This window comes from Rhinatrema bivittatum, chromosome 18 (assembly GCF_901001135.1).
Source record: "Rhinatrema bivittatum chromosome 18, aRhiBiv1.1, whole genome shotgun sequence".
NCBI lineage: Eukaryota > Metazoa > Chordata > Amphibia > Gymnophiona > Rhinatrematidae > Rhinatrema > Rhinatrema bivittatum.
The window spans coordinates 60,673,038-60,743,889 of NC_042632.1; the positions used below are offsets into that span (position 1 = coordinate 60,673,038).

General features: G+C 51.3%; 1 protein-coding gene and 1 long non-coding RNA gene across 4 annotated transcripts; both read left to right on the plus strand.

The window, feature by feature from the left end:
• The first annotated feature begins 15,333 nt into the window (after nucleotides 1-15,333).
• On the plus strand, nucleotides 15,334-19,542 carry LOC115079706. The gene is made up of 2 exons (XM_029583453.1): nucleotides 15,334-17,850; nucleotides 17,995-19,542. Exons 1-2 carry the CDS (start codon nucleotides 15,334-15,336, stop codon nucleotides 18,151-18,153), a joined length of 2,676 nt encoding a protein of 891 aa, XP_029439313.1. The 3' UTR covers nucleotides 18,154-19,542.
• An 8,141-nt stretch (nucleotides 19,543-27,683) lies between these two features.
• Nucleotides 27,684-59,037, plus strand: LOC115079625. Of its 3 annotated transcripts, none has more exons than XR_003853345.1 (6): nucleotides 27,684-27,696; nucleotides 44,565-44,585; nucleotides 44,698-44,709; nucleotides 56,927-56,941; nucleotides 57,206-57,226; nucleotides 58,835-59,037. It is a non-coding gene; the product is annotated as an uncharacterized LOC115079625 (long non-coding RNA). The 3 variants fall into 3 exon arrangements; XR_003853344.1 differs by lacking the exon at nucleotides 27,684-27,696 and adding an exon at nucleotides 38,711-38,724; XR_003853346.1 differs by lacking the exon at nucleotides 27,684-27,696 and adding an exon at nucleotides 38,834-38,848.
• Nucleotides 59,038-70,852: the final 11,815 nt, after the last annotated feature.

Below are 70,852 nucleotides of genomic sequence, written 5' to 3' on the forward strand. Positions count from 1 at the left end.
TGAAGAGCCCTGTGACATTCGCTCCGCGTTGGACGCGCGTTGAATAGACGCTAATCTCCTTATTGTATTAGGGGATTGATTGGCGCCTATTCTACCCGCGTCCGAGTGCACGTTAAGAGTGCGCTCGGCTCAGGGCACCACATGGCACTGCCCCTGCTAGTTTTTAGTAAAGTTTAGACAAAAAAAAAAGGAAGCATAGGAGGGCTGAGTGCTAGGGCTCTGGGGTGACTCCCCCCTCCCCTCCTCCCCAACCCCCGTGGATCCTGCTGATTCTTTGTTTTCTGTTTTGACTTTTGACTTTCTTTCTCTGTGCTCTGGGACTATGGTTCGCGGCTCGGGTCGGCCTCTGCTCTGCCTGCGTTTCCGGGGGCGGGGGAAGGGCCCCTCCCTCCTCCCGTCAGTCACAAAATGGTGGCGCTTCCATAAGCGCGCGGCTGCTGCGGTCGGGCCGGTTCTGCATGCTCCTGCTGGCTCCGGGTCTGCCGGCTCCCTCGTGGCGCTGCCGTGTTCGGAGGGGGAGGGGGATCTCCCTCCGTGGCTCTCCCCAGTCCATCCGAGCCCCCTGGAGGAGCAGGGGTTCTCCGGGGGGTTAATCAGCAGCTCCCTTTGCCTCAGGGGTCTGGTTCTGATTTTTCCTCCGGGTTCGCGCCCCTGATTTTATTCTCCTGCTTCTTGAAGCCCATCTGGTGCAGCAGGAAGGTCTATGGTGCCCACAGTTGCCCCTGGCACCTCTGGGTCCGTGCCTTCAGCCTCCGGGTGCCGCGTCAGGGTCTGCGCGTTTGCGTGACTTGGGGGTCCCGCGTTTGCCCAGCCCGGGGGGGGGGGGGAGGGGGCTGGCAGAGGGCTTAGAGGTCCCGGTCCCTCTGGCAGGAGCAGCGACAGCGTCGGCAGCACAGGATCTGGGGTCCCCAGATTTGGATCAGGGAGATGACATGGGGACACCTTCGCTTGCAGAGGGTGATGACCCCAAGATCCCCCGTTTGTTCCGGAGGGAGGAGTTGGAGCCTCTGCTTCCGCCAGCCCTCAGGAGGTTCTGCAGATGGATGGGGCGGACCCTGTCCTGGACAGTATTCGGGCTCCTCCTTCCGCCTTTCCGTGTCATAGGTCGGTGCGGCAGTTGGTAGAATGTGAGTGGGGTTCCCCAGACTCAGGCTTGAGGGTGGGGAGAGCGATGTGCAAACTCTACCCCGCACCAGAACAAACCATGGAGCTTTTTGCGCGTCCGCGGGTGGATGCGGCAGTTTCCGGGTCACTAAGAAGACCACTATTCCGCCTGCGGGAGCCGTGGCCCTTAAGGATGTTCAGGGTCGGAAGTTGGAGCTTCATCTGAAGAGGATCTTTGAGGGGGGGGGCAGCCTTGGGGCTGCGGGACGCCGTTTGCTCCGGCTTTATGCAAAGAGCATCTTTGTGCTGGGGTCAGAGCTGTCAGGACGGGCAAACACAACCTGGATGGGACCCGTCTAATGCAGATCGCGGGGTCAGAAAACCTCCCGTCCCCTCCTATTCAGGGCTTGCAGCTCTGCTCACTTTCCCAGATTACAGGAACCGGTTCCCCTATGAAGAAAGACTGAACAGGTTAGGACTCTTCTGCATCCGGAGGCTTAGGATTGAGTTTATAACATTAGCTGTGGTGTGAAACAAGTTCCTAGTGAACAGCACAAGGACTAGGAGAGGCTCCAGGACAGGGGGCAGGTGCAAAGCAAGTTTAGGAAAGTACTGTTTCAGTCAAAGAGCACCCGAGCTATGGAAGGGGCTGCAAGCCGGGTTTAAAGAAGGCTTGGACAAGTTTCTGCAGGACAAGTTACATAAACAAGTATTAGGCAGGCAGCTTGGGTGTCTGCACCCCTCACTCTGGGAGTCCCCAGCTGGAACGGACTTTCCTATTGGGATCTGCTGGGTAACTGCAGGTGAGAGAGAGGATGCAGGGTGCGATGGACCACTGGTCTCAGCCAGCGCGGCAGCTCTTACACGTATCAGCCTGAAACCCTGCACAGGTGGGCTCTGCACTCTGAGAGCCTTTCTGAAATGCTTTCATCTCTTTCTGTTTTTCAGAAGAACCTTAATTGTTTACCTGCATCGGCGGGAATCAGTGGAACTGACCTCACAGACGTAAGTTCCCTTTTCCTGTCTGTGATATCTGCTGCCCTGCTTACATCACTTGGGCGAGCTCTTTGCTGGGAAAGCTTCACCATGGGCAGGGGTTTGAGAACTGAATGTGGCTGGGTCACAGTGGCACAGGCTGAAGAGAGAAGAGGCAGCAGGGATGGGCTGGGTGAGAGGGCAGTCTGACTGCTAGGGATGGAAACGCTGAGAGAGCGCAACTCTTGGGGAGAGAGAGAGGGCATAAGGCAGGGATTAAGAGTGAATGCTGGGGATAAGGATGTGCTGGGGGGATTTAGAGAGTGATTGCGTGAGAGAGGGACTGATCATGATAAGGGGGGGTAGTGGACGGATTGAGAGAGAGAGGGTGAGGAATTTAATCGCCCCACCTTTTAAGATGCAGCTGGTCTGGACCAGTTCTGTCTGCACAGCTGCTTCCACCTTCCTCTTCCTCCCTCTAGTCTGACACTCGCTGGCACTGCAGATCCTCAGTGTGTCTCCAAGACCCGGCAACGTGAATAATACTGCGGAGTCCCGAGTGACTCTGCCCTGGCCAGGATCCCGTGCCCAGTCCTGGTCGGAGGTAAGGGGTGCAGCTCAGAGGTCACTTACTGACCTGTTGAGTGGGAAGGGAGTCACTCCCTCTGTCCAAGCTCCGTGGTGGCTCAGTGACTCCTCTGCAGAGGCAGAGTCCCAATGTGCGAGGGCTTTTATCCCAGTATGGACAATTTGAGAAAGCCCCAAATCCCATGACTGGGGCTCAGGTTCCTAATTCTACCTTTGCTGCCCTGAAACAGATTTACTAAAGAAGTTACTGAGGGATGTGAGACTCTTGTTCTTCCCCAGCTCCAAACAAGGTTTTATTAATTGTTACTGTGACTTTAGAGAATAAACCACCTCAGTCCCTGCGGGAAGTGGTTTCCTGCTGTGATGCTCACTGCATCCTCATGTGCTAGTCCTGCTGTAACGAACAGAATGACATAGAATGAGGACGTCTAGGGGAGACGCCAGGCTTTTTCCATTTCAACTTTTCTTTTGTTTGTTTAAAAGAAACAACATTTAAAATCAAAAGGAAAAAATGGCTCTGCAGCCAAAGTCTTAACTCCCAGGCCCTCCCCAAATCTGCTCAGCACTTCCCCACTCCCTCTTACCCTCTCGTTGAAATTGTATTCGTGGGGTAAGAACAGACCCTTTCTGTCTCTGGGAGAGGGGGAGGAGGGGCTGGGGACATTTAAGTGAGGGGGGGCTCAGGAGCTTCAGGGGAGGGGGAGGGGCTGAGGAGGATCAGGGGAGGGGCTGAGTAGGATCCTGAGGGTCTGGGGGAGGGGTGAGGGGCTGAGGAGGATCAGGGGAGGGGCTGAGGAGGATCAGGGGAGGGGCTGAGGAGGTTCAGGGGAGGGGCTGAGGAGGATCAGGGGAGGGGCTGAGGAGGTTCAGGGGAGGGGCTGAGGAGGATCAGGGGAGGGGCTGAGGAGGTTCAGGGGAGGGGCTGAGGAGGATCAGGGGAGGGGCTGAGGAGGTTCAGGGGAGGGTCTGGGTGAGGTGTGTGCAGGAGAGAGTTTAGCAGCTTTCTTTTTCTTTATTTGTTTGGGTTTTTAAATGAATGCACATTCCTGCTGATTTTTACAAACTGGTGGTGAGATTACTAATGAGGGAGAAACCCACAAACAAAACCCAGAGGAGCTGCCTCCCCCTGGAAGATTCACCTGCCTCTAAGACAGCGGGAGGAATGAGTGTTTTGGGAGTGAATATTCTGGTGTGGGATTAACTTTTCAGGAAAGCTACTTCCCCGTATTGAAACTTATCACATTATCTCTCTGCAGGGACTTGGTAATACAGTTAATGTTACATGTGCGCAAGTGGTGACAATGGTGGTTACCTCCGTGAAGGTAAGAACTGCTTGTTATGCAGTTTCCTTTATGTCCAGAAGGTGGCAGAATAACCCATGACCACCATCGGAGCACAGAACCTCCCGACCCTGCAGAGCAGTAACCTAACCCACAGTTCCTGTGTAACAGCGTCGGAGCACAGAACCTCCCGACCCTGCAGAGCAGTAATGTAACCCACAGTTCCTGTGTAACAGCGTCGGAGCACAGAACCTCCCGACACTGCAGAGCAGTAACCTAACCCACAGTTCCTGTGTAACAGCGTCGGAGCACAGAACCTCCCGACACTGCAGAGCAGTAACCTAACCCACAGTTCCTGTGTAACAGCGTCGGAGCACAGAACCTCCCGACACTGCAGAGCAGTAACCTAACCCACAGTTCCTGTGTAACAGCATCGGAGCACAGAACCTCCCGACACTGCAGAGCAGTAACCTAACCCACAGTTCCTGTGTAACAGCGTCGGAGCACAGAACCTCCCGACCCTGCAGAGCAGTAACCTAACCCACAGTTCCTGTGTAACAGCGTCGGAGCACAGAACCTCCTGACACTGCAGAGCAGTAACCTAACCCACAGTTCCTGTGTAACAGCGTCGGAGCACAGAACCTCCCGACACTGCAGAGCAGTAACCTAACCCACAGTTCCTGTGTAACAGCATCGGAGCACAGAACCTCCCGACACTGCAGAGCAGTAACCTAACCCACAGTTCCTGTGTAACAGCGTCGGAGCACAGAACCTCCCGACCCTGCAGAGCAGTAACCTAACCCACAGTTCCTGTGTAACAGCGTCGGAGCACAGAACCCTCTGAGACTACAGAGCAACTTTATATATAAAGATAGGCTCACTTCTTAACTTCCAAAATATTTATTTAGAAAAACTGGAAAACATAGAACTCACTGTAATGAAACAGGAATTACTGAGTCTCTGAGCTGTTACAGTTCAACCGAATCTGACAAAATCCAATGCTGGGGCTTCCTAACATCCCCTCTCTCTGCTAACTGTCTTTCTGCTCCTCTCCTCTCCCACCTATCAGCGTCACATCCCCATGGCTTTACCTGTCTTGCCAAGGTAATGCACAGAATGTTATAAAGGGAAACATTACAAATGGGAATAAGTAAAGGTACAGGTTACAGAAACAGAGTATTAGGGACAGGTCTCAGGTTCTGTGCAGCTCCAAGTCTCCTCTGGCCCGGGGGCAGGATCCCACAGATTTTCCTGCTCTCCCAGATTATGTGGAGTTTTTCCTGCTCGTTCTTTTGTGGGAAGCTTCAGATTTTCTCTCTTAGCTCTGGGAACTGTGCATTAGGGATGTGAATCGTTTTTGAATGATTAAAATTTTCGTCATATAATTTTAAAATCGTCCTAAATCATTAGAGTGCACAATACAATACAATACAAATGCCCCTGATTTAGCGTCATAAATCATCCTAAATCGTTAAATAGGGAGGCCCGCACCGCTAAAAAAAACCCCCACCCGACCCTTTAAATCGACCCCCCCTTAGCCTCCCCCACCCTCCCGACCACCCCAAAACCTTTTAAAATTACCTGGTGGTCCAGGGGGGCCTCGGGGAGGGATTTCCCATTCCCAGGCATCAGCTGTGCTAAAAAAAAAATGGCACCAATGCCCCTTTGCCCTTACCATGTGACAGGGTATCCGTGCCATTGGCCGGCCCCTGTCACATGGTAGGAGCACTGGATGGCCGGCGCCATCATCAGCCCCTATTATAGAGTATAGTATAATAGAGGCTGATGAGGAAAGATGGCGCCGGCCATCCAGTGCTCCTACCATGTGACAGGGGCCGGCCAATGGCACGGATACCCTGTCACATGGTAAGGGCAAAGGGGCATTGGTGCCATTTTTTTTTAGCACAGCTGATGCCTGGGAATGGGAAATCCCTCCCCGAGGCCCCCCTGGACCACCAGGTAATTTTAAAAGGTTTTGGGGTGGTCGGGAGGGTGGGGGAGGCTAAGGGGGGGTCGATTTAAAGGGTCGGGTGGGGGTTTTTTTTAGCGGTGCGGGCCTCCCTAAAAAAAAAAATTAGCGATGTCAGTTGGAATCGGAAACTATTCCAATTCACATATCTTATCAATCAGATTCCCCCCCCCCCCCCCCAGCCGAACCTGATCGTTAAGACGATCTGGCACACGATTTACATCTCTACTGTGCATGTCTGATCTTTTTGTATTTTTCACAGCACAGGAGGACATGCATTTCTGTTTCTATTTCTCTGGTGTTGCACTGCATACAGGGTCTGGCTTCTTGGAGTCTCCAGTTGTTTTTGTCTACATCTTTCTCTTTCTAGTCTGGGATCACGTATCCTGTATTTGGTGAGGGTCTTTCTGGCTTGGTTCTTCTGCATTTATGAAGAGGTGAGGGATTCTGCTAGCATGTGCTCTGGATGTTTAGCTGTTTATCTTGCTCTGATTTTCAAATGCTGCTCCTAATAGAAAGTTTATTGGTGTTAGGGCACTTTGCAGTATTTGTATTGCTGTCTTTTTCTATACCGGGTTGTGTTTGAGTTCTGGTTGTTGGTCCTGGATTGGAAGGGTGTGTGTTTTCCAGGTTTTGTGTTACACACAAAGAGTCTGGTAATAGAGGGAATTTGTCGCTGTTTTTAAGATGACACCAGGATTTGAATATTCATTTTTACATGGTGAGTAGAAGGCAGACCTGTCCTGATTCTGTTCTGCATTCATTATTAGGGGTCTTTCTCTGGACATGGAGTGCCTGGTTCTATCCCAGTCAGAATAGTTCAGGGTTAATGAAAGACCCCAGATCTCAAATGCTAATCAGTCCCTTCCCCCATCCCCTAATTTCACCACTTGCCTCCTGTGGTAGCCTTTCAAACCTCTGTCTCCAGTTCCCAGGCAGGGGCAGGACTAGGAGAGCTCGGCGGCTTCGGGTTCGGGCAGACAGACGGGACTGAGCGCGTAGGCGGCTGGGAGCACAAGCAGATTCAGATAACTCTACTGGCAAGACAATCTTACATGCATTACTGATTAAAATAAAAGGAGAAGAAAAGAAAAAATATCAACTATTTAAGGGAAACTGTAGGAATTACAGTTTGGAGGAGAAATCCCATGAACCTTGAGAGAAGTCTCTTCAGACCTAGCAGCCCTCCTGCTCTCTTTACTGGAGGACGTTTAATCCTGGGCGCTTTTGTGGAACTTCCACCCCCTAAATCCTAAGGTTTGATGTGAACAGTAAAAGCCAGAAATGAGTGCATTTAGGGTGGGGAAGCTTCACACACCATTGAGTTCCCCCCTGCTCTCCCTGTATGGAAGCTCCTGCCTGGCATTCATTGCACTCAGTGGCGCTGCTTCTGCCAAATGTGCAAGTGATACCAGAAAAAGAAGAAAGCTTCCCGTCCAGGTCTGAGATTTCTTTACACCTGCTATTTCTGCTTAAGAAAAGCAAATTGCTTTACTTATTGATTGATATTCTGCCTTGCCACAAAGTTGGTCTGGAGGTTATGATAAATGTAAATGGACAGAGGCAATAGATCAGCTTACAGTCAAATCAGAATTTGCAATTAATGAAGTTTTGGGGTCAGTGTAGGAAATCCCATTTGTGAATATTTTCAGGAACCGGTTGTGCCCCTGCTGTGTCTAACACTGTCCCTTGTCGGGAGTTCAGGAAGTTGGGGAGAAGAGGTTGATCTTAGGGGAAGGCCTGGCTGACAAGCCGTGTCTTAGCTCTTTCCCTGAATCTGAGGAGCCCAGCTCCAGGCACAGGGTTAGTGGTATTTGTACCAAAGGTTTGGTGCGGGACAGCTGAAAGCGCGGAGCCTCATGCAGAGCGATCTGGCAGCGGTCAGGGCAGGAGAGGAAGGAGGTGGGGACATGTAAGAGGAGAGAAGCAGAGAGAGAGAGTCAGAGAGCTTTCTCCTGGGAGCCAGTAAAGAGGATGCAGAATAGGCTTGATAGGATCTGGAGCTGCCGAGGTCGATTCCGCTGGTGATTAATGTAAGGGGAGAGAAGGTGAGAGAGAGAGTCAGAGAGCTTTCTCCTGGGAGCCAGTGAAGAGGATGCAGAATAGGCTTGATAGGATCTGGAGCTGCCGTAGTCGATTCCGCTGGTGATTAATGTAAGGGGAGAGAAGCTGAGAGAGAGTCAGAGAGCTTTCTCCTGGGAGCCAGTGAAGAGGATGCAGAATAGGCTTGATAGGACCTGGAGCTGCCGTAGTCGATTCCGCTGGTGATTAATGTAAGGGGAGAGAAGCTGAGAGAGAGATTCAGAGAGCTTTCTCCTGGGAGCCAGTGAAGAGGATGCAGAATTGGCTTGATAGGATCTGGAGCTGCCGTAGTCGATTCCGCTGGTGATTAATGTAAGGGGAGAGAAGCTGAGAGAGAGAGTCAGAGAGCTTTCTCCTGGGAGCCAGTGAAGAGGATGCAGAATAGGCTTGATAGGATCTGGAGCTGCCGTAGTCGATTCCGCTGGTGATTAATGTAAGGGGAGAGAAGCAGAGAGAGAGAGTCAGAGAGCTTTCTCCTGGGAGCCAGTGAAGAGGATGCAGAATAGGCTTGATAGGATCTGGAGCTGCCGTAGTCGATTCCGCTGGTGATTAATGTAAGGGGAGAGAAGCTGAGAGAGAGAGTCAGAGAGCTTTCTCCTGGGAGCCAGTGAAGAGGATGCAGAATAGGCTTGATAGGATCTGGAGCTGCCGTAGTCGATTCCGCTGGTGATTAATGTAAGGGGAGAGAAGCAGAGAGATTCAGAGAGCTTTCTCCTGGGAGCCAGTGAAGAGGATGCAGAATAGGCTTGATAGGATCTGGAGCTGCCGTAGTCGATTCCGCTGGTGATTAATGTAAGGGGAGAGAAGCTGAGAGAGAGTCAGAGAGCTTTCTCCTGGGAGCCAGTGAAGAGGATGCAGAATAGGCTTGATAGGACCTGGAGCTGCCGTAGTCGATTCCGCTGGTGATTAATGTAAGGGGAGAGAAGCTGAGAGAGAGATTCAGAGAGCTTTCTCCTGGGAGCCAGTGAAGAGGATGCAGAATTGGCTTGATAGGATCTGGAGCTGCCGTAGTCGATTCCGCTGGTGATTAATGTAAGGGGAGAGAAGCTGAGAGAGAGAGTCAGAGAGCTTTCTCCTGGGAGCCAGTGAAGAGGATGCAGAATAGGCTTGATAGGATCCGGAGCTGCCGTAGTCGATTCCGCTGGTGATTAATGTAAGGGGAGAGAAGCTGAGAGAGAGAGTCAGAGAGCTTTCTCCTGGGAGCCAGTGAAGAGGATGCAGAATAGGCTTGATAGGATCTGGAGCTGCCGTAGTCGATTCCGCTGGTGATTAAGGCCTGGATTACAGTAGTAGGATTGCATTTATAAGCAGGAGCACAAACGGGCCGATGCAAGCTTCAGCACCCGCTGTCCTAACGAGCGCACAGTCACCTCTCCTGGGCGCGCGATGCAATATTTAAACAAGGGTTGGCGCTAAAAAGAATGCTCTAAGGAGAATTGTGCGTCCCTAGCGCCTCCTCTGCCAGTGCGGGTTGGGAAAACGGACGCTGAATACAAGCACAATATACACGCACCGTGCACACGCCCTGCACCGCTTATCCTTCCCGTGTATGTTGGATCCCCAGACTTTTTTTTATTTTTAACCTGAATCTGCTTTCCTACTTAGTATTGTGAGGATCCTAATGGGAGGAATCACAGAAAGCAGCAGGATGTTTTATTTTTATCAACGAGTCCTTGAGCATGGCAGAACCTCATCCCTGCCCTGGGCGGGAGAAACATTTGCCCCATTGCAATCGGCGCATTGGCCGCGTGGGAAAGTTTTTGCATCGCGTGGATTAGCTGATGGCCTCATCCTCATGGAATTGACAACTGATGAGCGCTATTAGCAAGGCAGTGATTTGGACGCGGTAATCCCCATATTGCATCAGGGGTTATGGACACCTGTACAAAACGCACGTCCAGTTGCGTGTTAAGCCGTGCACTGGCTGCAGCGCATGGTATTACATGGACCTGAAAGTGGTGGAACCAGAAGAGGATGAACGCACATTTTAAGTCGGGAAGGGGGTCCTTTGAAAAATGAATCCCTGGGAGACAGTTCGTACTGGGTAAGTGGAGGTGACTACCCACGACCAGAAAGCCAGATAAGTCCGTATTTAGTGACGCGTGCGGGCAGGAGAGATCTCCCTCTGTAAGTGCATGCCTGTAAAGTTATCTGAGTCTGTTCTCTCGCTCTGCGGTATCTGCTGCCTTTGATTGGGTGCTGGCAATGAGCGCTCACTCTGTGACCCCTGGTTGGGCTACTGGCACAAAGAAAAAGGCTACCACAACAAAGACAGATGCTAGCACAGCCGTCCAGTTACCCAGGCCAAAACTAGCCCAAGTCGCACCCAAAAATTTTTACCACACAACAGGGAAAAAATAGCCCAATCTGTCAGCACAGGCTGCAGCAAATCCCCCAGAACCCCCTGTGGCTTGTGCAGTCAGGGCAGACATGACACTTTCTCTTGCTTAGGAGAAGACATAAAAGGTGGTGCAGTTTTCTTTACAACCAGAAGGTGGCAGCACAACATGTAAATGGAATTTGAGCTCAGCTCTCCCACATCTAAAGCCCGACCGCCCTCCCCCCCCCCCCCCCCCCCCCCCCTAAATATGCCAGCACCCAAATGACTGCTCTCAGAATTGTTTGGCTAATGAGAAAGTCCTAAGGTTGCCCTCTTAACCTAAAGCAATGCTCCTATGATGTCTCAGCGCTTGGATGATATTAATGACGATTTCTTGTTCTTAGGTACTGTCACCATTACATTTTGTACGATTCTGAACACTCAGTATTCTCCTCTCTTTCAGAGTGCTTCTAGTTCTCTTCCTGCTGGTACGGCTCCTTGTGACATTACTAAGGTACGTGCCTCTTGCTGTGTTATTGTTTCGTGTACAGAAGAGATGTGGGTGCTGCTCACTGTTTCTCACCGTTCCCTCTTATAGGTCATGTCAAGGTCATTATTCAAAATCATTTAGCAGGATGAAAATTTGGGCACTAATCTGGCTGGTTAACAAGTTATTCATCTAGAATTTAGCCGGATAAGTTAGGGGCATTCGGGGTATGTCTGGGAGACGTTGAGTTAGCCAAAGAGTCATCTGCCTGCCACCTGCCTGGCTCTCCCTCTCCTCATGAGCTGAGGGAAGGAAGCAGCAGCTGAGGGAGAGGGGGGAGTGAGGGAGGGAAGGAAGCAGCAGCTGAGGGAGAGGGGGGAGGGAGGGAAGGAAGCAGGAGCTGAGGGAGAGGGGAGAGGGAGGGAAGGAAGCAGCAGCTGAGGGAGAGGGGGGAGTGAGGGAGGGAAGGAAGCACCAGCTGAGGGAGAGGGGGGAGTGAGGGAGGGAGGGAAGCACCAGCTGAGGGAGAGGGGGGAGTGAGGGAGGGAGGGAAGCACCAGCTGTGTGACTTTTGCTATTCTGTGCCCTCCCCATGAGATCCTCCTCCCTAACTCTCTGCTCTCATTCTTTCCTTTAGCTTGTTGCGGTTCCGGTAAGTCTGAATCCTTAACTTGGGCACACCGTAGCTTCCAGACTTCCCCCCCCCTCCTTCCCCCCCCCTCCCTTGACCCCTACCCATAAAGATACAATGCAAAGTCCAGTAAATAATTCTCTTTTATTGAGTGGAAGAAACATCAACAACCAGCAATACTTTGAAGAAGCTTAACGTTGGCAGATAAGGCTGTGGCCTGTGCCCCCACGGCAAGACTACAGCCCTCCAGCCTTCCGCTCCGTGAATGCCACTGTGGCCACTGCCGCCTCATCCCACCCCTGGCCTTGCGGGCTACACTTATTTATTTATTTATGCCAGGCCTTCATTGGGCCCCCCCCAGACCGGCCATCATCTCGGTCTGCGCCATGCTTGGCGTATCGCCACCCCCAAGCTTTCCCCCTATGCAAGGTCATAGGTGCTCAGCTCCTCCCCATCCCCCTATGTACTGGTGAGGGCCCTGCCATAGTAGGGAACAGGAACACCTTACTTGTTCCCTACGCCTCACCTAAGCCGCTAGCGCTGCTGTGGCCGTTTGCAGGGAGAGAGATCTCCAAGCCCACGTGTCATAGATGCACCCCATGCCGCCTCCTTCTTTATTTCATGGACGCCTGCAGAATTTCGCCCCTTTCCACACCTGTTTTTCTCATAATGAGTGCCCCGATGTCCATAGCACGTTCGCGACCGTATGAGTGCCCCGATGTCCATAGCACGTTCCTGACCGTATGAGTGCCCCGATGTCCATAGCACGTTCCTGACCGTATGAGTGCCCCGATGTCCATAGCACCTTCGCGACCGTATGAGTGCCCCGATGTCCATAGCACGTTCGCGACCGTATGAGTGCCCCAATGTCCATAGCACGTTCCTGACCGTATGAGTGCCCTGATGTCCATAGCACCTTCGCGACCGTATGAGTGCCCCGATGTCCATAGCACCTTCGCGACCGTATGAGTGCCCCGATGTCCATAGCACGTTCGCGACCGTATGAGTGCCCCGATGTCCATAGCACGTTCATGACGTATGAGTGCCCCGATGTCCATAGCACGTTCGTGACCGTATGAGTGCCCCGATGTCCATAGCACGTTCGCGACCGTATGAGTGCCCCGATGTCCATAGCACGTTCGCGACCGTATGAGTGCCCCGATGTCCATAGCACCTTCGCGACCGTATGAGTGCCCCGATGTCCATAGCACCTTCGCGACCGTATGAGTGCCCCGATGTCCATAGCACCTTCGCGACCGTATGAGTGCCCCGATGTCCATAGCACGTTCATGACGTATGAGTGCCCCGATGTCCATAGCACGTTCGTGACCGTATGAGTGCCCCGATGTCCATAGCACGTTCGCGACCGTATGAGTGCCCCGATGTCCATAGCACGTTCGCGACCGTATGAGTGCCCCGATGTCCATAGCACGTTCGCGACCGTATGAGTGCCCCGATGTCCATAGCACGTTCGCGACCGTATGAGTGCCCCGATGTCCATAGCACGTTCGCGACCGTATGAGTGCCCCGATGTCCATAGCACGTTCACGACCGTATGAGTGCCCCGATGTCCATAGCACGTTCGCGACCGTATGAGTGCCCCGATGTCCATAGCACGTTCGTGACTGTATGAGTGCCCCGATGTCCATAGCACGTTCGCGACCGTATGAGTGCCCCGATGTCCATAGCACCTTCGCGACCGTATGAGTGCCCCGATGTCCATAGCACGTTCGCGACCGTATGAGTGCCCCGATGTCCATAGCACCTTCGCGACCGTATGAGTGCCCCGATGTCCATAGCACCTTCGCGACCGTATGAGTGCCCCGATGTCCATAGCACGTTCATGACGTATGAGTGCCCCGATGTCCATAGCACGTTCGCGACCGTATGAGTGCCCCGATGTCCATAGCACGTTCGCGACCGTATGAGTGCCCCGATGTCCATAGCACGTTCGCGACCGTATGAGTGCCCCGATGTCCAAGGTGCTTTCATGACCACAGGTAAGAGTCTATGACAGATTTTTAGGGTGAGCTGCGTAAGCAAACTTTCCCTATTACATATTCCTGCGAGGCCTAACTGGGCATACGGCCTCTGTAAGAGCAGGACACCATGTGACCCATAGAGCTGTTGCCCATTGGTCTTTTTTTTTTTATCCTCTGATGAAAATCTGGACCGCCTGCAGACAAACCCATATATTCTGTATGGCAATGCCTCCGACAGAGGCTCACTTTTGCCCATGCGATCAGCTCCCTGCTCCTAAAGGCCCCGAAAAACAATAACGAAAAGGCAAGGGTCCACCGTTTGACCTCGAAGGCATCCCAGACCAACCTAGAAAGTTCCTCAATAGGGCTTGCAGCAGTGTAGGTGTAATAGGCCATCTAATGTATGCCCTACCCGGCTCTTGCCTCCGCCAGCCTTCCAATAACTTTCTAATCAGAAAGGAGCTGCCCATGCAGCCAATATCCCGCAATTTAGCCACCGCAAGTGTTGCCTGCTCTCTGGAGATGGATCGCTCTTCTCTCCGCAATTTGCTTCTGATTATTCATGCCCTGTGCTTGACTAAAGATTTGGAATAAACTCCATCCCTGTGAATAGGCTCCCCATGTACTCTCCACCAGTGCCGGTCTCCACATGGAGGCAATCCCGGGCACCCCAATTCCCAAATCCAAGGTGGGATACGCAATGGTTGCAATTCTGCCTCCGGCGCCAGGAATCTGAAGCGAGACCACTGGAAACGCGAAAGTACATCAGCAGTGCTGTTATCCGCCCCCTGTACGTGCTTAGCCTTAAAGACCAGGTTAATGCGCAGGCAGAGCGATACCAAGTCCCGCAATAGCCTCAGGACCCTGGGCGAGTCTATGGCCTGCACCACTGCCATATTCCGGACACGGGGCCCTCCCCATGTGTGTGACCGCCACGGTGGGGAATGACTCGAGGAAGGTGATATCTGTGAGACGAAGGCCACTGTTCCGCACACCATAGGATTTGGGGCCAGGTAGGCCCTTCCAACCTGCCTAAAGAGCATTCTTTCTTAATTTTCTGAGCTCTGATATCCTCCTTCTCCCTTGCTGATGGAAGATTATCAGCCTCTGTAGAGGTTTCAGGACCTTCGTAAGGGATGTGAAAACCCTCCGAGAACCCGGCGTAGAGCCCCCTCGCCTCCTCGGGCTGATAATCATGTAATATGCTCCGTAACCTGCGTAGGTTGATAGGCGTCGGAGCTCTGCCACAACTGGTGCTGCTCTGTCTGTTGGTGCCTAGCGCCCCTCATACACCTGGATTGAGGGTGCCCTGCCCCACACCCCGTGCACGAGTGTCTGAATTTGCACGCGACTGCGTATCTGCAGAAGCCGGCAGATGGGAGCGCCACCCCGAAATCTCGCGGGTTGCGTAAACCGCTGCGCTTGAAGAAAGGGACCTGAGGAAAAGGGGCCTCCCTGGAAAACTCTGGTGTGGAAAGGCCGAGCATGTGCTAGGCTGGTAGGCGTTTCCTGAGAAGCCTGCACCGCTCTAATCTGCCCCGTTTTGTGCTGCAGGCAACGGGAAAGCCGCCCCGATGGCCCCTGTCGCTGCCCGGCTGCTACTTGGATGCGTTGGCTGCCTGCTCCTGCCCTGTGATCCCCGCCTGTGTCTCTGCTGCTCCCGTTGCCATCATCGTGGGCTTGGGGGGGTCTGCACCACCTTCTGCTGCAGGCAACGGGAAAGCCTCCTCAGTGGCCCCCGTGTATGCGGAGAAAGTGCTTGGGTGCAACCTGGGGGAGTGGCGCTACTGGGCCCCCCCTCCTTGCCCGGTAAGGTTCTCGAGAAAGGGGACCCTCATGGCAGAAAATATATCTGTTGTACCCCTTGTGACCCCAGCCACCCCTCGCTGCCGCTGCTGTTTAGAATATTTAGCACATGGGGCGGGCAAATGAGCTGCTCTGGGGGAACCCGCGCGGTGACCTCTGCCCCCTGCTCTGGGGGAACCTGCGCAGTGACCTGTGCCCCCTGCTCTTGGGGAAGGTGGGCAGTGACCTCTGCCCCCTGCTCTGGGGGAACCCGCGCGGTGACCTCTGCCCCCTGCTCTTGGGGAAGGTGCGCAGTGACCTCTGCCCCCTGCTCTGGGGGAACCCGCGCAGTGACCTGTGCCCCCTGCTCTTGGGGAAGGTGCGCAGTGACCTGTGCCCCCTGCTCTGGGGGAACCTGCGCAGTGACCTGTGCCCCCTGCTCTGGGGGAACCTGCGCAGTGACCTCTGCCCCCTGCTCTTGGGGAAGGTACGCAGTGACCTGTGCCCCCTGCTCTGGGGGAACCTGCGCGTTGACCTGTGCCCCCTGCTCTGGGGGAACCTGCGCGTTGACCTCTGCCCCCTGCTCTTGGGGAACCTGCGCGTTGACCTCTGCCCCCTGCTCTTGGGGAACCTGCGCGTTGACCTCTGCCCCCTGCTCTGGGGGAACCTGCGCAGTGACCTCTGCCCCCTGCTCTTGGGGAAGGTGCGCAGTGACCTGTGCCCCCTGCTCTGGGGGAACCTGCGCAGTGACCTGTGCCCCCTGCTCTGGGGGAACCTGCGCAGTGACCTGTGCCCCCTGCTCTGGGGGAAGGTGCGCAGTGACCTGTGCCCCCTGCTCTGGGGGAACCTGCGCAGTGACCTGTGCCCCCTGCTCTGGGGGAACCTGCGCAGTGACCTGTGCCCCCTGCTCTGGGGGAAGGTGGGCAGTGACCTCTGCCCCCTGCTCTTGGGGAAGGTACGCAGTGACCTCTGCCCCCTGCTCTGGGGGAACCCGCGCAGTGACCTGTGCCCCCTGCTCTTGGGGAAGGTGCGCAGTGACCTGTGCCCCCTGCTCTTGGGGAAGGTGGGCAGTGACCTGTGCCCCCTGCTCTGGGGGAAGGTGCGCAGTGACCTGTGCCCCCTGCTCTGGGGGAACCTGCGCAGTGACCTGTGCCCCCTGCTCTGGGGGAAGGTGGGCAGTGACCTGTGCCCCCTGCTCTGGGGGAAGGTGGGCAGTGACCTGTGCCCCCTGCTCTTGGGGAAGGTGCGCAGTGACCTGTGCCCCCTGCTCTTGGGGAAGGTGGGCAGTGACCTGTGCCCCCTGCTCTTGGGGAAGGTGGGCAGTGACCTGTGCCCCCTGCTCTTGGGGAAGGTGCGCAGTGACCTGTGCCCCCTGCTCTTGGGGAAGGTGGGCAGTGACCTGTGCCCCCTGCTCTTGGGGAAGGTGGGCAGTGACCTGTGCGCCCTGCTCTGGGGGAAGGTGCGCAGTGACCTGTGCCCCCTGCTCTGGGGGAAGGTGCGCAGTGACCTGTGCCCCCTGCTCTTGGGGAAGGTGGGCAGTGACCTGTGCGCCCTGCTCTTGGGGAAGGTGGGCAGTGACCTGTGCCCCCTGCTCTTGGGGAAGGTGGGCAGTGACCTGTGCCCCCTGCTCTTGGGGAAGGTGCGCAGTGACCTGTGCCCCCTGCTCTGGGGGAAGGTGCGCAGTGACCTGTGCCCCCTGCTCTTGGGGAAGGTGGGCAGTGACCTGTGCCCCCTGCTCTTGGGGAAGGTGGGCAGTGACCTGTGCGCCCTGCTCTGGGGGAAGGTGGGCAGTGACCTGTGCCCCCTGCTCTTGGGGAAGGTGGGCAGTGACCTGTGCGCCCTGCTCTGGGGGAAGGTGGGCAGTGACCTGTGCCCCCTGCTCTGGGGGAAGGTGGGCAGTGACCTGTGCCCCCTGCTCTTGGGGAAGGTGCGCAGTGACCTGTGCCCCCTGCTCTGGGGGAAGGTGCGCAGTGACCTGTGCCCCCTGCTCTGGGGGAACCTGCGCAGTGACCTGTGCCCCCTGCTCTTGGGGAAGGTGCGCAGTGACCTGTGCCCCCTGCTCTGGGGGAAGGTGGGCAGTGACCTGTGCCCCCTGCTCTTGGGGAAGGTGGGCAGTGACCTGTGCCCCCTGCTCTTGGGGAAGGTGGGCAGTGACCTGTGCCCCCTGCTCTTGGGGAAGGTGCGCAGTGACCTGTGCCCCCTGCTCTGGGGGAAGGTGCGCAGTGACCTGTGCCCCCTGCTCTTGGGGAAGGTGGGCAGTGACCTGTGCGCCCTGCTCTTGGGGAAGGTGGGCAGTGACCTGTGCGCCCTGCTCTTGGGGAAGGTGGGCAGTGACCTGTGCCCCCTGCTCTTGGGGAAGGTGGGCAGTGACCTGTGCCCCCTGCTCTTGGGGAAGGTGGGCAGTGACCTGTGCCCCCTGCTCTGGGGGAAGGTGGGCAGTGACCTGTGCCCCCTGCTCTGGGGGAACCCGTGCAGTGACCTGTGCGCCCTGCTCTGGGGGAAGGTGGGCAGTGACCTGTGCGCCCTGCTCTGGGGGAAGGTGGGCAGTGACCTGTGCCCCCTGCTCTGGGGGAAGGTGGGCAGTGACCTGTGCGCCCTGCTCTGGGGGAAGGTGGGCAGTGACCTGTGCGCCCTGCTCTGGGGGAAGGTGGGCAGTGACCTGTGCCCCCTGCTCTGGGGGAAGGTGCGCAGTGACCTGTGCCCCCTGCTCTGGGGGAAGGTGGGCAGTGACCTGTGCCCCCTGCTCTTGGGGAAGGTGGGCAGTGACCTGTGCCCCCTGCTCTGGGGGAAGGTGGGCGTTAGCCTGGTACTCACAGTTCTGCTTTCCTCGGCTCTGGGGCGTGTGACTGATGCGGAGGAATGGGGTAAAAAGAAAGGATCAGGTGACGCCGTTATTAGTGGAAATCCAATGGTTGCCTGTAGGAATCAGAAAAAGTATCTGAAATGCTAACCTTGGTGTTTACAGCTGTTTATAAAGGGTATCCACAGTGTCAGACAAAATTACTGGTTCCCTCTCTGCTCCAATGAGCTTTGTGTTTGCTGCTGCTGATTAGAGCGGTGCAAACAAAATCTGCTGCATTCAGCTACCCAACGCCTGGTCTTTGGAATTTGCTGCCATTGCATTTACATAAAGAAAATAATTATAATAAATTCAGGGAGCATTTAAAGACTTGGTTATTTACTAAGGCCCATATGTTAATTAGGTTTTATAAGATAATTGATATTCCATTTTGTGTATTATATGCTAATTGCATGTAAAAAATGTGTATTTTTAAATTGAGAAGCGCTTTGATTTTAATTGGAGATTACAGAATAGTAAGAATTTAAATAAAGTCAAATTCACTTAGCAGTCTGAAGCCTATATGGGGTTCCAGTCAGCAGTACTAGCCCCGTACCTTCCCAGTGAGCTCGCCATCTTCCATCCCGTGGGGGGGCTACATGAATCTGACACCCCAGGAAAACGTAAACTCTGCTTGAGATGGTAGAGATGTGCTCTGAAGTGGGGGGCAAGAAACAGGGGGCGGGGGGCGGTGGGGTGACCATGGCACCGCCAGGCTGCAGGAGAGGGCATGCAACCAGGGCCACTCTTGCACGGCAAAGACCAGATTGACCCCCATTTACCAATAAAACTTCAAAACCTTAAATATGAATTGTTTCTAGCAGAACCTGTCCCGAGTGCCGTAGCTGGGAGGGAGCAGGAGGTTAGGAGGGGGGCACACCCGGGGAGAGCGGGGGCTCTCGCCAAATGCGGGTCCATCACCGGAACAGGGGGGGCATTTGCTCCCGTGATTCTCTGCAGGCTTTCCTTCTCTCTCTCTCCTGCGCCCTCCCCGTCCCCAGGGAATAACTCACTTTCATGTCACGAGTTGGGAGCCAGTGATCCTCTCTTGCTGCTTTCAGCACTCTCTGGCAAAGTTCAAAGGGATTCTCCAGCTGTGAGACCTCATTGCTTGAGGACAGCACTGAATGCAGTGCCGCACTGCGGGGGGAAGAGCGGGATTAGAAGGGTTGAGGTAGGGGGACTCATTAGCATATATTAAAGGTGGTGCCAGGTTTAATTAGTCACAAAGCGAGCCCTGCTTCAGTAGAGTGGCAATGGCTGCTGGGAGGGGGCCCAGCGCCTCTGTCACCAGCCCCCCCCCAGCCCTGTTACACTCACTCAGTCCCTTACCCTCCCCAGATGTGCAGCGCCGGGCAACATGAGAAGGAGAAAGGCCAAGGGGGGGGGCGGAAGAAGATTGAAAACGGAGCCTGTAGAAGGGGGAGGGGGAGCTCAGGCCGGGTTTGAAGGAAGCAAATGCAGTTCTGCCATATGGGGGCCAAGGAGACCGGGGGGGGGGGGGGGGGGCAGAGGAACTTAAACAGGAGACAAAACAAAACTGAGGGTGCAGGGCAGATCAGCAGCAGAGCAGGAAACTTTACCTAAGGAGGCTGCATCCTCTGCTCTGCACTGCAGGGGCCTGGGGCTGTATCCTCTGCTCTGCACTGCAGGGGCCTGGGGCTGGATCCTCTGCACTGCAAGGGGCCTGGGGCTGGATCCTCTGCACTGCAGGGGCCTGGGGCTGGATCCTCTGCACTGCAGGGGCCTGGGGCTGCATCCTCTGCTCTGCACTGCAGGCGCCTGGGGCTGCATCCTCTGCTCTGCACTGCAGGCGCCTGGGGCTGCATCCTCTGCACTGCAGGCGCCTGGGGCTGCATCCTCTGCTCTGCACTGCAGGCGCCTGGGGCTGGATTCTCTGCACTGCAGGGGCCTGGGGCTGCATCCTCTGCTCTGCACTGCAGGGGTCTGGGGCTGCATCCTCTGCACTGCAGGGGCCTGGGGCTGCATCCTCTGCACTGCAGGGACCTGGGGCTGCATCCTCTGCTCTGCAGGGGCCTGGGGCTGCATCCTCTGCTCTGCACTGCAGGGACCTGGGGCTGCATCCTCTGCTCTGCACTGCAGGGGCCTGGGGCTGCATCCTCTGCTCTGCTCTGCACTGCAGGGGCCTGGGGCTGCATCCTCTGCACTGCACTGCAGGGGCTGGATCCTCTGCTCTGCACTGCAGGGGCCTGGGACTGCATCCTCTGCACTGCAGGGGCCTGGGGCTGCATCCTCTGCACTGCAGGGGCCTGGGGCTGCATCCTCTGCACTGCACTGCAGGGGCCTGGGGCTGCATCCTCTGCTCTGCACTGCAGGGGCCTGGGGCTGGATCCTCTGCTCTGCACTGCAGGGGCCTGGGACTGCATCCTCTGCTCTGCACTGCAGGCGCCTGGGGCTGGATTCTCTGCACTGCAGGGGCCTGGGGCTGCATCCTCTACACTGCACTGCAGGGGCCTGGGGCTGCATCCTCTGCACTGCACTGCAGGGGCCTGGGGCTGCATCCTCTGCTCTGCACTGCAGGGGCCTGGGGCTGCATCCTCTGCACTGCAGGGGCCTGGGGCTGCATCCTCTGCACTGCAGGGGCCTGGGGCGCAGAATCTCAGATAAGACACCACTGAAGTGCATACGGAAGAAGTAAATGATCGCATATCTAAGTATGATGCAAGGTTTGATGAGCTGGAGCGCAGAATCTCAAATAAGACACCACTGAAGTGCATACGGAAGAAGTAAATGATCGCATATCTAAGTATGATGCAAGGTTTGATGAGCTGGAACGCAGAATCTCAGATAAGACACCACTGAAGTGCATACGGAAGAAGTAAATGATCGCATATCTAAGTATGATGCAAGGTTTGATGAGCTGGAGCGCAGAATCTCAGATAAGACACCACTGAAGTGCATACGGAAGAAGTAAATGATCGCATATCTAAGTATGATGCAAGGTTTGATGAGCTGGAGCGCAGAATCTCAGATAAGACACCACTGAAGTGCATACAGAAGAAGTAAATGATCGCATATCTAAGTATGATGCAAGGTTTGATGAGCTGGAGCGCAGAATCTCAGATAAGACACCACTGAAGTGCATACGGAAGAAGTAAATGATCGCATATCTAAGTATGATGCAAGGTTTGATGAGCTGGAGTGCAGAATCTCAGATAAGACACCACTGAAGTGCATACGGAAGAAGTAAATGATCGCATATCTAAGTATGATGCAAGGTTTGATGAGCTGGAGCGCAGAATCTCAGATAAGACACCACTGAAGTGCATACGGAAGAAGTAAATGATCGCATATCTAAGTATGATGCAAGGTTTAATGAGCTGGAACGCAGAATCTCAGATAAGACACCACTGAAGTGCATACGGAAGAAGTAAATGATCGCATATCTAAGTATGATGCAAGGTTTGATGAGCTGGAACGCAGAATCTCAGATAAGACACCACTGAAGTGCATACGGAAGAAGTAAATGATCGCATATCTAAGTATGATGCAAGGTTTAATGAGCTGGAACGCAGAATCTCAGATAAGACACCATTGAAGTGTATACAGAAGAAGATGACAGTTTTCAACAGCAGTTCAGAAACACGAGGAACGGCTTGAAGAGATCATGAACCGTTCTTGCCTTGTTAATTTAAGATTTGTAGGCCTACCTGAATCATTGGTGAACAAAAAACTGGTGCAGTTCTGGGAAACGGCTGAGGAGTGAACTAGGTCACGAGGTCCCCTATATATTAAACGGGCCCATAGATTAGGAGTGAGGCGAGAGAGTGCAGGAAAACCACGAGTGGTGATAGCCAGATTGCTCCATTTTTGCTTATAAAATGTAGATCTTGCAGACTTTGTGCTCAGAGAAGAAATTGTTGTACAACAAGAAACATATACTGGTCTTCCAGGATTATTCTATGGCAATCTTGGCGCGATGGAAAGAATTCGCACCAGTTTGTTCACGATTGAATGAGCTGGGTTTGAAGTTTGCGAAGCTCCGTGTTGCTCTCCCTGAAAGAGTTTGGGGTTTTCAGTCTGTGGAAGAAACCAAAAAATGCTAACGAAACTGGAGGCAAGCAAATCGTTGGTAGCACCCTGATGAGTTTATGGTTATCTGCCTAGGTTTTTACATATTAGTACAGAAAATGGAGAGACGCAGAGGGTGTTTGCATTCCTTTTGGAGGAGATTGGGGACTGCTGTGTACCGGGAATGCAGGCTTGTGCTCTACATCTCATGGGATGAACTTTTGCTGCTCTGGCTCAAGGGCAGGTTGGTGGGAGTATTTTGTGTTATTATCTGGGTTCCTAATTTAGAGATCACATAGTCAGCTGAATCCAGATGTCACTGATTTTCTGCTCCCTAACAACAGTATTCTTTGAAGAACTGAACTCTGTACGGGGAACACAGAGTCTATATCTGCAGTACAAGATGTGGAGCATTGTTATCCAGACACTACTTTCCTTCTATGCTGCAGTTTTGAGAGGTGGGGAACTAAGCTGTTTATGTCTCTTATTTTACCTTTGCATTTGTTCCCCGTGCATGTTAGTGATAACTTTCAGAATTAAAAAGAATGTTGTGGGGGTGGATGAATGTGGGAAGGAGGTTAGTGGTAGTATTTGTGATCTCTTATATGAATGGGGGTCTGAGTGGGATGGCTATGCGTAAAATGAGGTTTTGATATGTCTACTTGGGCAAGCAAGACTCGCTGGGGGCCTTATCTGGGGAGGTGCCCACTTTGTTATATGACCGTGATTTTTCTGCTCCATTTGATTTGAAGGAGTTGAAAACCGTGTCCTGGAATATCTGTAGTATTCACTCACCTATCGAATGAACTAAAATACTTACAGCATTGAAAAAGATGGCTGTGGATATTATTTTTCTGCAGGAGACCCATCTTAATGATGTTGAGCCTTAGAAGCTCCAGGTATGGTGGGTGGGACAAATTAGCTAAGCTTCAGCAACCACTAGATCCGCAGGAGTTGCTTCGTTAATTCATATGAATTCCTCTTTGAAGACAGAGAAAGAAATTAGAGGTCCTCAGGGCCTTTATGTGATCATCTTTGTGGAACTTGATAGGAAGAGGGTTGCTCTTTGTAATGTATATGCACCCAAAACATATGACCATGCTTTGTTTATACAACTAGTATGACTTACGGTTGCAAGGACTGATGATTTTGTAATAATGGGCGGGGATTTCAATAGAGTGGGAGACCTGACAGTGGATAAATCACATCCTACTACAGGTGGTGGGGAGATAGATGATAATAAAGGAATAGCTTTTTTGAATTCAGAATTATATCTGCTAGACATCTGGTGGGCTTTACATCCGTTTGAAAGAGACTACACTTGCCTGTCTAGGGCCCATGCTACTTTCTCAAGAATAGACTATTTTTTGACATCTACAAGTGAATTTTCTAAGGAAGAAAAAGCTAGGATTGGGGAAATTAAGATTTTGCCCCAATATGGATTAGATTGCGTGGACAGGGGGAGAAGTACCAGATCAAATTGGAAATTGCCATATTTTCTGGCGTCAGATGTTGCCTTTCAAGAGTATTTACAATCCAGGTGCAGGATTATACTTTGAATAATGCGGAACTCTTAGCAGAGGACCCTGTTCTGTCCTGGCATGCAGCAAAAGCTGTTCTAAAGGGAGATATCTCTTTTTTTTTTTTTTTTTTTTTTAATACGGAGATGTAGATTCATGCATAAACAAAGCTTAACTTTAGAATCTAACTTGCGAAAATTGAAGAATAATCTGGAAACTGCAAATGTTAAACATAACAAAGAAGGATATTTATCCGCACAAGTAGTGCTGAACACACTTGTGCATCAGAGGGCCAAAAAGAGTATAGATTTAAGTTTTACCAGCACAGTAATAAATCAGGCAAGCTGCTAGTGCAGTCAATTCAATCACTGCTGGGATCTCGTTTCACTTCTCATTTAAAGTCCCATGATGGTAAAATTTTGAATTGCAATCGCGAGATACTGAAATCGTTTGTAGACTTATATACATGGCTGCAAGGAAACTAATTGTAAGGAGTTTTTGCAGAATTTGGGTCTATGATCATTTGAAGCCTGGCATTTGCAAAAATTAAACAGGCCTATTAGCTTGGAGGAGGTATTGCTGGGTATTTGTACGGCTAAAGCGATGAAGATGCCAGGTCCTGATGGATTCTCGGGTGAGTTTTATAGGATTTTGGAGGAACAAATTGCACCATTACTCTGTAAAACATTTGCAGCCTTAATTGACCGGGTTTCTTTCCCCAAGAAAGTTAATAAAGCAGTGATTACAGTTCTCTCTAAACCTGAGAAGGATCCCCCTTCTCTAGCTTCGTACTGCCCTATTTCTTTGTTAAAGTTTGACCATAAATTACTGGCTAAGATTATGACAGATCGCTTGGCCCTTGTTTTGCCATATTTTACTGAGTCTGGACAAATAGGCGTTGTTAGAGGTAGATATGGCACAGTGAATGTGCACAGGTTATTGGCCGCTATCACTCTGTGTGCAAATAATAATACCCCCTCTGTGGTGGTTAGCTTCGACGCAGAAAAGGCATCTGTCAGGATAGACTGGCAGTACCTGTTTGGTCTGTTGGAATCTGTGAAGTTAGATGGGCTGTTTAAACAAGGGGGTCCAATTATTGTATAAAGACCCTGAGGCAGTAATAGCGGCTAATGGAGAGTCTTCATCCACATCTGATGTGAAAAGAGGGGCAAGGCAAGGTTTGTCCTCTGTCTCCATTGTTGTTTTTATTGGCAATGCAACCTTTGTTGAGATCCATTCAACGGGACCGGGAAATCAGTGGAATTGCTTTGGGTCCCACGGTATTCAAATCTGCTGCATTTGCAGCTGATCTGTTGGTGTTTGTGTAACCCAGTTATCTCTCTTAGGAGGTTGCTAAATAAGATGATGTCTTTGGGAGCTTCTCAGGATTTAAACTTAGCAAAGACGAGTCAGAAACTCTTGCACATCCATAAGAGTATGAAGACTAATTGGGGGGTGGGGGAGAGATCTTTCATTAACATGGGCCCCGGGTTTTTAAATACCTGGGAGTTAAAATATCAACTGACCTAGGACAATTATATGAGATAAATATAACTTCCCTTCTGACGTTCACTAAAGATAAACTAAACTTCTGGCAGAAAATGCCGGTGTCCTTAGGGCGTCGTATAAACCTTTATGAAATGGTTTTCTTTCCCAAATGGTTATAATTTTACAGACTCTTTAAATGTGCATTAAAGATTAGACAAGTCGTTGTTGAAATTTGTATAGACGGGTAGAAAGCCTAGGATAGCCTTTTGATGGCTGAAACAGTCGTGATCTCGGGGAGGGGGGATGGGCCTTCCGGTCATGGAACTTAATTCTTTAGCTAATTTGCTAAGGGTGGTAACAGACTGGTTATTTGAGGATTCTGTGTTTACAAATGTTGAGAGTGATAGGGCTGTGGCGTGCAACATGGATCTAAGTATGTTTTGCATGCAGCTTCAAATTGACCCCTCCCCCATTGGACTGGCGAGTTCAGTGTTGGTGGTGCACATGCGTTGGGCTTGGAGGGATGGTGGATGGTGACTGTCCTAGCTTCTGCCAATTCAGGGGAATATGGATTTCTTGCCCGGTTCTCGGTCCTCCAGGAGTTTTCTGTATTGAAAGAACCGAGGTATCATGCAACTTCAACATGTTTTGGCAGAAGACGAGACGTTATTCCCTTTTTGAAACATTACAGCAACATTTGCACTAAGGGAGGCAGACGTTATTTCCTATCTGCAATTATCTTATATACGGTCCTTGAAACAAGATACTTTAAATATAAATATTGTTGAGACATTTGGACATTTTTTCACACAGAGCATAGAAAGCTTTCTCTTTCCTGTATTCATAAGGAGTTATGGAAAATAATCACAAATACCTGGCTTAATATTCTTTGCAACAGATGGAAGAGAGTAGATTCTTCATTTCTCAAAAGACGTCACTCGCTCGTTCTAAAGATGTGAAAAGTATCTCTTCTAATATGAATGTTAGAGAGATGCAGTGTAAATGTGTCCATAGGGCTTATATCTCTCAAATGATGGCCTTTAAAGCACACTTCTCTCAGTCTGAGCCATGTTTGAAATGTTTAAAGGAGAAAGGTGTATTGACTCATGCTTTCTGGATGTGTGCTGGCAGTAATAAAGTTTGGGAGAAGAGTTTGAATTATATTGGAATCCTCTTGGGCTGTTCTATTCCCTGAAGTCCAGAATTGGTACTTTTTGGGGTGAGTAGGGATGGAGATAGACTTTTGGTGAAAAAAATATTGACCCAAGGCAAAAGGTCAATGCTGCTGGCCTGATGGGAGGTTTGTCCACGCTCTTTCTGGCAATGGCATAATGCTGTCCATGGAACCGATAGCAGCTCACACCTCTTTTCCATCCAAATACATTCAGAGCCTCTCAGGTAGGGCTCATAGTTTGATTCTGAACACCTTGTAATGCAGTAGGAGAAAACGTATCGTCTCAGATAGTATTGCTTGAATAGGCGCTTAGGCTATCTGATTAGATAGCATGGGCAGTTGGGATGGGGGTACGGAAGGGTATTCACAGTGGAGATATAATATATATATGTGCAATACGGCCCCGAATGCAGGAGGTCGCTCCCGGACCCCCGCTGGACTTTTGGCAAGTCTTGGGGGGGTCAAGAGGCACCCCCAAGCTGGTCAAAAGTCCCTGGGGGTCCAGCGGGGGTCCGGGAACGATCTCATGTGCTCCTGACGTCGGGGGACAGAAACCAAAGTGGCGCCGGCGCCATTTCCAATAACGCAGCCGGGCCCGAGTGGAAGATCACACCGGGACCCCCCCCCCCACACTGGACCCCAGGTAATTAAAAACATTTGGGGGGGGGGTTCGGGAGGGTGGGGGATTTATTTTAAAGGATCGGGGTGGGTTTTAGGGTGGTTTTAGTGTGCCGGTTTTCCCGCCCTCCCCCTTCCCTGATTTACAATTTTAGACCATAAATCGGGGGAATTCCTATTGTATCGCGCCTCTAACGATTTTGGACGATTTTAAAATTATCTGACGATAATTTTAATCGTACAAAAACGATTCACATCCCTAGTCTGAATTAAGGAGCATCCGTTCTCCTAACCCACACTGACAGCCCCTCTCCTGGGCGCCCGCTGCAGAGGAGGCGCTGGGGACGCAAACCTTACCCTAGCGCCTGCTTTCTACCATGGAAGCTCATTTACATAATAAATCAGGGGCCCCGGAGAGGTCGATCAGTGCCTGTTAGGAGAGCGTTTAGTATTGCACCCGCCTGATAAAGTGACTTTGCTGTTCTGTGTCCTCCCCATGAGATCCTCCTCCCTGACTCTCTGCTCTCATTCTTTCCTTTAGGGTGGTGCTGCTGGTATCGTTAACGTAAGTCTAAACCTTTCCTCCTGCTAATGGTTCCCTAAAGTGACTTTGCTGTTCTGTGCCCTCCCCATGAGATCCTCCTCACTAAACTCTCTGCTCTCATTCTTTCCTTTAGGGTGTTGTTAACAGTGCTCAGGTAAGTCTAAACCTTTCCTCCTGCTAATGGTTCCCTAAAGTGACTTTGCTGTTCTGTGTCCTCCCCATGAGATCCTCCTCACTAAACTCTCTGCTCTCATTCTCTCCTTTAGGGTGGTGCTGGGGTAAGTCTAAACCTTTCCTCCTGCTAATTATTCCTTAAAGTGACTTTGCTGTTCTGTGCCCTCCCCATGAGATCCTCCCTTCCCCCGTCCATCCTTCAGCTGATCCTCTATAGTCTCCTCCCCCTTCTCATCCCATCCCCATTCCCTCCTCTCCTCCGCATCCCCTTCCTGCCCACCTCCCCTCTCTCCCTTCTGTCACATTGCATGCGGCTTCTCCCCTCTTACCCCACCTCCTCATACATCCCCCCCACCCTGCTGTTCCTCTCTCTTCCCCTCCCTCATCCTCCACAGCCAATCCCTCTTCACCTTAACCAACCCTCAGTCTCTCCCGTTCTCATCTGTTCCTTCAAACATCCCTTTTTCATTTTTATTTTATTGTAAAACCATTTCCTATCTGCCACATCCCTGTCAGTTTGTGGTGGATCACGTCAGACAAGCAGAGCTGAAAATGCTGCAACAGAATTGGAGATAAAACAAGTAGAAAAATGAGAAAGTAAACTGATTGCGAGGCGTTCAGCCTCCTGCCAGCGCTTGCTTGAACAGAGGTTTTCCAGCCTTTTTAGAGGATTTCGTGCAGGCGATTCCTCGAGCTGCTCGGGAAGGATTTCCGAGGTCTTGGTGCTGATCTTGGAAAAGCTCCCTCTCTGCTCACCTGTAAGGTGCAGCTTTCAGAGAAGGGGATTCAAGTGGATTCCTGTTTCCAGATCTTAATACTGGAATAGGATTCATATTCACAAAACAGAATGAAAGCAAGGAATTGATTAGTTTAGTAATAACGTGAGCACAGCTGTAATTATCTTATGATGCGCCCTAAAACATGTTGGAAGCCCAGGGAAGGAGGCAGCACTGCTGTTGTGTGCAGGTAATTTTGTGCCACTAGCAGTCATGATGTGAATTACCCAACGATAAGGCAGTGCAGTGATCCATGGGCATTAAAATTAAGCCCTGAGCTTGTACCCTGTTTCCCCGAAAATAAGACAGTGTCTTATATTAATTTTTGCTACCAAAGATGCACTGGGCCTTATTTTCAGGGGATGTCTTATTTTGCCATGAAGAAGTATTCACATATATTGTTGAAGAAAAAAATGAATATTTATTATATTCTGAATAGTTGTCTGGTTATGCTGGTTTGTGATGACCCTCTCACTCCCACATGCTGTCTTGCTCAAGCCCAGGCTCTCACTGTCACATGCTGTCTTGCTCAAGCCCAGGCTCTCACTGTCACATGCTGTCTTGCTCAAGCACAGGCTCTCACTGTCACATGCTGTCTCTCACACACACAGAGGCTCTCACAAGCTGTCTCTGCAAACATTCAGGTCCTCACTCCCAAACACAGTCTCTCAACTCATCTCATGCACGCACACCCCCTCTACAGACCCTCAGCCTCTCTCTCACCTCTGGGCCTCCTCTTCGCGGTCGCCGCAGGATGGGCTCCGCAGCGGCCCTGCTGCCGGGGCCTCTTCCTCTTCTCGGGCTGCTGCAATGATTCGCGGCGGCCCGTAAGCGCTTCTCCTCTTCTGCAGGCGCTGATGCTCGTCCTCCTTCCTGCCCACGCGGCTCCGGCAATGTTTACTTCCAGGGCCGCGCAGGCTGGAAGGAGGAGGAGCATCAGCGCGTTTGAAAGCGATCTTTTTCTTCGGGCCGTGGTGACCTGAGCTCCACCACGGCCCTGCCGATCTGCCTGCTACATGCGTGTCACTGACGGCTGCATGAGCCTCCCTGCGCCCAGGGGCATTGGCTCCCTTCGGGAAGCCACTGCTCGCGGCGCCCCCTAATACTTTGGCTGGAAACTTTATAACAGTAATTTTAAAAATAAATAAATAATCACGTGACAGGAGGGACCGGCCCGATCCTCTGATAGGTCAATCCGCCCCTGTTTACAAGGGATGGCCGCGGAAATGAACATCAGAGTTGGAGGTCTTCATGTCCTGCATGCAGCTGCTCTGCAAGGAAGGGTGAAGCGGCAGGGTAAGAAGCATCACAGCTGCAAGCTCTGGGGTTCTGTGCCACGGGCATGCTCCCAAATAAAAACTTTGCTAGGTCTTACTTTCGGGGGAGGTCTTATATTTAGCAATTCGGCAAAACCTCTACTAGGTCTTATTTTCGGGGAAACAGAGTAGTAATGGCGTCAGTGGCCTCAGCAGGATCCTGCAGGACTTTGTGGTGCTTCCTAGAGAAGATCATATCAGGAATGACTCCCAGCCTACGAGCCTGCCGTCTGATTGCTGTCCAGTCACCGTTACTATAGGGAAAGCTATTATTGGGTTATTTTGGTTTGAGAAATCTAAATCTCCATTTCGTCTACGTTCAGTAGCAATTTATAATGTGAAAGCCGGCATTTTATTGTATTTAAATGAAGCCTTAATGAATCGAGTGTGAAAGACCAAGAGCTCTGATGGGAAGAAAAGCTTGGATCCGCTCAGTATAAATGTTGTAGTTGATGGCGAGGGCAGATGACAATGTCCAGAGGGGGTGAGATATGTATTAAAGCGAGTCCCGGAGGGCAGATCCCTGGGCACAGCAGAGGTAAGAGTACATCCAATCAGGATATCCCCATGGCAACATTTTCCTCTCAGTCCTGGGCTAAAGGTGCTTGACATCTGCTGGGAGTAGCGGGCAGGTGAGGTTTTACTCGGTGGCTGAGGAGGCAGGATCAGTGCCAGTCCCCTCTCATGTCTGCCCCCCGAGCCTGACTGATGTGCCAGGGGCAGCAGCATTGCTAGTGAAAGTCAGCAGGGGGCCCGTGTGCTAGTGCGAGCTCACCCATCCCTCCTCGTGCATGGCTTGCTCTGAGCACAGAAACTCCTGCACGGGTAGAGGCACCGCAGGACTCGCTGACGGGGCCTCCTGCCCACTTCTACTACCAGTGCTGCCCCCACCTGAAGAAGCTGACATTTCAGGCTCCTGTGACCCCAGCTGAAGGTTTGGTGACCTCCTCTGGGGTCAAGACGCACAGTTTGGGAAGCCCTGCTCAAGGGTATGACTTTTGGTGACTTGTTACACAGTGCGGTGAGCACAAACCTTTCCTCCTGCTCCTTTTGCATAAAGTGACTTTGCTATTCTGTGCCCTCCCCATGAGATCCTCCTCCCTGACTCTCTGCTCTCATTCTTTCCTTTAGGGTGGGGCTTCCAAACGTTTAATCACTGTGACCCCATTTCAGCATTGAAAATATGCATGACCCCAGGGAATGACCAAATTAATTAGCAGAGGGGTAGTTCACCTCCCAACAATCACTCCTCACCCTCCCTGCACTCCAGTTAATGCCCTCTCCCCACCCCCCACCCCAAGCAGCCCCCTCTCTCAACCTCCTCTCTGCCCAGTTATTCTTCCCCATGCTGCAAGGATACGTCCCAGCTGTATCTCACTTGTCATCTAGGAGGTTTTGTTTTACTCCCTGGCTCTCTAGCACAGAGTTTCCCAGCCGCGGGGCATTAGCAGAGCCCAATGATAAAATCTGAGGCACCAGCAGGCTCCATTGATCCTTTCCTTCCTGGCCTGCAGGATGACCTCCTTCCAACAGAGGGAGCCAGAGAGTAGCACCCACCTCCTGCTGCTGCTTCCTCTCTGTAACTGACACTGCAGGGGGCGCTGAGGAGCAAGCTCAGAGGGAGAGGGGGGAGGGAAGGAAGCAGCAGCTGAGGGAGGGGAGGAAGGAAGCAGCAAGTGAGGGCTGCTCAGAGGAAGAGGGGGAGAGAGGGAGGGAAGGAAGCAGCAACTTGTGTGCAAGAGAGGAAACCTCCCCTCAGCCTGGGTAAACGTATGAGGGATCAGGACAGAAAGGCAGACATTTACTGCATATTGGGCGGGGTTATTGTGTAAAAGGACATTTCCTGGCGTGTAGCCAGATGGACTCAGAACCAATGGGGATAGTATCCGCGTGCTAGCAGTTGGAGATGGATCTGACGTCAGCACGGGGTATATAGCCCCACAGGAAGCGCAGCGATTCAGTAATTTCCGTCTCCAAAGCAGTTTGGGGTGCCTGCACGCTGGTTCAGCGTGCTTTCCAAGACTACTTTAATTTTCTCTTTTTCTCATTCTAGATTCTACTTTTCTTCTCTACAAACGACTATCGAGCCCCGCGCTCCTCAGGGGACGTTTCCGTCACTCCCCCCAGTTGAGCTTCCCGGGGCACTTACCGTGGCCCCCCGCTGGGAAAGTCCTCGGTCCGGCCGAACCGCGGCAGGGACATAGCCTCCCCGGGGAGACTCGGGTGTGGCTCCGAGGCCCTCGGTCCCGGCGTGGACGAGGTAGCGGGTGCAGTTCCTCCAATCGCGGCGGTGAAAGGTACCGGCCCTTTCCCCCCGCAGCCGGAGACCGCCTGGGTTCCAGCCTAGAAGCGCCGAAGGTCGGGTACGGCGTACATCTCTTCGCCCAGGTCTCCGAGGTCTCGAGGATCGGCGGCGTGGCAAGCCGTGGAGGACGCCATTTTGTGGCCCTATTCAGGTATTCCGCGCCCGTAAGGGGCGCGGCTTTCTTCCTCCTTGTGCGTATATTGTATTGTTTTCGCATATTGGCTGCCACTGTGAGTATATGCCGCATATTATTGAAAGCCTATTGCATGCCATAGAGCGTATATTGCTAACCGGCTTAGTGCTGATTGCCTATTGAATACCATTAAGCGTACATTGCTCACTGCTTAAGTGCTGATTGCCTATTGAATACCATTCAGCGTACATTGCTCACTGCTTAAGTGCTGATTGCCTATTGAATACCATTCAGCGTACATTGCTCACTGCTTCAGTGCTGATTGCCTATTGAATACCATTATGCGTATGTTGCTCCCTGCTTAGGGCTGTGTGCCTCTTACTTAGGGTTGTGCGCTTGTTCTCTTCAGCGCCTATTGCTGCCACATATTATTCTTATTGTGCGCCTGCTGTATTAAGCGCCTATTGCTGCCGCATATTATTGCGCACTTGTTCTCTTTGGTATGGATCAGCATGCAGCCGCATCCTCAGCGGTGCAGCCGCTGGTCTCAGGCATTTCAGCCCTTGGCCTCTGCTCTGCATGCCACCTTAGAGCCACTCGTAGTACTGAGCCGGACTCACTATGTGCCCAATGTGAGGCGGCAGGGGGACCCTCCGGCCAGGACCAGTCTCAGCCGCAGTTTCTTGACAGTTCCCCTGGGGCTACCCCGGATTTGGGGGGCAGTCTTGACCATTCGGGAATCCCGGGGGAGCTTGTACCCCGGCGATTAGAGGCTGCTTCCATTTCCTGGGTGGATCTCTTTAAGGGGATTCACGCCTTCGTCCAGATGCAGACGGCTTCCCGTCCCGGCCCTACTGTCCCTGCTGCTCCTGTGGTTCCTGCTGTTGCTGCGGTTCCTGCGGTGGCTGCATCTGCGGCGCCTGCTGCGGCCGCCGCTACGGTGGCAGAGCCTAGGGATCCTGTGCCCGGACCTTCGCAGCCTTATCGGGAGTGGGACCTCCCGCCACTGGACAGTCCAGATCAATCGGACCAGGAGGTTTCGCCGGACGAGTCCGACCTCCTGGACGAAGGGGACCTCCCCCCGGGGATTGAGCCATATAGGACCATGAGGCTGTTCTTCCCTAAGGAGGACCTCTCGGACCTCGTGACTCAGTGTCTGGCGGAGTTGGATATCACTGGTCCCAGTGCTTCGGTTCCTTCTGCGCAGAACCCCCTGCTGGAAGGTCTTCATCCTACAGCCCGCCATTTTCCTTTCCTGCAGGCGGCTCAGCAACTTATAGATTTGGAATGGGCGGCGCCGGCGGCTTCCTTCAGAGGGGGCCGGGCCTTGAGGGGTATGTACCCATTGGCTCCGGCTCTCCAGGACCTGCTGGCATGTCCTCAGGTGGACGCCTTGGTTAGTGCTGTCGTTACGCGCACGACCATTCCAGTGGAAGGAGGGACGGCCCTCCGGGAGCCCCATGACAGACGAATGGACGCCATTCTGAAGCAAACTTTTGAGGTGGCAGCTCTTTCTTTGCGGATTGCGTCCTGCTGCACTGTGGTGACACGTGCCTGCTTGTCTCAGGCCAGGAACAACGCCCCAGCGGCAGACATGGAGTCCGCGCTTTCTTTCCTCACCGATGCCGCTTCGGATTTGGTTCGCACTACAGCTAAGGGGATTTCATCCTCAGTAGCCACCAGGAGGCAGCTCTGGATCCGGCCATGGTCAGCTGATGCGCCTTCGAAGTCTCGTCTCACCAGGTTACCCTTTCAGGGCTCGTTTCTGTTTGGCAGTGACCTTGATAAGCTCGCCACTACCTGGGGTGCCTCTCCTGTGCCTAGACTTCCGGAAGATCGATCCAGGAGGGGTCAGCGCTCCTTTCCACGGCCCTCCAGGGGCAGGAGTTCACAGCGTTTTGTTCCGTATAGGGGGCGCTATCAGGCGACTCGTCTTCCGGCCAGGAATCAGTCCTTTCGGACCAAGTAGCGCAAGCGGGGGGCTGGCCCGGGCTTGGGCCCCGGTCGCGCCCCGCAATGAGATTTTGCCGATTCATCTGGGGAACGAAGCCATAGGGGGCAGGTTGGCCCTCTTCTACCCCAGATGGGTCAAGATTATGTCGGACCAGTGGGTCCTCGCCGTTATCCGGGAAGGATATTATCTGGATTTTCAACTTCTTCCTCCGGACAAGTTTGTGGAGTCTTCCTGTCCCATACACAAGAAGGCAGCGTTAGAAGCTACCCTGGCGAGGCTCCTGTCCTTGAACGCCATCCTCCCAGTACCTGCCTGGGAAGTGAATTCTGGACACTATTCCATTTATTTCATGGTACCCAAGAAAGGGGGCACTTTTCGGCCTGTGCTGGACCTCAAGTCAGTCAATCGCTACTTACGGGTACCGAGGTTTCGCATGGAAACTCTGCGCTCCGTCAAAGCCGCAGTCCAGCCCGGAGAATTCCTCACGGCATTAGACCTGTCAGAAGCATATCTTCATATTCCGATCCATCCGGATCATCAGCGCTACCTGCGCTTCAAGGTTCTGGGCCGCCACTTCCAGTTCCGGGCTCTACCCTTCGGGTTGGCCACGTCCCCACGGACATTCACCAAGGTGGTAGTAGTGGTGGCAGCGGCACTCAGGCGGGAAGGGATTCTGGTCCATCCCTACCTAGACGACTGGCTGATCAGGGCGGAATCTCGAGAGGAGAGCCTGCGGACTACCGACAGAGTGATCGCCCTTCTGGAAAGCTTGGGCTGGGTAATCAACCTCAGCAAGAGCTGCCTACTGCCTTCCCAGTCAATAGAGTATCTAGGAGTGCAGTTCGACACTCGGGCCGACACGGTCAGTCTTACGACCAAGAGACAGTTGAAACTTCGACAACGTATCCAGTATCTGATGAGAGCCAGTCAGCCCATAGCCTGGGATTATCTACAGGTTCTGGGTCTCATGGCATCCACCCTGGAAGTAGTGTCTTGGGCACGGGCCCATATGAGGCCTCTACAGCATTCCCTGCTCTCTCGCTGGAGCCCCCGTCGACGGGACTTTTCCACGCACCTTCCTCTACCGGCCAGAGTACGGACCCAGCTGCGGTGGTGGTTGCAGTCCAACCACCTGAACAGGGGGTGGAAGATGTCCTCGCCCACGTGGACCTTACCCAGCACGGATGCCAGCCTGAGCGGCTGGGGAGCACATTGCAAAGACCTCACCGCGCAAGGGCGATGGAACAGAGAGGAGTCGACGTGGAACATCAATCGCCTGGAGGCCCGGGCAGTCCGCTTGGCATGCCTTCGCTTCGCTCACAGACTGCGGCACAGAGCTGTCAGGGTGATGTCCGACAACGCCACCACGGTGGCCTACATCAACCGGCAGGGCAGAACCAGAAGCCGACAAGTATCTCTGGAGATCGCCCCACTGATGGTTTGGGCAGAGGCGAATCTGCAAGACATCTCTGCCATTCACATTGCCGGGAAGGACAATACCACAGCTGACTTCCTCAGCAGAGAAAGCCTGCATCCAGGAGAGTGGCAGCTGTCCCCCACAGCTTTCCAGTTGATTGTCGATCATTGGGGGATTCCGGCCATGGATTTACTGTCGGACAAGGCCAATGCTCAAGTACCCAGATACTTCAGCCGCAGGCGCGACCCGTTCTCGCACGGCATCGATGCCCTGGTCCAGCCATGGCCTCCAGGGACTCTACTATAAGCCTTTCCTCCGTGGCCTCTGCTGGGCGCCCTCATCCACAAGATTCAGACACACCGGGGCCTAGTTCTCCTAGTGGCACCAGACTGGCCAAGAAGACCCTGCTACGCGGACATGAGAAGACTCCTGGCAGGGGAGCCTCTTCCCCTGCCTCCTCTACGGGACCTTCTACATCAAGGTCCCATTCTACACGAGGATCCAGCTCAATTCTCTCTTATGGTCTGGCCCTTGAGAGGGCTAGACTGAAGAAAAGAGGTTACTCGGGGCCCGTGATTGATACACTCCTCCGAGCTCGCAAGTTTTCCACATCCCTCACCTACGTACGGATCTGGAGAGTGTTTTGAAGCATGGTGCGACGCTCACGGCACCAATCCACATGCCACCACCATACCTATTGTGTTGGATTTTCTGCAGGATGGGCTTCAGAAGGGTCTCTCCCTCAGCTCCATCAAGGTTCAGGTAGCGGCACTGTCTTGCTATGGTCCCAGGAGGGATGGCAAGACCATCGCCAGGCATCCAGATGTCTCTCGTTTCCTGCTGGGTGTCAAGCATATTCGTCCGCCACTAAAGTGGCCTGTGCCCTTATGGAACCTTAACCTTGTTTTGGATTTCCTCGCGGGATCCACCTTCCGACCCCTTCGGGGCTTGTCTCTCCGGTCTCTCACCTTGAAGTTGGTGTTCTTGCTGGCGGTGTTTTCCGCACGCCGCATCTCTGAGCTACAAGCACTGTCCTGCCGTGATCCCTTTCTACGAATCACTCCGGAGGCAATCCATCTTCGGACGGTTCCCTCCTTTCTCCCTAAAGTGGTTTCACAATTTCATCTTAACCAAACTATATCCTTGCCTACCACGGTAGGTTTGAAGAAATCTGAAGAAGGCCATTTATTATGCCATCTCGACATCGGCAGATTGCTGCCCAGGTATCTGGCCGTGACACAAGACCTGCGAAAGACGGACCACCTGTTCGTCCTCCACAGCGGGAAGAAGCAAGGTGAAGCGGCCCTCTCGGCCCACCATTGCCCGCTGGATTAAAGACGTTGTCAGAGCCGCCTACATGGAGGCTGGGAAGGCTCCGCCTCTACAGGTTACGGCTCATTCTACCAGAGCACAAGCGGCATCTTGGGCAGAATCCAGGATGCTGTCGCCGGCAGAAATCTGTAAAGCGGCGACGTGGTCCTCCCTCCATACCTTTTCCAGGTTCTACCGTCTGGATGTCCAGGCGGGGAGGACTCGGCTTTTGCAAGGGCGGTACTACATGGTCCTCAGGCAGCCTCCCGCCCCGGCAGGGAGTAAAGCTTTGGTACATCCCATTTGTCCTGAGTCCATCTGGCTACACGCCAGGAAATGTTGAGATTACTTACCTGGTAATCTTCTTTTCCTTAGTGTAGACAGATGGACTCAGCATCCCGCCCAGCTGCCTGTGTACATGGGTTTTCACCGGTTCCAGGTAAGCCATGTCATCTGTTTCCATAAGAGCGTGCACTCTACCAGTATCAGCGCTTTCTGGTTGTGAATGCTGGCGGTCTCCAGCCACTGTCATTCGGTCAGGGGAATCCTGTTTCTGCTTTTCCCTTTCACTGAGCGTCAGTACACACATCCATAACAGCTTTTGCAAGGAAGATTACTGAATCGCTGAGCTTCCTGTGGGGCTATATACCCCGTGCTGACGTCAGATCCGTCTCCAACTGCTAGCACGCGGATACTATCCCATTCATACTGAGTCCATCTGTCTACACTAAGGAAAAGAAGATTACCAGGTAAGTAATCTCAACATTTCTGGTCATAAACCCTGCTTCATCCTCAGACATCCCTTGTGAAAATGACCCTCTTTATATTAAAGACAAATGTCAGGTACCTGAGGGAAGATGGAAACGTCCAGGCTGAAGATTCCCCATCCTCCGCTGTTTCAGATTTGAATTTCACCGCTAACTGATTGCAAAGCTGTGGCCCCACGTCACATAAAAGGCTCCCTCCTGATTCAGCGAGTCTGATGTGATTACAAGGAAGAGCAGCTTGGATTGCCAACTGGCTCCAGGTTTTCAGAACAGGTTGATCCAGTCCTGGTTTTACCCCTCTGCATGTGATGGGGACTTGTTCTGATTTCCCTATTGCATTCCCTAAGAAAAGCAAGATTACAGGTCTCTGCATACAGGGGAGTAAAAGCAGGACTGGATCAACCTGTCCTGAACAGCTGGAGTCTGCTGGCAGCCCTGGTTCTTAGTGTAAGTGGCACTGGGTGACCCAAATCTTTGCTCCTGCCAGATGTTTCATACGGGCCGATCCAATACAGGGTGCTCAGCCGCGGGCACTGTTTAACCCTTCTGCTATAAGGGGATCAGCGCCTCCAAAACGTGCGTCCAAGCCCCTGCGAAACTAATAGCATCACATGCAAATATATGTTAATGAGGCCATTAGTTACTCTCCCCCTATTCATAAAACAAATGTGCACCCAACTCACCCTCAGAAATGAATGCCCGTCCCGGAGCAGGGATTAATGGAGGAGCCCAAAATGTGCACAGAAAAGCAGAAAATACTGCTTCCCTGTGCTTCCTCCGATATTAAGTCAGAGTCACTGAAAAATGAGAACTGTGCAAAAAAATAAAGAAAGTGAGTCTGAGGTCAGGCTAGGAAAAGGGAGTCTGAATTAAGGAGCATCCGTCCTCCTAACCCACCCTGACACCCCCTCTCCTGGGCACCCGCTGCAGAGGAGGCGCTGGGACGCAAACCTTACCCTAGTGCCTGCTTTCTACCATGGAAGCTCATTTACATATTAAATCAGGGGCCCTGGAGAGGTCGATCAGTGCCTGTTAGGAGAGCGTTTAGTATTGCACCCGCCTGATAAAGTGACTTTGCTATTCTCTGCCCTCCCCATGAGATCCTCCTCACTAAACTCTCTGCTCTCATTCTCTCCTTTAGGCTGCTGCTGGGGTAAGTCTAAACATTTACTCCTGCTAATTATTACCTAAAGTGACTTTGCTGTTCTGTGTCCTCCCCATGAGATCCTCCTCACTAAACTCTCTGCTCTCATTCTCTCCTTTAGGCTGCTGCTGGGGTAAGTCTAAACATTTACTCCTGCTAATTATTACCTAAAGTGACTTTGCTGTTCTGTGTCCTCCCCATGAGATCCTCCCTTCCCCCGTCCATCCTTCAGCTGATCCTCTATAGTCTCCTCCCCCTTCTCATCCCATCCCCATTCCCTCCTCTCCTCCGCATCCCCTTCCTGCCCACCTCCCCTCTCTCCCTTCTGTCACATTGCATGCAGCTTCTCCCCTCTTACCCCACCTCCTCATACATCCCCCCCACCCTGCTGTTCCTCTCTCTTCCCCTCCCTCATCCTCCACAGCCAATCCCTCTTCACCTTAACCAACCCTCAGTCTCTCCCGTTCTCATCTGTTCCTTCAAACAACCCTTTTTCATTTTTATTTTATTGTAAAACCATTTCCTATCTGCCACATCCCTGTCAGTTTGTGGTGGATCACGTCAGACAAGCACAGCTGACAATGCTGCAACAGAATTGGAGATAAAACAAGTAGAAAAATGACAAAGTAAACTGATTGCGAGGCGTTCAGCCTCCTGCCAGCGCTTGCATGAACAGAGGTTTTCCAGCCTTTTTAGAGGATTTCGTGCAGGCGATTCCTCGAGCTGCTCGGGAAGGATTTCCGAGGACTTGGTGCTGATCTTGGAAAAGCTCCCTCTCTGCTCACCTGTAAGGTGCAGCTTTCAGAGAAGGGGATTCAAGTGGATTCCTGTTTCCAGATCTTAATACTGGAATAGGATTCATATTCACAAAACAGAATGAAAGCAAGGAATTGATTAGTTTAGTAATAACGTGAGCACAGCTGTAATTATCTTATGATGCTCCCTAAAACCTGTTGGAAGCCCAGGGAAGGAGGCAGCACTGCTGTTGTGTGCAGGTAATTTTGTGCCACTAGCAGTCATGATGTGAATTACCCAACGATAAGGCAGTGCAGTGATCCATGGCCATTAAAATTAAGCCCTGAGCTTGTACCCTGTTTCCCCGAAAATAAGACAGTGTCTTATATTAATTTTTGCTACCAAAGATGCACTGGGCCTTATTTTCAAGGGATGTCTTATTTTGCCATGAAGAAGTATTCACATATATTGTTGAAGAAAAAAATGAATATTTATTATATTCTGAATAGTTGTCTGGTTATGCTGGTTTGTGATGACCCTCTCACTCCCACATGCTGTCTTGCTCAAGCCCAGGCTCTCACTGTCACATGCTGTCTTGCTCAAGCCCAGGCTCTCACTCCCACATGCTGTCTTGCTCAAGCCCAGGCTCTCACTGTCACATGCTGTCTTGCTCAAGCACAGGCTCTCACTGTCACATGCTGTCTTGCTCAAGCACAGTCTCTCACTCCCACATGCTGTCTTGCTCAAACACAGGCTCTCACTGTCACATGCTGTCTTGCTCAAGCACAGTCTCTCACTGTCACATGCTGTCTTGCTCAAGCACAGTCTCTCACTCCCACATGCTGTCTTGCTCAAGCACAATCTCTCACTCCCACATGCTGTCTTGCTCAAGCACAGTCTCTCACTGTCACATGCTGTCTTGCTCAAGCACAGTCTCTCACTCCCACATGCTGTCTTGCTCAAGCACAATCTCTCACTCCCACATGCTGTCTTGCTCAAGCACAGTCTCTCACTCCCACATGCTGTCTTGCTCAAGCACAGTCTCTCACTCCAACATGCTGTCTTGCTCCAGCACAGGCTCTCACTCCCACATGCTGTCTTGCTCAAGCACAGGCTCTCACTCCCACATGCTGTCTTGCTCAAGCACAGGCTCTCACCGTCACATGCTGTCTCTCACACACACAGAGGCTCTCACATGCTGTCTCTCACACACACAGAGGCTCTCACATGCTGTCTCTGCAAACATTCTGGTCCTCACTCCCACACACACACACTCTCGCAACTCATCTCATGCACGCACGCACACACCCTGTACAGACCCTCAGCCTCTCTCTCACCTCTGGGCCTCCTCTTCGCGGTCGCCGCAGGATGGGCTTTGCAGCGGCCCTGCTGCCGGGGCCTCTTCCTCTTCTCGGGCCGCTGCAATGATTCGCGGCAGCCCATAAGCGCTTCTCCTCTTCTGCACGCGCTGATGCTCCTCCTCCTTCCTGCCCACGCGGCTCCGGCAATGTTTACTTCCAGGGCAATGCAGGCAGGAAGGAGGAGGAGCATCAGCGCGTTTGAAAGCGATCTTTTTCTTCGGGCCGTGGTGACGTGAGCTCCACCACGGCCCTGCCGATCTGCCTGCTACATGCGTGTCACTGACGGCCGCATGAGCCTCCCTGCGCCCAGGGGCATTGGCTCCCCTCGGGAAGCCACTGCTCGCGGCGCCCCCTAATACTTTGGCTGGAAACTTTATAACAGTAATTTTAAAAAAATAAATAAATAATCACGTGACAGGAGGGACCGGCCCGATCCTCTGATAGGTCAATCCGCCCCTGTTTACAAGGGATGGCCGCGGAAAGGAACATCAGAGTTGGAGGTCTTCATGTCCTGCATGCAGCTGCTCTGCAAGGAAGGGTGAAGCGGCAGGGTAAGAAGCATCACAGCTGCAAGCTCTGGGGTTCTGTGCCACGGGCATGCTCCCAAATAAAAACTTTGCTAGGTCTTACTTTCGGGGGAGGTCTTATATTTAGCAATTCGGCAAAACCTCTACTAGGTCTTATTTTCGGGGAAACAGAGTAGTAATGGCGTCAGTGGCCTCAGCAGGATCCTGCAGGACTTTGTGGTGCTTCCTAGAGAAGATCATATCAGGAATGACTCCCAGCCTACGAGCCTGCCGTCTGATTGCTGTCCAGTCACCGTTACTATAGGGAAAGCTATTACTGGATTATTTTGGTTTGAGAAATCTAAATCTCCATTTTGTCTATGTTCAGTAGCAATTTATTATGTGAAAGCCGGCATTTTATTGTATTTAAATGAAACCCTAATGAATCGAGTGTGAAAGACCAAGAGCTCTGATGGGAAGAAAAGCTTGGATCCGCTCAGTATAAATGTTGTAGTTGATGGCGAGGGCAGATGACAATGTCCAGAGGGGGTGAGAGATATATAAAAGCGAGTCCCAGAGGGCAGATCCCTGGGCACAGCAGAGGTAAGAGTACATCCAATCAGGATATCCCCATGGCAACATTTTCCTTTCAGTCCTGGGCTAAAGGTGCTTGACATCTGCTGGGAGTAGCGGGCAGGTGAGGTTTTACTCGGTGGCTGAGGAGGCAGGATCAGTGCCAGTCCCCTCTCATGTCTGCCCCCCCGAGCCTGCCTGATGTGCCAGGGGCAGCAGCATTGCTAGTGAAAGTCAGCAGGGGGCCCGTGTGCTAGTGCGAGCTCACCCATCCCTCCTCGTGCATGGCTTGCTCTGAGCACAGAAACTCCTGCACGGGTACAGGCACCGCAGGACCCGCTGACGGGGCCTCCTGCCCACTTCTACTACCAGTGCTGCCCCCACCTGAAGAAGCTGACATTTCAGGCTTCTGTGACCCCAGCTGAAGGTTTGGTGACCTCCTCTGGGGTCAAGACCCACAGTTTGGGAAGCCCTGCTCAAGGGTATGACTTTTGGTGACTTGTTACACAGTGCGGTGAGCACAAACCTTTCCTCCTGCTAATTATTCCCTAAAGTGACTTTGCTATTCTGTGCCCTCCCCATGAGATCCTCCTCCCTGACTCTCTGCTCTCATTCTTTCCTTTAGGATGGGGCTTCCAAACTTTTAATCACTGTGACCCCATTTCAGCATTGAAAATATGCATGACCCCAGGGAATGACCAAAATAAATTAGCAGAGGGGTAGTTCAGCTCCCAACAATCACTCCTCACCCTCCCTGCACTCAAGTTAATGCCCTCTCCCTCCCCCCAGCAGCCCCCTCTCTCAACCTCCTCTCCTCTCTGCCCAGTTATTCTTCCCCATGCTGCAAGGATACGTCCCAGCTGCCGGCTGTACCTCACTTCTCATCTAGGAGGTTTTGTTTTACTCCCTGGCTCTCTAGCACAGAGTTTCCCAGCCGCGGGGCATTAGCAGAGCCCAATGATGAAATCTGAGGCACCAGCAGGCTTCATTGATCCTTTCCTTTCTGGCCTGCAGGATGTTCTCCTTCCAACAGAGGGAGCCAGAGAGTAGCACCCACCTCCTGCTGCTGCTTCCTCTCTGTAACTGACACTGCAGGGGGCGCTGAGGAGGAGCTCAGAGGGAGAGGGGGGAGGGAAGGAAGCAGCAGCTGAGGGAGAGGGGGGAGTGAGGGAGGGAAGGAAGCAGCAGCTGAGGGAGAGGGGGGAGTGAGGGAGGGAAGCAGCAGCTGAGGGAGAGGGGGGAGGGAGGGAAGGAAGCAGGAGCTGAGGGAGGGAAGGAAGCAAGAGCTGAGGGGCTGCTCAGAGGGAGGGGGAGTGAGGGAAGGAAGGAAGCAGCAGCTGAGGGAGAGGGGGGGGAGTGAGGGAGGGAAGGAAGCAGGAGCTGAGGGAGAGGGGGGAGGGAGGGAAGGAAGGAAGCAACTTGTGTGCAAGAGAGGAAACCTCCCCTCAGCCTGGGTAAACTTATGAGGGATCAGGACAGAAAGGCAGACATTTACTGCATATTGGGCGGGGTTATTGTGTAAAAGGGCATTTCTGGGCATAAACCCTGCTTCACCCGCAGACGTCCCTTGTGAAAATGACCCTCTTTATATTAGACAAATGTCAGGTACCTGAGGGAAGATGGAAACGTCCAGGCTGAAGATTCCCCATCCTCCGCTGTTTCAGATTTGAATTTCATCGCTAACTGATTGCAAAGCTGTGGCCCCACGTCACAAAAAAGGCTCCCTCCTGATTCAGCGAGTCTGATGTGATTACAAGGAAGAGCAGCTTGGATTGCCAACTGGCTCCAGGTTTTCAGAACAGGTTGATCCAGTCCTGGTTTTACCCCTCTGCATGTGATGGGGACTTGTTCTGATTTCCCTATTGCATTCCCTAAGAAAAGCAAGATTACAGGTCTCTGCATACAGGGGAGTAAAAGCAGGACTGGATCAACCTGTCCTGAACAGCTGGAGTCTGCTGGCAGCCCTGGTTCTTAGTGTAAGTGGCACTGGGTGACCCAAATCTTTGCTCCTGCCAGATGTTTCATACGGGCCGATCCAATACAGCGTGCTCAGCCGCGTGCACTGTTTAACCCTTCTGCTATAAGGGGATCAGCGCCTCCAAAACGTGCGTCCAAGCCCCTGCGAAACTAATAGCACTCATCGCATGCAAATATATGTTAATGAGGCCATTAGCTACTCTCCCCCCATTCAAAAAACAAATGTGCACCCAACTCAGCCTCAGAAATGAATGCCCGTCCCGGAGCAGGGATTAATGGAGGAGCCCAAAATGTGCACAGAAAAGCAGAAAATACTGCTTCCCTGTGCTTCCTCCGATATTAAGTCAGAGTCACTGAAAAATGAGAACTGTGCAAAAAAATAAAGAAAGTGAGTCTGAGGTCAGGCTAGGAAAAGGGAGTCTGAATTAAGGAGCATCCGCTCTCCTAACCCACACTGACACCCCCTCTCCTGGGCGCCCGCTGCAGAGGAGGCGCTGGGACGCAAACCTTACCCTAGTGCCTGCTTTCTACCATGGAAGCTCATTTACATATTAAATCAGGGGCCCCCGGAGAGGTCGATCAGTGCCTGTTAGGAGAGTGTTTAGTATTGCACCCGCCTGATAAAGTGACTTTGCTATCCTGTGCCGTCCCATGAGATCCTCCTCACTAAACTCTCTGCTCTCATTCTTTCCTTTAGAGTCTTCTTAATGCTGCTGGGGTAAGTCTAAACCTTTCCTCCTGCTAATTATTACCTAAAGTGACTTTGCTGTTCTGTGTCCTCCCCATGAGATCCTCCTCACTAAACTCTCTGCTCTCATTCTCTCCTTTAGGGTGGTCTTGGGGTAAGTCTAAACCTTTCCTCCTGCTAATTATTACCTAAAGTGACTTTGCTGTTCTGTGTCCTCCCCATGAGATCCTCCCTTCCCCCGTCCATCCTTCAGCTGATCCTCTATAGTCTCCTCCCCCTTCTCATCCCATCCCCATTCCCTCCTCTCCTCCGCATCCCCTTCCTGCCCACCTCCCCTCTCTCCCTTCTGTCACATTGCATGCGGCTTCTCCCCTCCTGGTACATCCCCCCCACCCTGCTGTTCCTCTCTCTTCCCCTCCCTCATCCTCCACAGCCAATCCCTCTTCACCTTAACCAACCCTCAGTCTCTCCTGTTCTCATCTGTTCCTTCAAACATCCCTTTTTCATTTTTATTTTATTGTAAAACCATTTCCTATCTGCCCCATCCCTGTCAGTTTGTGGTGGATCACGTCAGACAAGCACAGCTGAAAATGCTGCAACAGAATTGGAGATAAAACAAGTAGAAAAATGAGAAAGTAAACTGATTGCGAGGCGTTCAGCCTCCTGCCAGGGCTTGCATGAACAGAGGTTTTCCAGCCTTTTTAGAGGATTTCGTGCAGGCGATTCCTCGAGCTGCTCGGGAAGGATTTCCGAGGCCTTGGTGCTGATCTTGGAAAAGCTCCCTCTCTGCTCACCTGTAAGGTGCAGCTTTCAGAGAAGGGGATTCAAGTGGATTCCTGTTTCCAGATCTTAATACTGGAATAGGATTCATATTCACAAAACAGAATGAAAGCAAGGAATTGATTAGTTTAGTAATAACGTGAGCACAGCTGTAATTATCTTATGATGCTCCCTAAAACCTGTTGGAAGCCCAGGGAAGGAGGCAGCACTGCTGTTGTGTGCAGGTAATTTTGTGCCACTAGCAGTCATGATGTGAATTACCCAACGATAAGGCAGTGCAGTGCTCCATGGGCATTAAAATTAAGCCCTGAGCTTGTACCCTGTTTCCCCGAAAATAAGACAGTGTCTTATATTAATTTTTGCTACCAAAGATGCACTGGGCCTTATTTTCAGGGGATGTCTTATTTTGCCATGAAGAAGTATTCACATATATTGTTGAAGAAAAAAATGAATATTTATTATATTCTGAATAGTTGTCTGGTTATGCTGGTTTGTGATGACCCTCTCACTCCCACATGCTGTCTTGCTCAAGCACAGTCTCTCACTCCCACATGCTGTCTTGCTCAAGCCCAGGCTCTCACTCCCACATGCTGTCTTGCTCAAGCCCAGGCTCTCACTGTCACATGCTGTCTTGCTCAAGCCCAGGCTCTCACTGTCACATGCTGTCTTGCTCAAGCACAGGCTCTCACTGTCACATGCTGTCTTGCTCAAGCACAGTCTCTCACTCCCACATGCTGTCTTGCTCAAGCACAGTCTCTCACTGTCACATGCTGTCTTGCTCAAGCACAGTCTCTCACTCCCACATGCTGTCTTGCTCAAGCACAATCTCTCACTCCCACATGCTGTCTTGCTCAAGCACAGTCTCTCACTCCCACATGCTGTCTTGCTCCAGCACAGTCTCTCACTCCAACATGCTGTCTTGCTCCAGCACAGGCTCTCACTCCCACATGCTGTCTTGCTCAAGCACAGGCTCTCACTCCCACATGCTGTCTTGCTCAAGCACAGGCTCTCACTCACATGCTGTCTTGCTCAAGCCCAGGCTCTCACTGTCACATGCTGTCTTGCTCAAGCACAGGCTCTCACTGTCACATGCTGTCTTGCTCAAGCCCAGGCTCTCACTGTCACATGCTGTCTTGCTCAAGCCCAGGCTCTCACTGTCACATGCTGTCTTGCTCAAGCACAGGCTCTCACTGTCACATGCTGTCTTGCTCAAGCCCAGGCTCTCACTGTCACATGCTGTCTTGCTCAAGCCCAGGCTCTCACTGTCACATGCTGTCTTGCTCAAGCACAGGCTCTCACTGTCACATGCTGTCTTGCTCAAGCACAGGCTCTCACTGTCACATGCTGTCTTGCTCAAGCACAGGCTCTCACTGTCACATGCTGTCTCTCACACACACAGAGGCTCTCACAAGCTGTCTCTGCAAACATTCAGGTCCTCACTCCCAAACACAGTCTCTCAACTCATCTCATGCACGCACACCCCCTCTACAGACCCTCAGCCTCTCTCTCACCTCTGGGCCTCCTCTTCGCGGTCGCCGCAGGATGGGCTCCGCAGCGGCCCTGCTGCCGGGGCCTCTTCCTCTTCTCGGGCTGCTGCAATGATTCGCGGCGGCCCGTAAGCGCTTCTCCTCTTCTGCAGGCGCTGATGCTCGTCCTCCTTCCTGCCCACGCGGCTCCGGCAATGTTTACTTCCAGGGCCGCGCAGGCAGGAAGGAGGAGGAGCATCAGCGCGTTTGAAAGCGATCTTTTTCTTCGGGCCGTGGTGACCTGAGCTCCACCACGGCCCTGCCGATCTGCCTGCTACATGCGTGTCACTGACGGCTGCATGAGCCTCCCTGCGCCCGGGGGCATTGGCTCCCTTCGGGAAGCCACTGCTCGCGGCGCCCCCTAATACTTTGGCTGGAAACTTTATAACAGTAATTTTAAAAAATAAATAAATAATCACGTGACAGGAGGGACCGGCCCGATCCTCTGATAGGTCAATCCGCCCCTGTTTACAAGGGATGGCCGCGGAAATGAACATCAGAGTTGGAGGTCTTCATGTCCTGCATGCAGCTGCTCTGCAAGGAAGGGTGAAGCGGCAGGGTAAGAAGCATCACAGCTGCAAGCTCTGGGGTTCTGTGCCACGGGCATGCTCCCAAATAAAAACTTTGCTAGGTCTTACTTTCGGGGGAGGTCTTATATTTAGCAATTAGGCAAAACCTCTACTAGGTCTTATTTTCGGGGAAACAGAGTAGTAATGGCGTCAGTGGCCTCAGCAGGATCCTGCAGGACTTTGTGGTGCTTCCTAGAGAAGATCATATCAGGAATGACTCCCAGCCTACGAGCCTGCCGTCTGATTGCTGTCCAGTCACCGTTACTGTAGGGAAAGCTATTACTGGGTTATTTTGGTTTGAGAAATCTAAATCTCCATTTCGTCTACGTTCAGTAGCAATTTATAATGTGAAAGCCGGCATTTTATTGTATTTAAATGAAGCCTTAATGAATCGAGTGTGAAAGACCAAGAGCTCTGATGGGAAGAAAAGCTTGGATCCGCTCAGTATAAATGTTGTAGTTGATGGCGAGGGCAGATGACAATGTCCAGAGGGGGTGAGATATATATTAAAGCGAGTCCCGGAGGGCAGATCCCTGGGCACAGCAGAGGTAAGAGTACATCCAATCAGGATATCCCCATGGCAACATTTTCCTTTCAGTCCTGGGCTAAAGGTGCTTGACATCTGCTGGGAGTAGCGGGCAGGTGAGGTTTTACTCGGTGGCTGAGGAGGCAGGATCAGTGCCAGTCCCCTCTCATGTCTGCCCCCCGAGCCTGACTGATGTGCCAGGGGCAGCAGCATTGCTAGTGAAAGTCAGCAGGGGGCCCGTGTGCTAGTGCGAGCTCACCCATCCCTCCTCGTGCATGGCTTGCTCTGAGCACAGAAACTCCTGCACGGGTAGAGGCACCGCAGGACCCGCTGACGGGGCCTCCTGCCCACTTCTACTACCAGTGCTGCCCCCACCTGAAGAAGCTGACATTTCAGGCTTCTGTGACCCCAGCTGAAGGTTTGGTGACCTCCTCTGGGGTCAAGACCCACAGTTTGGGAAGCCCTGCTCAAGGATATGACTTTTGGTGACTTGTTACACAGTGCGGTGAGCACAAACCTTTCCTCCTGCTAATGATTCCCTAAAGTGACTTTGCTATTCTGTGCCCTCCCCATGAGATCCTCCTCCCTGACTCTCTGCTCTCATTCTTTCTTTTAGGGCAGGGCTTCCAAACGTTTAATCACTGTGACCCCATTTCAGCATTGAAAATATGCATGACCCCAGGGAATGACCAAATTAATTAGCAGAGGGGTAGTTCACCTCCCAACAATCACTCCTCACCCTCCCTGCACTCCAGTTAATGCCCTCTCCCCACCCCCCACCCCAAGCAGCCCCCTCTCTCAACCTCCTCTCTGCCCAGTTATTCTTCCCCATGCTGCAAGGATACGTCCCAGCTGCCGGCTGTATCTCACTTGTCATCTAGGAGGTTTTGTTTTACTCCCTGGCTCTCTAGCACAGAGTTTCCCAGCCGCGGGGCATTAGCAGAGCCCAATGATAAAATCTGAGGCACCAGCAGGCTCCATTGATCCTTTCCTTCCTGGCCTGCAGGATGACCTCCTTCCAACAGAGGGAGCCAGAGAGTAGCACCCACCTCCTGCTGCTGCTTCCTCTCTGTAGCTGACACTGCAGGGGGCGCTGAGGAGGAAGCTCAGAGGGAGAGGGGGGAGGGAAGGAAGCAGCAGCTGAGGGAGGGGAGGAAGGAAGCAGCAAGTGAGGGCTGCTCAGAGGAAGAGGGGGAGAGAGGGAGGGAAGGAAGCAGCAACTTGTGTGCAAGAGAGGAAACCTCCCCTCAGCCTGGGTAAACGTATGAGGGATCAGGACAGAAAGGCAGACATTTACTGCATATTGGGCGGGGTTATTGTGTAAAAGGACATTTCCTGGCGTGTAGCCAGATGGACTCAGAACCAATGGGATAGTATCCGCGTGCTAGCAGTTGGAGATGGATCTGACGTCAGCACGGGGTATATAGCCCCACAGGAAGCGCAGCGATTCAGTAATTTCCGTCTCCAAAGCAGTTTGGGGTGCCTGCACGCTGGTTCAGCGTGCTTTCCAAGACTACTTTAATTTTCTCTTTTTCTCATTCTAGATTCTACTTTTCTTCTCTACAAACGACTATCGAGCCCCGCGCTCCTCAGGGGACGTTTCCGTCACTCCCCCCAGTTGAGCTTCCCGGGGCGCTTACCGTGGCCCCCCGCTGGGAAAGTCCTCGGTCCGGCCGAACCGCGGCAGGGACATAGCCTCCCCGGGGAGACTCGGGTGTGGCTCCGAGGTCCTCGGTCCCGGCGTGGACGAGGTAGCGGGTGCAGTTCCTCCAATCGCGGCGGTGAAAGGTACCGGCCCTTTCCCCCCGCAGCCGGAGACCGCCTGGGTTCCAGCCTAGAAGCGCCGAAGGTCGGGTACGGCGTACATCTCTTCGCCCAGGTCTCCGAGGTCTCGAGGATCGGCGGCGTGGCAAGCCGTGGAGGACGCCATTTTGTGGCCCTATTCAGGTATTCCGCGCCCGTAAGGGGCGCGGCTTTCATCCTCCTTGTGCGTATATTGTATTGTTTTCGCATATTGGCTGCCACTGTGAGTATATGCCGCATATTATTGAAAGCCTATTGCATGCCATAGAGCGTATATTGCTAACCGGCTTAGTGCTGATTGCCTATTGAATACCATTCAGCGTACATTGCTCACTGCTTAAGTGCTGATTGCCTATTGAATACCATTCAGCGTACATTGCTCACTGCTTAAGTGCTGATTGCCTATTGAATACCATTCAGCGTACATTGCTCACTGCTTAAGTGCTGATTGCCTATTGAATACCATTCAGCGTACATTGCTCACTGCTTAAGTGCTGATTGCCTATTGAATACCATTCAGCGTACATTGCTCACTGCTTAAGTGCTGATTGCCTATTGAATACCATTCAGCGTACATTGCTCACTGCTTAAGTGCTGATTGCCTATTGTATACCATTCAGCGTACATTGCTCACTGCTTAAGTGCTGATTGCCTATTGAATACCATTCAGCGTATCTTGCTCACTGCTTCAGTGCTGATTGCCTATTGAATACCATTAAGCGTACATTGCTCACTGCTTAAGTGCTGATTGCCTATTGAATACCATTCAGCGTATCTTGCTCACTGCTTCAGTGCTGATTGCCTATTGAATACCATTAAGCGTACATTGCTCACTGCTTAAGTGCTGATTGCCTATTGAATACCATTCAGCGTATCTTGCTAACTGCTTCAGTGCTGATTGCCTATTGAATACCATTATGCTTATGTTGCTCCCTGCTTAGGGCTGTGTGCCTCTTACTTAGGGTTGTGCGCTTGTTCTCTTCAGCGCCTATTGCTGCCACATGTTATTCTTATTGTGCGCCTGCTGTATTAAGCGCCTATTGCTGCCGCATATTATTGCGCACTTGTTCTCTTTGGTATGGATCAGCATGCAGCCGCATCCTCAGCGGTGCAGCCGCTGGTCTCAGGCATTTCAGCCCTTGGCCTCTGCTCTGCATGCCACCTTAGAGCCACTCGTAGTACTGAGCCGGACTCACTATGTGCCCAATGTGAGGCGGCAGGGGGACCCTCCGGCCAGGACCAGTCTCAGCCGCAGTTTCTTGACAGTTCCCCTGGGGCTACCCCGGATTTGGGGGGCAGTCTTGACCATTCGGGAATCCCGGGGGAGCTTGTACCCCGGCGATTAGAGGCTGCTTCCATTTCCTGGGTGGATCTCTTTAAGGGGATTCACGCCTTCGTCCAGATGCAGACGGCTTCCCGTCCCGGCCCTACTGTCCCTGCTGCTCCTGTGGTTCCTGCTGTTGCTGCGGTTCCTGCGCTGGCTGCATCTGCGGCGCCTGCTGCGGCCGCCGCTACGGTGGCAGAGCCTAGGGATCCTGTGCCCGGACCTTCGCAGCCTTATCGGGAGTGGGACCTCCCGCCACTGGACAGTCCAGATCAATCGGACCAGGAGGTTTCGCCGGACGAGTCCGACCTCCTGGACGAAGGGGACCTCCCCCCGGGGATTGAGCCATATAGGACCATGAGGCTGTTCTTCCCTAAGGAGGACCTCTCGGACCTCGTGACTCAGTGTCTGGCGGAGTTGGATATCACTGGTCCCAGTGCTTCGGTTCCTTCTGCGCAGAACCCCCTGCTGGAAGGTCTTCATCCTACAGCCCGCCATTTTCCTTTCCTGCAGGCGGCTCAGCAACTTATAGATTTGGAATGGGCGGCGCCGGCGGCTTCCTTCAGAGGGGGCCGGGCCTTGAGGGGTATGTACCCATTGGCTCCGGCTCTCCAGGACCTGCTGGCATGTCCTCAGGTGGACGCCTTGGTTAGTGCTGTCGTTACGCGCACGACCATTCCAGTGGAAGGAGGGACGGCCCTCCGGGAGCCCCATGACAGACGAATGGACGCCATTCTGAAGCAAACTTTTGAGGTGGCAGCTCTTTCTTTGCGGATTGCGTCCTGCTGCACTGTGGTGACACGTGCCTGCTTGTCTCAGGCCAGGAACAACGCCCCAGCGGCAGACATGGAGTCCGCGCTTTCTTTCCTCACCGATGCCGCTTCGGATTTGGTTCGCACTACAGCTAAGGGGATTTCATCCTCAGTAGCCACCAGGAGGCAGCTCTGGATCCGGCCATGGTCAGCTGATGCGCCTTCGAAGTCTCGTCTCACCAGGTTACCCTTTCAGGGCTCGTTTCTGTTTGGCAGTGACCTTGATAAGCTCGCCACTACCTGGGGTGCCTCTCCTGTGCCTAGACTTCCGGAAGATCGATCCAGGAGGGGTCAGCGCTCCTTTCCACGGCCCTCCAGGGGCAGGAGTTCACAGCGTTTTGTTCCGTATAGGGGGCGCTATCAGGCGACTCGTCTTCCGGCCAGGAATCAGTCCTTTCGGACCAAGTAGCGCAAGCGGGGGGCTGGCCCGGGCTCGGGCCCCGGTCGCGCCCCGCAATGAGATTTTGCCGATTCATCTGGGGAACGAAGCCATAGGGGGCAGGTTGGCCCTCTTCTACCCCAGATGGGTCAAGATTATGTCGGACCAGTGGGTCCTCGCCGTTATCCGGGAAGGATATTATCTGGATTTTCATCTTCTTCCTCAGGACAAGTTTGTGGAGTCTTCCTGTCCCATACACAAGAAGGCAGCGTTAGAAGCTACCCTGGCGAGGCTCCTGTCCTTGAACGCCATCCTCCCAGTACCTGCCTGGGAAGTGAATTCTGGACACTATTCCATTTATTTCATGGTACCCAAGAAAGGGGGCACTTTTCGGCCTGTGCTGGACCTCAAGTCAGTCAATCGCTACTTACGGGTACCGAGGTTTCGCATGGAAACTCTGCGCTCCGTCAAAGCCGCAGTCCAGCCCGGAGAATTCCTCACGGCATTAGACCTGTCAGAAGCATATCTTCATATTCCGATCCATCCGGATCATCAGCGCTACCTGCGCTTCAAGGTTCTGGGCCGCCACTTCCAGTTCCGGGCTCTACCCTTCGGGTTGGCCACGTCCCCACGGACATTCACCAAGGTGGTAGTAGTGGTGGCAGCGGCACTCAGGCGGGAAGGGATTCTGGTCCATCCCTACCTAGACGACTGGCTGATCAGGGCGGAATCTCGAGAGGAGAGCCTGCGGACTACCGACAGAGTGATCGCCCTTCTGGAAAGCTTGGGCTGGGTAATCAACCTCAGCAAGAGCTGCCTACTGCCTTCCCAGTCAATAGAGTATCTAGGAGTGCAGTTCGACACTCGGGCCGACACGGTCAGTCTTACGACCAAGAGACAGTTGAAACTTCGACAACGTATCCAGTATCTGATGAGAGCCAGTCAGCCCATAGCCTGGGATTATCTACAGGTTCTGGGTCTCATGGCATCCACCCTGGAAGTAGTGTCTTGGGCACGGGCCCATATGAGGCCTCTACAGCATTCCCTGCTCTCTCGCTGGAGCCCCCGTCGACGGGACTTTTCCACGCACCTTCCTCTACCGGCCAGAGTACGGACCCAGCTGCGGTGGTGGTTGCAGTCCAACCACCTGAACAGGGGGTGGAAGATGTCCTCGCCCACGTGGACCTTACCCAGCACGGATGCCAGCCTGAGCGGCTGGGGAGCACATTGCAAAGACCTCACCGCGCAAGGGCGATGGAACAGAGAGGAGTCGACGTGGAACATCAATCGCCTGGAGGCCCGGGCAGTCCGCTTGGCATGCCTTCGCTTCGCTCACAGACTGCGGCACAGAGCTGTCAGGGTGATGTCCGACAACGCCACCACGGTGGCCTACATCAACCGGCAGGGCAGAACCAGAAGCCGACAAGTATCTCTGGAGATCGCCCCACTGATGGTTTGGGCAGAGGCGAATCTGCAAGACATCTCTGCCATTCACATTGCCGGGAAGGACAATACCACAGCTGACTTCCTCAGCAGAGAAAGCCTGCATCCAGGAGAGTGGCAGCTGTCCCCCACAGCTTTCCAGTTGATTGTCGATCATTGGGGGATTCCGGCCATGGATTTACTGGCGGACAAGGCCAATGCTCAAGTACCCAGATACTTCAGCCGCAGGCGCGACCCGTTCTCGCACGGCATCGATGCCCTGGTCCAGCCATGGCCTCCAGGGACTCTACTATAAGCCTTTCCTCCGTGGCCTCTGCTGGGCGCCCTCATCCACAAGATTCAGACACACCGGGGCCTAGTTCTCCTAGTGGCACCAGACTGGCCAAGAAGACCCTGCTACGCGGACATGAGAAGACTACTGGCAGGGGAGCCTCTTCCCCTGCCTCCTCTACGGGACCTTCTACATCAAGGTCCCATTCTACACGAGGATCCAGCTCAATTCTCTCTTATGGTCTGGCCCTTGAGAGGGCTAGACTGAAGAAAAGAGGTTACTCGGGGCCCGTGATTGATACACTCCTCCGAGCTCGCAAGTTTTCCACATCCCTCACCTACGTACGGATCTGGAGAGTGTTTGAAGCATGGTGCGACACTCACGGCACCAATCCACATGCCACCACCATACCTATTGTGTTGGATTTTCTGCAGGATGGGCTTCAGAAGGGTCTCTCCCTCAGCTCCATCAAGGTTCAGGTAGCGGCACTGTCTTGCTATGGTCCCAGGAGGGATGGCAAGACCATCGCCAGGCATCCAGATGTCTCTCGTTTCCTGCTGGGTGTCAAGCATATTCGTCCGCCACTAAAGTGGCCTGTGCCCTTATGGAACCTTAACCTTGTTTTGGATTTCCTCGCGGGATCCACCTTCCGACCCCTTCGGGGCTTGTCTCTCCGGTCTCTCACCTTGAAGTTGGTGTTCTTGCTGGCGGTGTTTTCCGCACGCCGCATCTCTGAGCTACAAGCACTGTCCTGCCGTGATCCCTTTCTACGAATCACTCCGGAGGCAATCCATCTTCGGACGGTTCCCTCCTTTCTCCCTAAAGTGGTTTCACAATTTCATCTTAACCAAACTATATCCTTGCCTACCACGGTAGGTTTGAAGAAATCTGAAGAAGGCCATTTATTATGCCATCTCGACATCGGCAGATTGCTGCCCAGGTATCTGGCCGTGACACAAGACCTGCGAAAGACGGACCACCTGTTCGTCCTCCACAGCGGGAAGAAGCAAGGTGAAGCGGCCTCTCGGCCCACCATTGCCCGCTGGATTAAAGACGTTGTCAGAGCCGCCTACATGGAGGCTGGGAAGGCTCCGCCTCTACAGGTTACGGCTCATTCTACCAGAGCACAAGCGGCATCTTGGGCAGAATCCAGGATGCTGTCGCCGGCAGAAATCTGTAAAGCGGCGACGTGGTCCTCCCTCCATACCTTTTCCAGGTTCTACCGTCTGGATGTCCAGGCGGGGAGGACTCGGCTTTTGCAAGGGCGGTACTACATGGTCCTCAGGCAGCCTCCCGCCCCGGCAGGGAGTAAAGCTTTGGTACATCCCATTTGTCCTGAGTCCATCTGGCTACACGCCAGGAAATGTTTAGATTACTTACCTGGTAATCTTCTTTTCCTTAGTGTAGACAGATGGACTCAGCATCCCGCCCCGCTGCCTGTGTGCATGAGTTTCACCGGTTCCAGGTAAGCCATGTCATCTGTTTCCATAAGAGCGTACACTCTACCAGTATCAGCGCTTTCTGGTTGTGAATGCTGGCGGTCTCCAGCCACTGTCATTCGGTCAGGGGAATCCTGTTTCTGCTTTTCCCTTTCACTGAGCGTCAGTACACACATCCATAACAGCTTTTGCAAGGAAGATTACTGAATCGCTGAGCTTCCTGTGGGGCTATATACCCCGTGCTGACGTCAGATCCGTCTCCAACTGCTAGCACGCGGATACTATCCCATTCATACTGAGTCCATCTGTCTACACTAAGGAAAAGAAGATTACCAGGTAAGTAATCTCAACATTTCTGGTCATAAACCCTGCTTCATCCTCAGACATCCCTTGTGAAAATGACCCTCTTTATATTAAAGACAAATGTCAGGTACCTGAGGGAAGATGGAAACGTCCAGGCTGAAGATTCCCCATCCTCCGCTGTTTCAGATTTGAATTTCACCGCTAACTGATTGCAAAGCTGTGGCCCCACGTCACATAAAAGGCTCCCTCCTGATTCAGCGAGTCTGATGTGATTACAAGGAAGAGCAGCTTGGATTGCCAACTGGCTCCAGGTTTTCAGAACAGGTTGATCCAGTCCTGGTTTTACCCCTCTGCATGTGATGGGGACTTGTTCTGATTTCCCTATTGCGTTCCCTAAGAAAAGCAAGATTACAGGTCTCTGCATACAGGGGAGTAAAAGCAGGACTGGATCAACCTGTCCTGAACAGCTGGAGTCTGCTGGCAGCCCTGGTTCTTAGTGTAAGTGGCACTGGGTGACCCAAATCTTTGCTCCTGCCAGATGTTTCATACGGGCCGATCCAATACAGGGTGCTCAGCCGCGGGCACTGTTTAACCCTTCTGCTATAAGGGGATCAGCGCCTCCAAAACGTGCGTCCAAGCCCCTGCGAAACTAATAGCACTCATCGCATGCAAATATATGTTAATGAGGCCATTAGTTACTCTCCCCCTATTCATAAAACAAATGTGCACCCAACTCACCCTCAGAAATGAATGCCCGTCCCGGAGCAGGGATTAATGGAGGAGCCCAAAATGTGCACAGAAAAGCAGAAAATACTGCTTCCCTGTGCTTCCTCCGATATTAAGTCAGAGTCACTGAAAAATGAGAACTGTGCAAAAAAATAAAGAAAGTGAGTGTGAGGTCAGGCTAGGAAAAGGGAGTCTGAATTAAGGAGCATCCGTTCTCCTAACCCACCCTGACACCCCCTCTCCTGGGCACCCGCTGCAGAGGAGGCACTGGGGACGCAAACCTTACCCTAGCGCCTGCTTTCTACCATGGAAGCTCATTTACATATTAAATCAGGGGCCCCGGAGAGGTCGATCAGTGCCTGTTAGGAGAGCGTTTAGTATTGCACCCGCCTGATAAAGTGACTTTGCTGTTCTGTGCCCTCCCCATGAGATCCTCCTCCCTGACTCTCTGCTCTCATTCTTTCCTTTAGGCTCTTGGTGCTCCGGTAAGTCTAAACATTTACTCCTGCTAATGGTTCCCTAAAGTGACTTTGCTGTTCTGTGTCCTCCCCATGAGATCCTCCTCCCTCCCTGAACTCTCTCCTCTTATTCTTTCCTTTAGGAAATGTTCTTGTGCTTCTCATTTCTCTTCCAAGGCCAAACTTTGTTTTTTCCCTGTTCATTGTTCTTTAGCAGTTGCTGTTTAAATTTGTGTTACTGACTCAGAAAAAGTTCCTCTTTGTAATCTCTGTTTCTCTTCTCTCCTAAAGAATGGAAGACGCTAACTGCAGGTAAAATCAGCTTCCTTCTTTCCTTAATATTCAGAGTTTAATGGGGACCAGAGCTCCCCTGCTGAATCAGTAAATGAGGAACAATTGCCCCTCCCAGTCTGCCCCCCCTGGTTTTGGGGAGATGAGCACAGACCTTCCCTCCTGCTTCCCCTCTCCTCCTACCTCCCCCCCCCCCCCCCCCCCCGCCACCTTTGGTCTCTAAATAATCTTCAGTGTAGTTTTACCATCGCATTAGCAGAATGAGGTAATTCTCTTTCCATGAACCCCCCCGATATTGTGCAGCATCGATGCAGTCCTGGGGTTCAGTGCCGTCTCCCTCTGCACCGAGCTGGAGGTTCTGGGAACAGACCTGAGACCCAATCCTGTTCTCACACCGCCTGGGTCTGTGAGCCCCGTTGGGGGGGAGGGGGAGAGCAGCATCTGCAGGTAAACACTGCTCCAGGATATGGAGGGGAGGGGGAAAGGGACAGCTGAATGTGTCAGAGGGTGAGCGGGGAGAAGAGAGGTGGAGGGAAAGGGAAGGAAGATGATTGTCAGGGGGTGAGGGAGAAGGAAGTTGATGTCCAGGAGTGGAGGGAGAGTGCGAGGGAAGGTGATACTGATGAGAAGAGGGAGAGGGAAGGTGATGATGTGCAGGAGTGGAGGGAGAGTGAGAGGGAAGGTGATACTGATGAGGAGAAGAGGAAGAGGGAAGGTGATGATGTCCAGCAGTGGAGGGAGAGTGAGAGGGAAGGTGATACTGATGAGGAGAAGAGGGAGAGGGAAGATGATGATGTGCAGGAGTGAAGGGAGAGTGATAGGGAAGGTGATATTGATGATGAGAAGAGGTTGAGGGATGATGATGCTAGGTGGTAAGGGGAGGGAGAGAGAAGGTGATGATACTAGTGGTGAGGGAGAGGGTAGGGAAGAAGATGAAGAGAAAGTGATGATGAGGAGGAAGCTGGTGCTGTGCTTGTGCCAGGTTTGCTGAGAAACAGAAAAGGTCGCAAACCAATGCTCTTTTATTAATTAGAGAGCAGGAATGGGACCGGTCTTCATTAGAGAAATATTGCAGGGAAGAAAGGGAACATGAAAATATAGAAACTAACTAAGAAGTTCAATAAAGTGAATAAGCAGATGCAGTCGGAGCCCAAGAGCAGCCAATCAGCTGCTTCTACCGTGCAGTCCGAGCCCATGAGCAGCCAATCAGCTGCTTCTACAGGGCAATCAGACCCATGAGCAGCCAATCAGCTGCTTCTACCGTGCAGAGAGCCCAAGAGCAGCCAATCAGCTGCTTCTACCGTGCAGTCAGAGCCCAAGAGCAGCCAATCAGCTGCTTCTACCGTGCAGTCAGAACCCAAGAGCAGCCAATCACCTGCTTCTACAGGGCAATCAGACCCATGAGCAGCCAATCAGCTGCTTCTACCATGCAATTCGCGCCAGTAAGTAATCAGGATGCTCCCATACTGCAATCTGAGCAAATGAGCAGCTACTTAGCAGGTCCCCATCATGCACTGGGAGCATCTCGCTGAATAATACTGCTCCCAGCAATCCATTCAGAAGTATTTTGTATTTTTCTCTCTCAGGCTGACCCTGCTCTGTATTTATTGATCTTATTCTCTCTTTTAGAGGGGCCCAGCAAGTGCCCAGAATCAGCCGATGAGATTTGAAAGGTGATGACTGCTGACGGCTGAAACCTGTCTGCTCTTTTCTATTCACTACAAGGGATTTTCTTCCATTTCCGCTGGCACACGAAGCATCTTATCCTGTAGAGACGTCTTATGATTCTGCTGTCCCTTGTATCGCTTCTTCAATAAAGTAACAGCATTGCAGATCCTGCTCCTTCTGCTTTGTTGCTCGTTTCCCAGAAGGGAAGGGGTGATTTCAGGGCACTGGTGGGAAACTGTCATTCCCCTGGTTTCTAGAGCTTTATACATGGAAATGGCTGTTATAAAAGAATCCAGGGGTCAGTGCACATAAAATATGCATGCAACATGGTTTCACACTCAGTAATATATAATAAATAGTCAAATACTCATTTTATTCAAAATCCTCAGAATATACCACTGAAATCTTCACAAAATTTCAAGTTAATGTGAAAAAAAATCAGAAGGAAAAAATTAAGAATATCTAGGACTGTAGACCACAATTTACAGGGAAGCGACAGTGAAATCAACTCAAGACACTGAGTGGGCTGTTTGGGGCTTAGAGAGCAGGTATTAGTTATAGGAGCTACATTTTACCCTAAGTTCCACTGTGGATAAAGCTGATGATGATATTGATGCAGAGCCACTTAAGCACTTTCTATTTGGGAGAGAGTATAAATGATTACCCTGTACGCCCTGTAGGGACCTTCTTGTAGTGTAATAATATTGATCCTTATCTGAATTATAAGGGCAAGCAGTCCTGTGCACTTTTATACAAAGTGTGGGAGGAGGTACTCCAGGGGGCAGAGATGAGACTTGATTGCTTTCTTTTTGATGTGAGAAAGTGAGCATTAGTGAAGCTGCACACGTTCTGTCCTATGAGGATCAGGTGTAACTCTGTGCGAGTGATTCTCTGCCTGTAACAGCCACTTGCCTGAGCATTATCAAAGCTCACTAATGCTCATTGCTTTGAAAGTGCAGGATAAAGTCTGCACATTAAAGATACACACAGATTTTAGCCCAGCACAACGTTATAAAATGACCCTCTACAGGATATTTACAGAAGAGTAAATAGAGTACTAGAGTGGATGCTCATACTCAGCTGAAGAGGTAAAGAGACTCAGTCTGTGCCTTCCTGCAGAAGCTGAGCAGGGTGCATCTCCTCTCATGCAGGGGTAAGCCCTGCTCCTCCTATGCAAGGCTGAAGGGCTCCTCTGATATTCCAAGAGAGCAGCAGGGCTCCTGGCCCAGTTATGCAGTGCTTGTCCCTTGTGGGGAACACAAGAGAGGCCGATTCTGTCCTGCCCGTGAGGTTAAGTCCCTGGAGCTGCCTCTTTCCCCACAGTGTAATAAAGGCACTTCAGGGATACCCAATTCCGTGTGACTTGTACTTTCTCTCTCCATGAGTTTTGGTGACTGATTTTAGCAAACGTTCAGATGATCCTTCAGGATAACCTCTCCCATTTCTGAGCTCTTTTGCTTCCTGTACTGTCATGTATGGAGGTGGGTGCCAAGGGGAGTTCTCAGACTCCCACGTCTGGCATCATTCGGCTGCAGGAAGAAGGGAAGTCCTGACAGCTTACATCTTCCACGTACGGCAGCGAGATTCACATTTCACGCATATTCAGCATAGCCCTCTCCTTCAACGGCAGGGGAGGAAATTTTGACAATTCATGCATATCCAGCATAGTCCTCTGCTTCAACGGCAGGGGAGAATGAAGAAAGGTGGATCTATATTCAGGCAACAATCAACAAGGACTGAATTACACAGTCTGAATAAACAGATAAGCATGGGTGTAGCTTGCTTGGTGGTTAATACCCCTAACTAAATTAAGCTATTTCACTTAGATGCAGTTCCAACACTGCTTTCTACATTAATGGTGGGGGTGGAAGGGAAATAGAATAAAAAAAAAGGTTACTAAGAGCCAAGAGGAACAGATAAGTATGTGAGAGAAAAAAAAAGTGTGAAGCTTGCTGGGCAGACTGGATGGGCCGTTTGGTCTTCTGCCATCATTTCTATGTTTCTATGAGATGTCTCTCTCAGTGCAGGGCAGGGGCGGATTGAGGGAAAATAGTGGCCCGGGGGATTTTTCTCCATACTGGCCCATGGGTTCCCAATTACATATGCAATATAATTTACATATTTAATTTACATATATATGTACACACCACTATATTTCAGCATGGTCCTCCCGTATCAACACAGTACTATTTGCCAAAACTCAAAGAATAGCAACCCCACCTATGAAAAAGAATATCACAAATATTACACCAGAATCTAAAATATCAATACACCTCCTATCAGGAAAACAGGCCAAGCTAAAGCTACTACAGATCCCTACGGAGAAACCACATGCTAAAAGAATGCTTCCTCTCAGTCTTTGCATGCAGAACACAAACTCTCACCAAATACAGAATAAAGCCACATAAAGTATAAATAGAAATGTGCAGACAAAAACTAAACTGTAAAACACATCATGCCAGACTCTACAGTGCAACAATGAAAAACAAAAATGTCACCATTCCTCATGAAACAATTAATGAAATCAAGATATATAAATCATGAATCATAATTATAAAATCATACTAATAAAATTATTTCAAAACAGCTGATGAATAGAATATCCAATAATTAAAGACTCAAGGAAATTTTGAAACCTTTACCAAACACCAATAAAATATTTCAAACAGCAGACACATCACATACTACCCAATAATTAAAATGGTAATCAAGAAAAATGAACTTAAAAAGCCACCTTTACGTATCCTCTCCAGCAGTTCTCCTACTCCTTTCCCTTGCAGGCGACGCCAGAAGCAGCAGTAGCTGTCCTTATGGTCCTCTTCCTTAGGGACCACAACCAATCTCTTCTCTCTCTCTCTCTCACACACACTCACCAGTCATACCCTCAAGACCAGTTTCTGTCTCTTACACACCAATCATCTCCCCAACCAGTCTCTCTCTCTCTCTCTCACTCACACACACACACACGAGCACACACATACCAGTCATCTCCCTGATCAGTCTCACACATACACACGTCACCTCTCTGGCCAGTCTCTCTCAATCACACAATGCTCTCGCTCTCTTTTACTTACACAAAGGCTTTCAATCACACACATGCTCTCTCTATTTCACTTACACACAAGCTCTCAATTACACACATGTTCTATCTCACAGCCACAAGCCAGCCAAAAACATGCTCCATCTCTCTTGCACACACACACAGAAGCACCCTCCCTGTCTCACATACACATTACACTCACAGAAGCACCTTGCTTTCAGACTTACAGCATTTTTCACTTTTACTAAAAGTGAAAGTGATGATCCCAACCATTAAATAAGAAAACCACATTCCTATCAGAAGGTGAAATGACACCCTTCCTTCAGGTTCTGTCTTCCCAAGGGACAGCCACCCACACAGTACAGCTTCTCTTGTTTTACGCTTCCAGGCAATAAAGCAAGTGTCTTTCTTCAAACTATCAGTCGTATGATTATTCATGTGGGAGATATGACACCGAAAGACATCCTTAGTCAACTTCCCTTTTAAATGGGAAGATTCCAGTCTTAGTCATTTAAAAATATACATTTTCTAAAGGCTTAAAAAAAATAGCAAAACCATTTCAGATTGGAACTATTCTAGTCTTCATGCTTAAATTATGCTAAAAAAAACCAAACCTGGCATCAGTATCTTAAATTTGTGATTTTGCTGAGATGAACATTTTAAATAGTTTAATTTTTTTTGCTTTAGTATTTGTCTCTACCCACTTTGCTACATTTTATTTTCTAGAAGAGGGATGTTTAACATTCAGTAATTTAATCTTTCATCCAACTTTTCAAAAGTTGCACTACCAGCTCAAAACTGGCAGATTCCTCTCTCACATACATACCGTACATACAGAAGCACCATTCCTTTCTCTCACACACACACACACACCGTTCCTTTCTCACAGAGCCTTGTTCAAGACCTTGTTCAAGACCAGCTGTTCAACCTCACAGAGGTTGAACAGCTGGTCTCCGGCGGCTGTTAGCAGACTGGTGTTCACTTCTTCGGCCCCCGCCGGCCTCGATTTTAATTTCTTCGGCCTTCTTGGTCTCCGGCGGGGGCCGAAGACATTAAAATCGAGGCCGGCAGGGGCCGAAGAAAAGAAGATAGGGCGCTGCCCAGCCAGTCCCCGCTTGAGGCTGGCTGGGAGGCACCCATCTTCTTTGCTTCGGCCCCTGCCGCCACCGCCGCCGGCCTCGATTTTAATGTATTTGGCCCCCGCCAGCCTTCGGGGGCCGGCTGTCTCCGGCGGGGGCCGAAGAAATTAAAATCAAAGCCAGCGGAGGCCGAAGAAAAGAAGATGGGCGCTGCCCAGTCAGCCCCCACTTGAGGCTGGCTGGGAGGCGCCTATCTTCTTTTCTTCGGCTGCCGCCGGCCTCGATTTTAATTTCTCCGGCGGGGGCTGGGAGGTTCCCATCTTCTTTTCTTCGGCCTCGATTTGTATTTCTTCGGCCCCTGCCGGCTTGGCCTCTGGCAGGGGCTGACTGGAAGGCGCTGAGGCTGGGCTGAGGAAGAGCCACGTGGTCGAGACCAAGTGACCAGGTAGACCGGCCCACCGGGGGATGCCCGATCCCCCGATAGGTCAATCCGCCCCTGGTGCAGGGGCTGCAGCAAGCTTTACTCCCAGCTCCCTCCAGGTTGCCAGAATTGTGTGTCTACCCCCTACACAAGCAGCTCCTCCCTCCAGGGGTGAAAAGCCTCAGCCCATTCTGTGGGTACAGGGCCTTTATGTACAAAATAATGAAATCTCTCGAGTACTCTATCCATGGAATAATATGAACATCAATTGACATTAACAACTATCATTTTAACCAAAAAAAATGTCCTTGCTGTTGTCTTTGACCTCATTAATGAGAAGGCTGAGAATGCCAAGATCTTTACAAACATAGAAATGTGATGACAAAAAATCCACTCCGCCTCCCTAGCCTGCCCATACACTCCAACTGCTCAGCTTTACATGGAAAGCAAAAGCATAATAAATATATGATAAAACGAACAGTAAAACAACTAAATTATCTCAAGATAACAACTAGTGAACAAATAGCACTATCAACTGATTACCAACAAACATAATAAATATATGATAATCAAACACTAAAACAACTAAATTATCTCTGAACAACATAAGAACTTGCCATGCTGGGTCAGACCCAAGGGTCCATCAAGCCCAGCATCCTGTTTCCAACAGAGGCCGAACCTGGCAATTACCCAAACACTAAGAAGATCCCATGCTACTGATGCAATTAATAGCAGTGGCTATTCCCTAAGTAAACTTGATTAATAGCCATTAATGGACTTCTCCTCCAAGAACTGTTAGATGGCTTAAGTGGTATACGCTATCTAGCCTGGCTTGTACATCACTCAAAGTAGGCGTCTCAGCTTTCTTCCACCAGAAAGCTATCTCACATCTGGTGGCTAAGATCATTTGTACGACTAGCAGTCTTTGCCAGAGTGTGCCCCCAGCCATGACATCCTGCAACAGACAGATCCGTGGCGTTAAAACCACTGATATCTTTAAAGTGTGCTGAATGTAGTCCTGAACCCCCTGCCATGTATGTTTCACCGCAGGACAATCCCACCACATGTGTAGGAAGGTACCAGCCATACCACATTGTCTCCAGCACTTGTCGTCTGGACGAATGGCCATCTGATACAGCCTATCAGGAGTTAGATACCAGCGATATAGTACCTTATATCCATTTTCCTTTAGTAATGCTGATACTGAACTACGGCCTATACTTAGATGGCATTTCTCCCATACTGGGGCCAGTAAAGTGTCACCAATATCTCGTTCCCATTTCACCTGGTGCGCTGGTTTTGCTCCTGGCTGTCCATTTAGTAGTGCGTATATATTGGAAATGGGTTTCCCAAAGTGGACGGCACTTTCACAAAACCTGACAAACGGTGCTTTCTCCTGACCCAGCAATTTACCTAAGCTATGAGTTGAAAAAAAATGCACGAGTTGCAAATATGCATAGTGGTCTGATGCAGATAAAGAGTATCTGGCCTGCAGATCGCTGAAAGGTACAAATTTATTGTCCTTCCATAATTGACCGAGTGTGGTAATTCCTTTGCTCTGCCATCTCTTAATAAAGGCCCCTTCCATCCCTGGGGGAAATAGTGGATTGTATAAAAGAGAAGTATTGTGATGAAGAACATTGTCCCCAATGAGTTTCCCTTTCCATTTCGCCCATGCTTGCATCACCACCTCAGAAAAAGACGTAAGGTTCGTCCCTCGCAGTTTTTGGGGTGACCAAATTCTATATGTTAAGGGAGGGTCCCCCACCAGGGTCCGCTCTATCGTTATCCACGACTTAGGGGAACTTCTGCTGTGCCAACTAACCACCACTGCTAAAAGGCTAGCATAATAGTGCCAAGATATGTTAGGAACGTTCAGGCCGCCACGCAGCTTATCCCTGTACAAGACAGAACGAGCCACCCTAGGAGGCTTCCGCTTCCATATAAAATAGAACAGCTTTCTCTGCCACATTTTCAAGGCTTTATCTGGAACCCTAACAGGGAGTGTCTGGAACAGGTAACAGTATTTTGGTAGGACAGACATCTTTACAGCAGCTATGCGCCCCATCCAGGATAGGTTCAATCTATCCCATCTATCTAGGTCCTTTTCAATTGATTTGGTTAGGGATTCAAAGTTTAAAGCGTACAGCTGTGTGAGGTTAGAACATAACTTGACCCCAAGGTATTTTACCCACGTTTTAGCCCTTTTAAAGGGAAGGTGGCCCGCTAGCTCCTCATATTGGACCGAATCCATGGAAATATTCATCAATTCTGATTTGTCCTCATTCATTTTAAACCCGGACACTTTCCCAAAATTCCTAATTTCCTGAGCCAAGTCTGGTAGCGATATCTCAGGTGCAGTAACGGTGAACAGCAGGTCATCCGCAAAAAGAGATATTTTATAGTCACAACCCCCCACCGAAATACCCTGGATTGTCTGTGAGCTTCTAATCTGTGCAGCAAGGGGTTCTAGTGTGAGTGCAAACAGGAGTGGTGAAAGCAGACACCCCTGCCTAGTCCCTCTCTTAACCTCAAAGGAGGGAGAGTATGCGCCATTGATCTTAATACGGGCCTGGGGATGATCATATAATTTAGCCACCCAATTGGTGAACTGAGCCCCTAGTCCCATTTTGGTACGAACTTGAAAAAGGAACGGCCAAGGCACTCTGTCGAAGGCTTTTTCAGCGTCCACGGACAAAAGAGTGGCAGGTATGTTATTCTTCTGGACATATTCGACCAACTCGACCACTCTCCTGACATTGTCGGACGCTAGTCTGCCTGGTATAAATCCCGATTGATCAGGTGCAACTAAAAGCGGTGCTACCTGGCCCAGGCGCCTGGCCAAAATTTTGGCCAAGATCTTCAGGTCTATGTTAATGAGTGATATTGGTCGGTATGACCCGCATAGTGTATGATCCCGTCCCGGTTTAGCCAATATAGTGATCCCCGCCGTGTTAGCTTGCGGGGATATCCGTCCAGATGTCCTTAATCCATTAAACATGTTTGTTAAAGAGGCCCCTATCGACTGACTAAAGACCTTGTAAAATTTCCCCGTGTATCCATCCAATCCCGGTGATTTCCCCGTTTTCAGCTCTTTGATGATCTGCATCGTTTCTGGGATAGTCACCGCTCTGTCCAGAATCTCACTATTTTTCCCGTCAAGTACCGGGATATTTAAGTTCTCTAAATAGTGAGCGACTTCCGAGTCTAATATCGCCCCGTCACAATCATATAGTTCCTGATAGAATCTATTGAACCGTTCCCCAATCTTCCCCTGGGAGTGGATATATTGGCCATCAACATCTCTAAGTTTGGTAATTTGTGATTTAGCCTCTTGTTCCTTTAATTTCCTCGCCAGCTGTTTGCTCGCCTTATTCCCAAATTCAAAGTGTCGCTGTTTAAGTAAATCAAGCTGATAGGCAAGCCTGCCCAGCTCCAAATCTTGTAACTCTCTACGCGCCTCCTTTAGCTGCTGCAAGATGTGGCTCTCCCTGAACTGCTTGTGGCGCAGTTCTAGTGCTTCAATTGATTCCAAAATTTGTAATCTTTTCTTTGCAGATTCACGTTTAACATGTGTGGCACGAGATATAAAAAGGCCCCTCAATACCACCTTGAGGCTTTCCCATAGCGTGCCTGGCGATACCTCCCCATCATCATTAGTGTCGAGAAAATCCTGTATGCCCTTTTTGATCTCCTCTACGAAATCTTTATCATCTAGTAAGCGGTCATTAAGTCTCCAGAAACGTGTCCCCTGGTTCTCTCCCGCCTGACTTAATTTTAACCAGATCGGAGCATGGTCTGACCAGGTAATACTGCCGATGTCAGTTTCTAGCACTCGGCTCACCAGAGCTTTGTCTATTAAAAAGAAGTCAAGTCTCGAATAGGACTGATGCGGGTGGGAGTAGAAGGTGTAGTATCGTGTGGAAGGATTAAGTAACCTCCAAATGTCTGTAAGTCCCCTATCATCAATAAGGTGCATTAGTGCTGATCTCCCCTTTTGACCTCCTCCAAGTCTTGTGTCCGTGTTGTCCAGGTAAGGATTTCTAGTGATATTGAAATCCCCCCCTAGAATTAGGTGACCCTCTGTCCACTCCCCAACTATTTTAGATATCTTTTGGATGAAGTCCGCCTGATCACCTGTTGGGGCGTATATGTTAGCCAGTGTATAAAGTGTGTTTTGTATGGTCACCTTCAATAAAATATATCTACCTTCAACATCTCTTAGGACCGTGCCCACCTCAGCTGTAATATGCTTGGAGAGCAATATGCCCACCCCACAATATTTACCACCTTTTGCGGTGGCTGCATGGTAATATTGGGGAAACTCCTTGGAGTTCAGAAGTTTCTCAAATCTTTTTGCCATATGGGTCTCCTGACAAAATATGATGTCTGCCCTCTGCGTTTTCATGTCATGAATAAATGTTTTCCGTTTCCTCGGGTTATTTAACCCTTTAGTATTTATGGAGACTATTTTCAGACTAGCCATCTACCTAAATAATAAACAGGAAACGCGCATGTCTGACCCCCATGCTGGTTTAATAAACTGCAAAAATAAGTTGCAAATCGCGTCTGCCCTACACTACATGCTCCAGACGTAGTCCACGGAGCTACCTGATCTAGGAATGTGTTGCCCTGGCCCCACCCATACCCCCCCTTCCCTTCCCCGTCCCTAAGTGACCCACTCATCCAGCCGTGGATCGCGCCCTTCGAGAGCGATGACATAATCGAGCAGGCTCCCCCCCATCCCCCCCTTCTTTTGTAACCAAGCCTGTATAAACCTTTCAACATTCGCATAACTTATTGCAATAAACCATCCAAACCATAACCAAAACCAAATCTTGGCCATTTTTGAGGTTCACCTGTATGACCTTACTCGGAGTCCATGTGTTACCAGAGCCTTCAAGAAGCTCTAAATTGTCCCTTCGCCTCATTCTGGGCCTTTAGAAGTGGAAGGTTCTTCTGGATGCCTACGTAGCCGCTTCCCTCCTTTGGGCACTCTCTGCCACCTGGGATATTCTCGTGGGCGCGAAGTATCCATGCTCTCTGTCGCAGAAGAACTGTTTTCCCCAGGACTGATGCCTGCCGCTCTCAGAATGTCCTCGGCCTCCCGCACTTTCTGGACCCTTGAGGTTATCCCATTGATAGTGAAGCTGAGTCCAAAGGGGAAAAGCCATTTATAACGATGGTTCTGTTCACGTAGCGCTTGCACCACTGGTTTGAACTCTCGCCGTTTCTGAATAGTGGTGATTGCTAGATCTTGAAAAATTTCAACCTTGTGGCCTTTCCAGGTCACCGTCCCTTGTTTCCTGGCTATCCCCATCACCTTTTCTTTGATGACAAAATTATGAAAACATGCAATTATGTCCCGGGCTTGATTGTTCCTTGGTGCTCCAAGTGTTCTGTGCGCCCTGTCTAGCAAGATACTGGGGATATCTTCTTGGCTTTTGCCTTCCCCTAGCAGCTGGGTACATATTTCCTGTACCACCTTAGCACTGTCGGAGAAGGTGGCCTCTTCAGGGATGCCCCGAAACCTAAGATTGGATCTACGCAGTCTATTCTCCATATCCTCCACATGTCTGGCCAGTTCATCGTGTGAGTCCTTCATTTTTGGATAATCTGTGTTTAAGGCCTGAACTGTGGTTTGTTGCTCTTCCAAACTATCTTCTGTGGACTTCACGCGGTGCAGGAGCTCAGTGACGTCCATTTTAATGCCCGCAACTATTTCCTCCATCCCCCGACGGAACTGTGCCATGTCCTCGTGGAGGGCCCCGAACCAGGCTTTAAACTCTTCTCTGGTGGGAATCGAGTTATCCCCTTGTCCCAGGGGCCCCGGCATTACCTCATCTGCCGGTCCCGGCGGAGATCGCGGCCCGTCCGCCATTTTGTCTCCCTCATCTGGCTCCATTTCAGCCGCGGCAGCGACGAAGGAAAATTTCTTAAGGTCCATTTTTTTTTTTTTGCAGCCGTCATCCTTACGCCTTGGGCTGCAGCTGGATGGTTTTATAGTGAAAACCAAGGCCTGGAAACGCCGATGGCATGCGATTTTGGCACGGGGGGTGAGCAGCCCGGAGCTCAAGCTGACGGCCTGCGCGGTGACGTCATCCGCTCTCCTATCCAAACCTTTTTTGAACCCATCTACACTAAATGCACTAACCACATCCTCTGGCAACAAATTCTAGAGCTTTATTGTGCACTGAGTGAAAAAGAACTTTCTCCGATTAGTTTTAAATGTGCCCCATGCTAACTTCATGGAATGTCCCCTAGTCCTTCTATTATCTGAAACAGTAAAAAACTGATCCACATCTACCCGTTCTAGACCTCTCATGATTTAAACACCTCTATCATATCCCCCCTCAGCCGTCTCTTCTCCAAGCTGAAAAGTCCTAACCTCTTTAGTCTTTCCTCATAGGGGAGCTGTTCCATCCTCTTTATCATTTTGGTTGCCCTTCTCTGTACCTTCTCCATCGCAATTATATCTTTTTTGAGATGCGGCGACCAGAATTGTACACAGTATTCAAGGTGCAGTCTCACCATGGAGCGATATAGAGGCATTATGACATTTTCCGTTTTATTCACCATTCTCTTCCTAATAATTCCTAATATTTTGTTTGCTTTTTTGACTGCTGCAGCACACTGAGCTGACAATTTTAAAATATTATCCACTATGATGCCTAGATCTTTTTCCTGGGTAGTAGCTCCTAATATGGAACCTAACATCGTGTAACTATCAACTGATTACCAAAAAACAACATGTAGCACTATCAACTGATTACCAACAAACATAATAAATATATGATAATAAAACGAACAGGAAAACTAATTATCTCAAGATAAGAAGTACTGAACAAATAGCACTAGCAACTGATTATCAAACATAATAAACATATGATAATAACAAACAGTAAAACTAATTATCTCAAGATAAGAAGTACTGAACAAATAGCACTATCAACTGATTAACAAGTTGGTAATCAGTTGATAGTGCTAGGGGGCATTCAGTTGAAGGACTAGGGGGCATTCCATGAAGTTAGCAAGTAGCACATTTAAGACTAATCGGAGAAAATTCTTTTTCACTCAACGCACAATAAAGCTCTGGAATTTGTTGCCAGAGGCTGTGGTTAGAGCAGTTAGTGTAGCTGGATTCAAAAAAGGTTTGGATAAGTTCTTGGAGGAGAAGTCCATTAACGGCTATTAATCAAGTTTACTTAGGGAATAGCCACTGCTATTAATTGCATCAGTAGCATGGGATCTTCTTAGTGTTTGGATAATTGCCAGGTTCTTGTGGCCTGGTTTGGCCTCTGTTGGAAACAGGATGCTGGGCTTGATGGACCCTTGGTCTGACCCAGCATGGCATGTTCTTATGTTCTTAGTGAGTGTATATGAGGGCGTGGCGGGGATGGGGGTGGGAGCGAGTGCTGAAAAGCTCCCTCTTTAAAATT

Excerpts from the sequence above, each read along its gene's own strand:
- LOC115079706 (XM_029583453.1), top strand. The coding sequence starts at position 15,334 with ATGGGGCGGGCAAATGAGCTGCTCTGGGGGAACCCGCGCGGTGACCTC. Across the intron at positions 17,851-17,994 it reads GCGCCCTGCTCTGGGGGAAG|GTGGGCGTTAGCCTGGTACT; the intron begins GTGGGCAGTGAC and ends CTCTGGGGGAAG.